General features: G+C 33.1%; 3 protein-coding genes and 1 long non-coding RNA gene across 4 annotated transcripts; 2 read left to right on the top strand and 2 right to left on the bottom strand.

The window, feature by feature from the left end:
• Positions 1–1,014: 1,014 nt before the first annotated feature.
• LOC134254568 (putative RNA polymerase II subunit B1 CTD phosphatase RPAP2) lies at positions 1,015–6,387 on the top strand. The gene is made up of 10 exons (XM_062737096.1): positions 1,015–1,236; positions 2,069–2,167; positions 2,359–2,424; positions 2,739–2,866; positions 3,260–4,134; positions 4,450–4,586; positions 4,868–4,965; positions 5,439–5,519; positions 5,933–6,001; positions 6,237–6,387. Exons 1-10 carry the CDS (start codon positions 1,117–1,119, stop codon positions 6,379–6,381), a joined length of 1,818 nt encoding a protein of 605 aa, XP_062593080.1. The 5' UTR covers positions 1,015–1,116; the 3' UTR covers positions 6,382–6,387.
• Positions 6,388–9,344: 2,957 nt separating this feature from the next.
• On the bottom strand, positions 9,345–13,790 carry LOC134254598 (uncharacterized). The gene is made up of 5 exons (XM_062737127.1): positions 12,878–13,790; positions 12,455–12,646; positions 11,412–11,642; positions 11,010–11,175; positions 9,345–10,721 (listed from the first exon to the last, which is right to left on the bottom strand). Exons 1-5 carry the CDS (start codon positions 12,878–12,880, stop codon positions 9,574–9,576), a joined length of 1,740 nt encoding a protein of 579 aa, XP_062593111.1. The 5' UTR covers positions 12,881–13,790; the 3' UTR covers positions 9,345–9,573.
• A 3,102-nt stretch (positions 13,791–16,892) lies between these two features.
• LOC134254563 (DNA polymerase epsilon subunit 3-like) lies at positions 16,893–21,131 on the top strand. The gene is made up of 4 exons (XM_062737091.1): positions 16,893–16,997; positions 19,693–19,805; positions 19,907–20,111; positions 20,613–21,131. Exons 2-4 carry the CDS (start codon positions 19,740–19,742, stop codon positions 20,921–20,923), a joined length of 582 nt encoding a protein of 193 aa, XP_062593075.1. The 5' UTR covers positions 16,893–16,997; positions 19,693–19,739; the 3' UTR covers positions 20,924–21,131.
• Positions 21,132–37,828: 16,697 nt separating this feature from the next.
• Positions 37,829–54,063, bottom strand: LOC134254603 (uncharacterized). Its single transcript, XR_009989339.1, has 2 exons — positions 53,960–54,063; positions 37,829–38,516 (listed from the first exon to the last, which is right to left on the bottom strand). It is a non-coding gene; the product is annotated as an uncharacterized LOC134254603 (long non-coding RNA).
• Positions 54,064–63,966: the final 9,903 nt, after the last annotated feature.

Below are 63,966 nucleotides of genomic sequence, written 5' to 3'. Positions count from 1 at the left end.
GTGCAGGAAAGTGGCTTTTAACAAGGCCTCGGTTGTCCTTTGGATTTATTTTGCCACATGTTCATGGTATCCTGGAGGCAAATGCTTCTTCTTGTGGAAATAGTTGATCAGTATCTACATGTACAATTGAAATTATTGATGACAATATTTAAAACTGTTCCTGTTGAAATATCCTCAGATTGAATTAGGTCGTATTTTTTCTTAGTACTAGATCTACTAGCATTAAGTTTTGAAAGTGTGAATACTAATATTTGGACCATACTGATAGCTGTTAGATTATCTTTAATACCTTGAATTCCACACAAAAGATAGGATTCTTCGCATCTTGGAATACCTCAACCACTTTCCTTACTCTCCTTCACTTGAAAGGCCGAATCTTCGGGAAGCTTCTACCTGCTCAAATGGTTATGACAAGTATTATCTTTTCCAAAAATTGTAGCTATTTGTGGGTAATTGTAGCTATTTGTGGGTACATGAATTATGAAGAAATCAATTACTTTACTCATGACTATTCCTTTCGATTTTCACAGAAATATTTTTAATATGAAAAATAATAAATAAGATTTCAATTATGCTTTTCACTGTATATAAATCTTGGTTTTTGACACACTTTCCACTCAGTAAAAAAGTTTTTCGATTTTCTCCAAAATACAATGAAAAGTTCAGCCAATAGAATCACCAACTGAGAATCTGTCACTGTCAGTCTGTACATGTGATTCGAAGACTGACAAAAAAAATCAACAAACTAGACTTTGTCATTAACTTCAATCATAAAACCATCTATTCTTTACTTACATTTATGGTCGCTAACTCAGACTTTCTTTAATAAGACACCAAGTGGCCAACTGCCTTTACTGCGGCTATCAAAGCACATTTTCTGTCACTACGGGAAGCAGAATTCAGTCGCTAATTGTAGAACCGGAACGGTGTTTGTTTTTTTCAAAGACGAATTTCTCATAAACCTACGCGCGCGGGTGACGTTAAACGTAGTTTTAATTTTAAACAGCCTTAGTTAATATTTACCTTTGAAAATGAGTGACTCGGTCCAATATAGTTATTCTGCTTAGAACAGCTGAGGTGTAACGTTAACTTTTTTTTACCTCCCTGTGTTTCATTATGGACAAAAAATCTCTAGAAGCAAAAATACGTTATCAAGTAGCCTGTGAAGAAAAGGCACACCGTATTGTTGAACAACTTATAGAACCTGGAATATCAGAGAATGTGTTGACAGAAGCAGTATGTGAAGCTTTGTGTTTATATCTATTTTTTAATCATCATGATCATGTCACAAGCACCTCAATTTTTATCAGTCAGTTTCTCAGTAAGCCAAACATTGAAAAATTTTATCCTCTCTATATAATATGTTTTACGGTGTGACTATTGGGGCGAGCACAGTTATACCATCAAAAACACTTGAAAAATTGATCAGCCACTTCCAACATCAAACATCAAGCCGCATGAGACATCTCGAATATCTGTAACACACGACGTCACGGGGCTCGTCAGAGCTTACGGAGACAGCCAGGCATCTGGTTGAAACTATAGACTTAGTGAAATTTTGGTCAAAAAACATTGCAAAGCTATTTTGTGCTTCTTTGAAAGATTTCTACAAATTGAAAGACTTTTATGCTTTAAGTTATTATTTATTTATTTGTGCAATGGACATTGGGTAGTAAAGGAATTCTGGGAATGTTTCACAGAGAAATTTGCCTGATGTATGTACAGATTTCATTCCAAAGTTCCTCTGTTCTTACACGTTAGTCTTTTGTTGAGCTCGCTGTGCTCGCTATAAATTCATTAATTTATATAGAGAGTAGTATAATTTTTCAATGTATTAATATATAAAGATCATGATGGTAGAATTTTTCAATGTTTGACTATTTGAGCAACTGATTGATAAAAATTCAGGTGCCTGTGACCATGTATATATACTCAATTTTTAAATCCGCACTAAAGTCTTTATGGCAAAACAGCAAATAGATAAACTATTTCAAAGCATATTAATTTTTTCATTTTATTGTTACACATTGTATGTTGAATGAACTTTTTGTTGATTTTCTTTCCCTAGGGACTATACATTACACCTGACCACTACCAGGACATAACAGAAGAAAGATCAATCTCTCGTCTGTGTGGATATCCAATCTGTGATAACAGGATTACAAAAGTAAAGTTTTCCAGAAATAATTTAAACATCTATGTGACCTAGTCTCTTTTCAGACATTTCTCTCCTAAATTTTAAGATAGCTTTCTCGTTTTTTAACTGAAGATTTTTTTAAAAGCTAATCCTCTCAAAGAAATGGATTTTCCCCCAAAATTTAATTTTAAATTTCATTTTTGTATTTGATTTCTTTTCAGGTGTTGAGTCAGAAGTATCACATCTCAACAAAAACTAACAAAGTTTACGACATCACAGACAGGAAGGTCAGGAGATAGTTGTAAATGCTTAGGTTAAAATCTAGGAAATGAAAAATGCCTTCAGATTTCTCAATTCTAATTCAGAAATAAATTTTGTTTATTTAATACCATAGCTTGGTACGTATAAAAACAGTATACCAGGACATAATACACAAGACATATCGTGTATTTCTAAATTATCTATTTATTATTTCATGCAGTTCACTGTGCATTAATGCATTCATTATCCAGTTGTATAAAAAATATACCTGTTGGAAAAAGTACGTACCAAATTTAACTCTATCTATATTTATGTAAATGTAATGTTTTGAATATTACAGAACTTTTGCAGCAATGAATGCTACAAGGCATCAGTATTCTTCCAGAAACAAATTGCTACTTCTCCTCTATGGAGTAGAAAAGAAGAAAAACCCAAGCTAATAGAATTACTTCCAAAGGAACTGAACAGGTAGATACAGGAAAAATGCATTTGCCTTGAGAGAGAATTTTTGTGTTCATGAAAGAATTTACTAGTTATTCTTTAAAGGAATGTATTTCAATGTTTTTCTTTTTATGCACATTTTCTTTTTTCAAAAACGAAAACCAAATATACCTAGTCATTTTCTGATAAGTTAGAATTGACAATTTTTTTTTTTCACAAGTACCGGTACATGAAGCATAGGTATCAGTTAAGAATTTTGAACTTGCTTATAAGTTAAACCTTTTCAATTCAAACCAGAGATTTGTCCATTAGAAAGAATCAAATCAGTTTTTAAACTCTCTTTGGTATTCTTCTGTAAGATTTTCTTTTAGATATTTTTTAAAATGCATGAATAGGTAGTTTAATTTATTCTTTCTACAGAGGTTCTGTTGGAAAAGAAGTGATAAACACACATACAGAGCTGTACAGAGAGGCGAAAAGATTTAGAGATGAAGAGAAAAAGCTACAGCAAAAGGCAGCAAGGGAGAGAAGTATGGCAGAGGAGCAAGATAAAACTGTGCATGATGTTGTGGCAGGTGTTGAAAAACTCAATGTAAATGATGAAAATCAGAGTGACAAGAAAAATCCTGTATGTAAAGTTGAAGCAAAGGAAGACAAAGATAAACATGAGGAAAATTCTGGTCATCAAGAAAATAGAACTGAAAAACAGAAAGGGTCCTCTTCTGATGTATTATCTACTGCTTCTGAAAATGAACAAAGTGAAAAGATTAATAGACTAATGGCTCTTCTAGACAGGAGGAAACATTTGTTAGGAAAACTGGTACAAGATGAGAAAGCACAGTTACCATCTACAACTAACAGTGAAAAGGTATCAGCAGCTGAACATGCAGATGTCTCTGTAGCCAAACCATGTGAAGAAGACAATGATGACAGTGATGATTCATGCGATGACTCTGAAAAAGACTCTCAAAGTGATGTTAAAAATCGAAAAACCATTGTCCAGTCATGTGATACAGCCATTAGTGAAAAAGTCCCCAGTGGAGCGATTTCTCAAGATTCAGAAAATGTTTGTGTAAAGACAAAAAGGAAAGAAAACAACCCTTCTGAAATATCCTACTTAAGCATGGTGTGTGAGTTAATGAAGGAATGGATCACTCTGGAGACACTGAGGTTTCTGGATTGTCAGGATCAGGAGTTTGAGAGACAAGCTGGAGTAACTACAGAGATGGAGGCTAAAATAAAAGACCTCTGTAGAAGGGTGGATCAACAGGAAGCTGCACTTGATGGCCTTATAGGTATACCTTGCATATTTCTGTGATGTGACATAAATTAATTAAGAGAGTTTTTTGTTATATTCTAAAACACACTTTTTCTTCCCATTTTATCAAAGAAAATTAAAATATTCAATGACATATTGAATATGAACCAGAAGTGTGCAGATTGACCATTGCAGTTTTTTTGCTAAAGACTCTGCTTTATTTTGTTAAATGATTTAATGCATTGGTAAACTGGTTAAGTCCCATCATCAATAAGTTTTATAATATGATTTTTTCCACTATGTCATCTATACAATTATATGTTTTGAAACTGGACCTTGTTTGCCTTTACAGGTGAGCAAGAGAGTTTGGAGGATAAGCTCCCTGTTCGGTCGTTAGCACCAGATTACAAATCACTGAAGAAGGAAACTGAAGACTTCTCACAAAGGGTCAACAGCTTCTTTGCTGGTGGGAAAGCTGTCACCGAGAAGGTAAGTAAATGGATTTAAAGTGAAAAATACAAATATATGTACATGTACCTACAAACTTTGAGAAAAGAAGTGGTCAGATTCAGTTTTCATCAGTATTGTACTATTGTAATAATACTGATTTTTTTTTTTGGAACTGCAACTTTAGATCTTGTATGTATTTTTAAAAAAATGACTTTGGTTGTACTTCATTCACATTATACTTTTTAAATAGGGCTTAAAAAAGAACATATAAATTAAAATGTCAGCTGTTTATATAAATATTTGACCTTTGACTGTTTAAGGAGGTAAAGAGTCAGGCCCCCGTGTACCTGCCTTCTGTGGATTCTCACAACCAGCTGCTGATAAGACAGAGAATTGTGATGGATCAACTTAACAAAGTGTGAGTATCTCTGATCACAAACATACAGATAAACTTTGGTATCTCAAAGACTGATATCTCAAATATTATGGATTTGTCAAAGTGATAATGAAGTCTGATATACTTATTTTTTTTTTATATCTATTTTACTCTCGATATTTTGAATGCTGGGAATACAAAGTTTTTTCTACATCCTATTGAGTTCAAGATAATTAGGTTTGACTGTAGTTTAAAATTACCATGTTTAATATATTTAATATATTTGGACTTATATTGTAACTAAAAGACAGTAAATATGTCTTGTCAAACTGCACAAGTAATATTTATGAATATTTTCTTTTTGTGAAGATCATTTATAAATGTGATTTCTGGGTCGAATCAAAATGTATGTAAAATGATAAAGCTTATTTTTCAATGCTGATTATGCTGATCAAGCTAATTTTCCAGTGCTGATTATTTTGAAGTAAAATAGTTTAAAACATTAATCATTTTAGTATACCAGATCTCCTTCCACCATTGAAGCTCAGCATTCAGGATGTATTTACAGAACTAAAGCAGCTTGTTACAACATTCAGGTTTGTAATTGTGTTTTCTTCATTCATTGCTACATGTATAAGACATCATTAAAATGTTTTGTTTGATTTACTTCATCCCACATCTTTCAAGGTTATTTAATTTTTTTTTTGAAATCATATTACACATTGATAATCATAGTAAAAATCAGAGACCTAGAAAACTTCAATCTAAATTTTACTGCATACCAAAACTTAAACTGAGTACTGAAATAAAATGAGTAGGAGTAATTTGACGGGTCAATAAGGGTACATCAAAACTGATCAAACTGACTTATATGTTCATTTACTGGATTAGTGATAAAAAAAAATTCAGTAGGTTTTTCTCCAGAAACTGAGTAAATCTCTGTTATCAGTTACAGCAGTCAGTCCTTGGTATTCTGTAAATGTAATTTGTATAGTTTAATTTTTTGTAGGTTGACCAGTAAAAATATCTTGTTCAAACCAGCTGAATGGTCATTGGTTGGATTGCTGCTTCTCAAAATGTAAGGTTATTCAACTGAAAGCTGGTAACATACTATGCTTGATACATGTACATGTAAATACAAAACAATATGGAACTGTTTAGTTTATATGTACATGGATGTATATGATACAGAATCAAGCATCATATGTATCCCTTTCAAGTTTTCATTCTTAACAAATGTGCAAAAAATAATTTCAGTTGAATATCAGTTTGTAAGGTTGAATAAGAGTTTTTTTTCTGTTTTCTTTTTCCAGCTTATCCAGAAAAAATCTCCAGGTGTCCTGTGCCTTTCTGAACACCTCTGCTGTGGAATACTTCTCCATTTTCTTGGGCAGCATTGGGGAGGAATTAGAAAAGGTTGATCTACATGTGACTAAAATGCTTCAAAAGGGCAAATAAACTTAAATAAAATATTTTTTTGTCTTCCTTATTTTCATCTACATTGAAAACTTTCTAATCTGACACCTATGCAATCCATGTCACTGTGAACTCTTACCCATATTTAAATTCTTTTTTACCGTTTTTCTATTTTGTATAAAATACCGTGAAGTCCAATACTCTGTCTATTCTGATGCAAAATTTATGTCCCTTTGCATGTCAGATAAGACAAGTTTTACTGTATTATGCCACAAAATGGAAGTACTGGAAGTACTGTAAGGCAGAGGCATGAACACTGGACAATCAAATTGAAATTGGATGCTTACTATCTTAGTAAATATCTCAGTAAGTATTCAGTGTAACTAACATCTTGATTCAGTATAACTAATCATAGACATCAATAAAAGTTGAAGGGGTGCGTATCATTACCGCTACATTTCAAAATTTTCATTACCGCTACATAGTCATTACCGCTACAAAAAACCTTACATTTCCGCTACATAAAAAAGTATACATTACCGCTACATTGCTCTTTCGTTAGCCAGCCACATATGCGTGTACAGTACAACCTATAAATGCACGTTTCCCCTGCTCACCACGGGGAGGTGAAAGTAGGACTTTGAGCAGGATATTTTTTATTTTTATTAAAATCAATTTTATTTCATAGAACACAAAATAATTAAAATCAAGCACTGTTCATACATAAAATTCAATGTTTTGTCAAATGTTTTTTACACTATCGCTAAAACCTTGAAAGCCATTTGCTTGACATATTGTTGTTTTCTAAATTTATAACCATCGATAAGTAAGCCAGCATTCCCTCGAGTTGTAACAAACTTCTCAGTTGTGACCATAATGTTTAGATGACGCTAAATAATTAAATTTTGACTGCAAACATATTTATATAAATATATTCATTCTGATTAGATATTGAGTGATCATGAATTCTGTTGATTAAAGAACTCATACACTGAACCATACCTGGCTAAATCGATATGTAGCGGTAATGAGTTGTTTTGGGCTGATTCAATATGTAGCGGTAATGAGTTGTTTTTGGCCAGAAAAATGTAGCGGTAATGATCGGTCGAAAATCTGAAAAAATGTAGCGGTAATGAGTTGAAATTTTTGGCAATGTAGCGGTAATGTTGACCTCCCCGTTGGGATCCAGATCGTTGAAGAGAATTTTATAACTTATGTAACTGTATGTAAATGTAGAAGACAAAAAAGTCTTTCTGAACTAAAAATATAAATCGGTAATGGGTTGAATTTTTTGGCAATGTAGCGATAATGTTGACCTCCCCGTTGAAGATCCAGATCGTTGAAGAGAATTGTATAACTTATGTAACTGTATGTAAATGTAGAAGACTAATTTCTTCCCAAGTCAAGTCTTTCTGATCACTAAGCTAAATATAAATCCTTGATTGAATAGACTGTGTTTGACTGATTAACTATTGTTTCATCTAGTGAGATTACAAATGAACTTAAATGACCTTTGCTGTTAACCAATCGGAGTACAATACTGGAATTTGGTAATAAATTCAGCATAAGTTCAAATCCAAAGCTTAAACTGAAATTGGCATGTTTTTTTTCTGTTTATGATTTAGTTTCAGGTTAGGTTAAACAATTTTGATGATTAGCTCTTAGTTCTCCCGCATTTATGAGACATATCAGAATGCTTACCTGATTATACTTTAACTTTTCAATTGTCAACTCCTTACTTTTGTAGCAATATACCTTTATCACTTGCATTTAGGGTTTATATGCCTCTCGGCTGAATCGATGCGCAATAGCATGTATGTTCTGCGTTTGAACAATTCAAAAAATAAAAAATGTTTTATAGCAAGCTTTTCACAAAAATTCATTTTGATGAAACAAGGAAATTCAAAATTCACAATTAGGGCCCTTGTTCATAAATAAAGTCGTCATTTTGCAAGTTTATTGTTCGATACAATAATCGTGTCAGTATATACAACCTATCATTAAGTCAAATGCTGACTGACGTTTTTCAGTCTAATTGTTAGCGGGGTATTTTCATACCGTATTGTCTGCGGGGTTATTTTCTCAGTCATAACAAATATCACAAGGTTGGTGTGACCGGTCGGCAAGGAATGTTCATCCCTCCATGGCGCCTGACCCCACCTCTGATGTTTTTTGGGAGGCACTCATGTCATCATAACTATGCACTCCCAGGGTTTTATCATGTTTATAGGCTATATAATCAAAGCTTGAAAACAGATCAAAAAATGTAGCTCATCATAACTATGCACTATATGTACACACACCAACTGTGTATACATTACATGCTGTAAAATCACTAATTTTCGTTAGGGTTTAATTTTCGTTGTTTTCATTCAAGGTATAAAAGATGTACGAATTGATGTCCACCACGAAATGCAATTTTTCACATATACCGTACTTAGTTGGTTTATTTAATACCTAGCAGAGAATTTTCAAAGAAATAATGCATTTTCACTATAATCCCACATGAAGGGCCATGAATATATTTGGTAAAGGACCTGCTGAACACATGCAAAATTTGACTGCTTGATGTCCAGAAAATATTTTTGATTTTAATTTTAGTGGTTTTGGCCCCACCCCTCAGGCCCCAGGTATCTGAAATTCACAGTTGGTTTACATAATATTTGTGCCAAATTTGGTTTTTTTTGTTAAAAAAACAACTTTAAATGTTCAAATGTTAACACACGAAATATAATTTTAAAAAAATGTACTCTTTGCAATGTATTCATCGGAAAGGGAAGGGGAAATGTTACCATCCATGAGCTTCTCGGGCGTTTTCTTGGAACGTTTACCAATTGATTTTATTCTACTTTAAAAAATGGCAAAACTGTGACCACTGTCGGTCTCGTTATATGGACAAAAGTAGTATAGATTTCTTTTGTATTCAGCTTTCCCTTTTTATTAACTTCTCTTAGTATCAAAGTGATCTAGAAAATCAAGTTATCATTAAAACAATTTATGCAACTTTTAATTTCAAACATTGATGGAATACTATAGTATTGTGCAAATAGATGTCTAGAAGCATATAGTCCATTGTCTGTCTATAGATCTAAAAAAATATTTTAATTCAAAGAAATTTTGCCTATATCAATTTTATAATCAAGTAAAAAATTGATGTTCCACTCTTATTTACGGTACACGTGTAATTATAAGCAGTTGCCTAGAAGTATCCAGTTCATTATTTGACCATTTCGCCTATCCTCTTCTTTTAGACACGTCCTCGTCATTATAGGGCTCTGATGTATCGCTGTCTTCATACGCAACCGCTATTTCTCCCTCTTTAGACAGAGTATCGCTCGTTACTAAGTTACTGTCATCATGGCTGTCGTTTGGAATCCAGCTTCTGTCGTCTGATTCCGATTCCAACGAGTCGTCTGCTCGATTTACGTCAGTAATATACGTATCACTTTCAAACTGACAGTCTTCCTCGAAAGACCTCTTTCCGTCTGACGATTCGGGAAATTCGTCGTCGTCCTCTTCGTTGTCATCTTCTTCGTCGTCTTCAGCCTCGCTTACCTCGTCTTCTTCCTCTTCTTCGTCCTCGGATTTAGGTTCCTCGTACTTTACGATCCTGTACAGAGCCTCGGGGTTTGACCTTAGGTCACGTATAATGATCCTCAGGGCCTTCTCGGTTTTTTCTAACGTCTTTCGATCATGGTCGTGTAGAAGGTCAAGTTTGTTCAGAAAGAAAGACGGCGCAGATCTATTCCGAAGTTCTGACAAGAGAAACTCTAAGACGGCAAGCAACCATTCCTCACATTTGTGAATGTAGCCCATGCAACGTCTGTGAACATGTAAAATGGCGTGAATTATCATTCGGTACGATATAGATATAAATGCCTCCTGGTTTTCTCGTTTCATTTTGCCTATGATGAGAATTATATTGTCGAAATGCGCTCCTGTGTTCATTCCTGAAATAATTTTATAAGCACGATCTTCTAATGGTCCCGATCCAACCTGCCACGAAACAGCAATACTGGGATCGAATTTCGTTTTTAGATCCCATTTGAACATCCTTGCTTCTAGCAGAAAAAGTTCAACTCCTCTATCTATAGCCTTATTAATGGTGCAACGCATTTCAGAATTCGTCTCACCGTAAGGTCTGCGATTAGGAATCGGGATAGGTAGCGATAACTGTTTAGGGATTTCTTGAAGAGGTACGCATGGGATGAAATTGATTCTGAATTCCTTTGTGGGTGTTGCGTCAAAGAGTTCCGCAACTTCCAACCACAGTGTGCCATCCTTTGGAGATGTATAAGAACAAAGGTCAAAGGTTACAGGGCCAGGTTGATCGAACATGTAAACGATTTCACTCATAACAGCCTCCCGTGCCATTTCAAGACCTGAAACAAGTATGTATCAAAATAATGCTTGTCGGATATATTGTTTTTTAATTTATAACTTTGGAATAACGGTAATTTTCAGATATGAGCAGTTGATAAATTACGGTTATATTTTTCAATTCAGGATACTAAGCACTACTAGTATTTTGGTGCAATATGTTTTACTGTATACGTGTTGAGACGAAATAATTATCACATTGAGGAAATATGAACTTCGTCAATACAACGTTTTATAATCATGTGCAGAGGTTTTTTTAATGTATATAAGAAATATTTTTCGTATGGTACCTTTATTAAACCATCGAAGAACAAAGTCTGGTCTTATAACACCATGTCTATCAACACAATGCCCCCATTCGTGCTGAACCTGGATCCGCTCCACTTTTGGAATTGTGTCATTTATACAAAGTAACATTCTATGGCTTGGATATTCGCGTGGTCTCTTGTGGCGAAACTGAAAAAAATGTGCATATATACTGCTAAACTAGAGAACTGTTGCATGACATTCATTTCATGTTGGAAACGATTGATAAATCATATGCCCATAGGATTTTTTTTTGACAAATGAAAATCCAAGATGTGTAAATACTTTTTTAATATGGAGATGTTTCGTACTTTAAGATAAAATTTCTTTTTTATTTCTGAGTTAAATGATTTAATGAAAGCTGGTGAACATAATACTCAGTATACCATAAAAGTTTGCGGTCTCACAGGGCGTTTCAATGCCACACAGCACTGAAACACACAAGGATCAATAGCCCGGAAGTCCAAAATGTCCACTTTCCCGCTCTTCGTGGTCCGGATATAGCGCCGGAACAGAGAATGTAGACTGTTCGTCAGAAGGAGCATGCGCTCTGCAACATATCTAGCAGTGCCGAAGACTTCTTGTCTCTTATTCAAGATGTCCTGACGTTGTTGTGTCTGCAAAAAACCCGAAATTTAACGAGACATGCAATGTACGATCGAAAAATTAGAAGTGAACATGGATTTTCAATCTCAACAGTATCCCTCGCATGACTATTATAATTGAAAGATGTCCCTTAATTGCTATTTAAAGATTGGCGTTTTCTTTTTGGTTGATTTTTAACTATCGATCTCCGTTTTTGTGTAACCTAAAACTTTACAGAAAACGACTCTAACAGCATGTTTGACAAGAACATTAATTAGGATGCGGACCAAGTCAATAACTGCAATCAAGAGACATCTAGACGTGTCTGTAACAACTAAAAATCATTAAAAAATTAAATATAAATGGCATGCTTCAAATTTATATACATGTATACAATTACATATTTTAGAGAAAATACAATATTCTTATTAGCAATGCATTTTTTTCATAGAATTGCATGTAATATTGAAAGCTATATAGTATACAATTAAAACAGCTTTCACTTTACATTTTTTTGGCTATATATGTATCTAGATAAATCGCAAGCTTAGATATGGGCTTAAAATTGTAGAATTAGTCGATAAAGTCTAAATGTTGAAAGAAAAATCTTTGGTTTTCTAAGAAACCTTTTTGCTTCTATCATTTGTACACGCATCATAAACGGTATTATTTCACTATCTTTATGACTTTGTTCGTCACCTATTACACTGGTACCCGTTTAATTATGTGAGGATAATACAAGCCACTTTCAATATTAATATAAACACAGATACATTCAAACATGTTTGTTTTTTAACACTTAAAACTTCAAAATCGCGACCATGTCAGAGTAATTTGTACTCACCAAAACGGTTTTGAGAACTTGGTCCAGGGTAGGTCCATCATGGTCCTTGGACCGAGTCGTCTGCGCAGCATTAGAATTAAAACTCAGACTCAAATTGTCGTCATCCATCCATGACGTCATTGCCGATTTCTGTCGTCTGGGTGGGTCTGGGGGCCGATTTCGTCTAGCTGGAATGCTTGTCTTTGCCCTTCGCTGTAAAGAAGACATTGTTAAGCCCCTCTAGCTAGATGTACGTCTCCAATCTAGAATTAGCTTGTTGTCCATATCTCTTAAATCTTGGAATTCAATAGATGTATATCAATAATGCATGTACTTAATAAGATAATTGAAGTGAAACATGCTGGTATTTTATGGGAGAAAATGTCATTTATCTCGTGCGGATTGGGTTTTAGAAAGATATTGAAAAGATAGTTTATGTCTTACCATTTTTGAAAGATATGTCCAATGATACTAAAGGAGACCAATATACGGAAACGCATTACACATGGCCTGATCTTATGAACTCAATCAATACAGGGCACTCACTCCAGCTAATCCCTCAATGATATCTCAGTTCTTTCACCGGCTTGTATAAAATCCAGTTATATGTAACGACTTCCCTAACTAAGAATTGCATGCAATCTTTTTCTCAGACATCGAGAACAATTTTGATATAGACCATTCGTACCCACTTCGGAAAGTGTTTTAAACAATGGTCTGCATGAACTCCAATTAACGGTCGATTGACCGCAAAATCAAAGTATACACTTGGGAGAAATATATAGATTCCTAATATCTTTAGTAAGTTAGCCGGTCCAGGTTTTATCGACTCTAGAACATATTATTATTTTACAATGAATTCTGATCGTCCATGCATGCGTTTAACCCTTTAAAAGATTGAGCCGTATTTTATTCCGGCGCTCTTTTGTCTTTGGCGATCATTAACCCAAACAGATTACATACCCTAATAAGGATATTATCAGTTAACGGCGTCAGATGACGGTATAGTGTATGGCTGAAAACAATTGTACCTCAAAGATGCCTAGCTCCCTTAGAGCGGGAACCATCGGATTCCGATAGCAGATCGCGGGGGTGGAAGTAAGCGATATTAGCAAGGGAGACGTAAACTTTCATCTAGCTTAGTGGGGCAATACATCGAGTTCCTCAATCCATCTTGGTTGCGAACGTCCCAGTGGTATCAATATCTTGTATCTTCTCCAATACATGGCGCATTGGCTTATGAATATTCTTTAGTTTATTGCCTTATATACCATATGAATCATATTTATACTTCCTTTTCTCTGGACCTCTTAAATCTTTCACAGAGGCATCAAAGTTGTTTCCAAAGTTCTTATAATGTAATTATTCAGAAATGTTCGAACTCATGAATATACTAGGACTGCTCTTGTCTTTTTAAATCAAACATTGTGGAAATCATGAATAGCCCACGAATGAAGTGGACATACTCAGTAATTTTGTTAAGTTAATTGAAATATTGTACTTACCAAGTAAGAGATACAATCCTTTGGAAAATATAATGGTATCAAAAAGTAATAACGTATGAGTCTCTCAGTTAATTATTTTCACTCAGTAATTAGACTGTAAGACTGGTTATTGGGAAAAAAAGCTACGTATAATTGATTATTCGATGTGTAAATAAACTTTCAACAATAAGTTTTAAACACGTAATCAATATACATATGCACTGTGACATAAAGGGATGTTGTTTCCCTCAAAGTAGTATGCCTGTACTTGGTTAGTCTGTTAATTTTTTTTTAGAGTTTCTATTTTTCTCTTGAGGTGTATACCACGACTGTAGACTAACACTAAGTTTAATCGTTACACGAAGACAAGTCCGCCGAAATTTTTCAAATAAGCAGTGCAAGAATTTGCAAATTAACAGTCTACATTTTCCCCCGCCAAATAATTTCCCTACCCTTAATCTAATTACGATCAGATTTTCTTGGTAATTGTGATGTTATATAGGTTTAATGTGTTTCATAATAGACATGAGTATTATTTTACGTCTGGCACCTCTTGGAAAACTAAATAATTGCCAATGTAGCAAAAGTTCAACGTGTTGAATTTGTGAGAATCCGATATCACGTTTTTGATTAATTTTATTCATTCATAATCTCTGAGTAATTTATATCATATTGCACTGTGAATTATATAAGACACTTATCCAGTTTATTATTCTTTTTTTCAGAGGAGGGGGGAGGTCCAGCTCAGAAAAGTAGCAACGAAAAGAAAGGGGCATATTGAAGGGAATGATGGGGGATGTACTGTGTCTATATTCAATATATATAAATGAATTTGACAGAAAAGATCTAGAAAAGAAATATTGTGGATTCAAAAGACTTAGAACTGGTGTAACCAGACAATACAGTGTATTTATAATTTCCACACATATTACGATATGTACCCCTATACATATACATGTATACATGCTCCAGCAGTCCCAGAAAGCAGTACCCGGGACTGCTCTGGAACTGCTTTGTGTCAGGTTGGGTCTGGTCGGTACTGTACTATACGATTGTATACTTTACGCTATAGTTAGGGTTAGAGGTAGCCTAGAGTTAGGATTAGGCAGAAGGGGCAGAGACGTATCTATTACATTACGTCTCTGGAAGGGGTTAGGGCCATCTTCGCTATAGCCAAGGGTGACGATCCGAAAGAGGAGAGGAGCGGATCGTCACCCTTGGCTAGCGAAGATGGGTTAGAGCTAGCGTTACGTTTTCTAGATTGTCCTTGTTTTAGAGCAAACGTCTTGCGTTTTTTGTGTGTTTTTTAAGTTGTCTCTCTCCTCCGTCCCTTCAACTTTCTTTATCAATCAGTTCTTTTAAATTTGCTTTCTATATCCCACTTCCTTTCTCACCAATCTCCCTTTTCTCCGGGACCTAATAATTTTCCCACCTCCTTTTTCCCTTCACACCACCCTTACTCCTATGTTCAGTTTATCATGTGTGTTCCTGTACATTCCTATGAGCCCCCCCCCCCCCCCTTGTGGTATCATCCTACCTGCTTGGGTCGTGATATGAACAAACTTAAACCTACTCTACCTATACATACTATTTTTGAGTGCTTTCATACCTTTTTGACTTTCATGACATTACTACTCTTCCCCTATATTCTGAATATATTCCTATGTGAAACTGAGATCATCCAATACTGTTGTCCAACCCTGGCTCCAGGAGTCATGATTTGAATAAATTTAAATTCACACTATGTAAAAAAAGTATTCTCTTTAAATTTTGAATTTTTTTGCCCAATAATAAATCTTGAGAAGAAGATTTTTATAGGGATGACGACCGAGTTCAAACTTGCCGATCGGTTAACCGCAGCACACTCCGAACGATGAACCTTTTTATCGCATCAAATACAATGTACACAATCTCTTGATACACGGATATTGAGGGGTTTTATTTTCTTAAGTAAGGCCTTTCCATTTACACAAAAAGAAAAGACGTCATGTAGCTTTAATTCTTTATTGTTCAATCAAAACGCTTATTTTTCTCACCCTAAAATTCGATTTTTAATAAGCAACAAGAAACAGCAAAGAGAACCACGAAACACGTACATGTACAAACACACGTAATGTAGAGCTGAATATCATTTCCAAAAGCGAATGTTGTAAAAAAAAAAAAAAATCAAAGATATGTGTAACACTTGAAAAATTTTCTTTATTTTTAATTTGAGTCAAAACACAGGTGCTTGTGGACAGACCCCCGCCCCATACACCTTTGTGTCCAAAGATTTTTTTTTCATTAGTCTGTTTTCTTTCATTACATACATATTTAATATTAACATATATTCCAAATTACAATTTCAAAAATAAAAGTGAATAAAATGTACGAAAGCCTATTAGGATCAATCTATGGAGGAAAAATTAAAAGGCGTATTAACGCCTATCGAAAAGGCGTTTAACGCGAAAAAAGGCGTATTTACGCCTTTTCAAAAGACTGATATAACGTCTTTTTAAAAGGCAAGTATAATTTTTTTTCGAAAGGCATCATTACACATTTCCCTCCCCTAAAGGTGTTATTTTGCCTTTCCAAAAGGCGTAATTACTCGCTTTTAGAAAGATATACGCTTTTTTCGCGTTATTACACCTTTTCGAAAGGTGTTATAATGTCTTTTAAATTTTTGTCCCCATAAATTGATCCCAATAGGTTTTCGTAATAATGAAAAAAAAGACAATTAGCAAATAAAAATATCTTTGTTTTGACCTGGGGTGAGGGTGGGGGGTAGTGGGAGTTCCCTTACACAAGCACCTGCAATCTTCAAAATGTTTTATGCTTTCTTAAGGACAGATGATACAAACAAACGTTTATTAGCAATTTTGTTTAATAATAAATTTGCATTATTTATAATCAAAATAAATCCAAAAATATTTTTACCAAATTTATTGCCCTGAATGGAATATGGTATAGTACAACTTGACAAAAGGTGTGTATTTCCGGTTAATCGAGAAAATGCGGGAAATCAAACTGACAAAGAGACAAGATTATCGCTAAATGAATATTTTTTGATCACAAGTAAATATATTTATATTCATTTACAGGTAAGTAAATTCACAGTAGCCTACATCGTTCTGATGTTACAATATGCATGGATAATGTTTATTAACACAGTAACTGCGATATTAAAGTAGATAGTTTTAGTTTAGTCATGCATGATGATTATCATTACTTTGATGCATGAATTTGTTTTAAAAAAATCTAAAGACCTTTCTCTGATGTTTGTATTGAGATATAACGCTTTCTCAAAATACATTGCATTTGTATAGCGATCAAACGGGTTTGATCACCGATGGCCTGATGTTTTAAGTGAACACCTGAATGGGGGATTTCAGGTCTAATTTCGTATCACGGTCCTTCGCATTTTTCTCTTTTCCTGTTACATTTGTTGCCGTGCCACGCCCAGGAAATGACAGGCAAAGATCTGCCAGAGAAGAGCCTGGGTTGGTGTATTTGGAAGGGATGAATGCAGCAGTCAGAATTGCAGTTGTCAGTCACTGACTCATTGGCACAGGCACTTGTTTCGTATAGTATACAGTGCACCCTACCTATTTCTACCACAAGGTACCTAACTCAATTTCAGGATAAAACCAGAGACCTCAGAATAGATATTTGGAAGTCTCTGTTTTATTCTACGTCTTTAACTCAAACCGGAAATTGATATTGTATCTTGTCCTATGTCTTATTTTGTATCGAGAGTAATTGAGTGGTTTACAATAAATAGGCTCAATCAGAGACTTCTGAAACGATTTAATTGACAAGAAAAAAGTCTCTCAAAGCAAACGGTGTCATTTGAAAGTAGATTTATGATTGAAATATCAAAAAAATACGAGCTTTAAGCTGAGGTGCCTGAAATTGAGTTAACTGTGGTAAAAATAAGTGGGGGTGCCCCATATATACGAAACAAGTGCCTGTGCTCAGTGGCCAGAATATAGATTGAATGTTCATTTGTTAAAATGATATTTATCCTACGGTGAGGTCTTGTCCCGAGACAATATGTTAGATTATTCTAACTTGCCAGAATACTTTTTTTTGCTCTCTCCCGACTCAGGGTGAAATGAATGGGTTGGTAGGTAGGTGGAAAAATCTTTTTTCCAGAAAATTTCAACATATTTGTTGAAGGGATAAGAAGAATAAAAGAAAAAAAAAATTGTATCCTCACTATCCTGGAATATGAAAAAAAAGTTCTGAGTTGAGCCATTTTTAGTCAGTCGGTCAGGAGAGGGCAACCAAATAATTTTTTAAAAATGATCTTACTTTGACTGCTTGTGATGATCAAATGGGTTGAGCTGAATTCCCTGCAGGCTTCAGCTTTCCTTTTGGGAATCCTTTTCACTCTTTCACTCCCTATCACTACAAAGCTTTCATTTCTTACCTTTAAAAGGTTTAAATCCAACCAAAAATCAGGTTGTTACATGTAATTTCTCATACATGTAGCTCTGGCATATTCATTAAAACCTCCAACCAGTCAAGGTCATGAATAATCTGCTTCAATTTCTTTGAAATGGTTCTATTCTATACCTAATCGTAGAAGAACGAAGTTCAAGCAATATGAGCTGTAACTTTGATGTCAAAATTTTTTGTTGCTATTGGTAGTGGAGCTATTTTTGACACAATGTTAATTCATCACCTTAACCTAAGGTAATTATGGGAAGTTCAAGGTCATGCATTGGCAGAAAAGTTCAAACTTTTACTTTATAATATAGAATCATTGGAAGCTCATACTTAGTACAGAGATGGTTTATGACCTGTAGATATATTAAGACTGTAAATTTGTTACTGAGAACTAAACCAATTATTTTGCTGGCTGATCAATGATCATCAAATTCCTTTTGATTTTGGGCAAAATAGCTTCATCTATCAGTTTATATTTAATTTGTTTTAGTTTAAATACTTGTAAAGATTGGTGACAGTGTTGTATTCCACTCAGGTGACCGTTCAGGGGCTTCTTTTTATTGAACAGAATGTTTATTAGCATTTACTTTGTTATTTTACAATTCCATTTTGAAAACAAAAATTAAAAGTGGTACATGCCAAAGGTATAAATTTTAGTGCTAATGTTTATATTCTAATTATGCATGTACTATGCAATGATAAATTCAGCAGATCTACATATTATGTAGCTTATATGTTACATTAAAAGGTTTAGGATTTAGTTAATTTATTACATGTATTTAAAACTAGCCATAGAAGACAGCTGAATAATGATAATATTGAAATTTATCAGTTGTACTGAAATATTTAAGTTCATTTCCTATTGAATATTTCAAAAATGAAAAGAATCTTTTCTTGAGAATGGCAATTTTGTAAATCAAGGACAATAACTTTTTTATGGGTGTCTACAAACATTTCCATTTATAGAGTAACCTTTCTTGAAGTTAGTTGCCACTTTAAAGCTCTCTTATTGTTACTCTATTTACAGTGCTCTGTGTGTGCATGCAAACCTTCCATACATCTTTTTATATTATTTATTTTAATAAGAATTTATTTTCACTTATTTACTCCACACCCTCTTCTCCCCAAAAATTCATTTGTGTATGTATTAATATAGAGTTAGGTACAGAGAGTTATAAATAGTATTCATGAAAATATTGTCTTGCTTACTATAATGCTAAATAACTCTCTCCCTGATGAGATGTCACATATGTTTTTGGTCAGATCTGCAGTATCAAAAATTCAATATTGTCCTTGTGACTTGCTACAAAAATATCAATTGAATCATATTATTTTTTCTTTCAGAATTCATCACACCGTCTAACATTTTGTGGTGCTCAATTTGTTAAAATATGGCAGAGAGGCCTGAAGACTTGAATCTGCCAAATGCTGTTGTTACCAGAATCATCAAAGATGCAGTAAGGGAAAAAACATATACTTGATTTAAGCTATCTGTAAATAAATGTATTAATTTTGAAGAAGAAGGTAGGATTCTTTAGCCCATATTTTTCCCCTACAGATTCCAGAAGGGGTAAATGTTTCAAAGGAAGCGAGGCTAGCTATATCTAAAGCTGCCAGTGTGTTTGTTCTGTACGCTACCTCTTGTTCCAACAATTTCGCTCTGAAAGCCAAGAGGAAGACCATCAATGCCAATGATGTCATTAGTGCAATGGAGGAAATGGAGTTTGACCAGTTTGAGGGGCCTCTGAAGAAGTGTCTGGAAGGTAAGGTTAAGGACAGTATTTAATTTTCTCTTGAATGTAAACTTTTTGGAGGAATACATGTACAATTTATATACATTTAGCACAGCCACAGTCTGTGTCATAGTTTTATGCATTTACTGAATTACCATACTTTAGTTTAGATTTTTGTTCCATAAAAGGTACATGAACCTGTACATACTCTCATACAGAAAAGTTACTTTCAAGATGTCAAAAACTTTAACAAATTGAATTTCAAGAAAACTAAACCCACAGGAATTTGTAATCTATTTTTTTTTTCTGTTTTTTAAATTTTTATTTGAAGATCTTTCCTAATTGTGTATGATTTTATTTGCCTGACAGGGAATATATATTTGCACAGTTTCATTAGGACAAAACTAAGGCTCTTAGATGATATATATCATTCTCTTGAATGTCATCTTTTATGCATCTTGAGTTTATATGTATCTACTTTACAACTCTTAATTTTCCAGTAATTCACCTTTATACTTCACTTTATTTCAGCATACAGAAATGAACAGAAAAACAAGAAACAGGCAAACGAAAAGAAGAAGAAAGAAAAAGAGATGGAAGCACTTGCAGCCGAAGACGTAGAAGAAGAAATAGAGGAAGATGATGATGATGGCAATGATGGGGACAATGAAAAGGATGAAGATTTTGTGGCAGATGAGGAAGATGAAGAAGACGATGAAGAAGAAGGTGAAGAAGAGTCAGTGGGAGGGGGGAGTGTGGTGAATGACAATGCCAGTGTGTCGGGTAGTGTTACAGGTAGTGTAACGGGAAGTGTGGTGGAGATTTCAGATGATGATGGCTGACAGGGAAAGGGGGGATGAGGGGTGGTCAATGACATTGCTATAGTGGCAGATAGTGAAATGGAAAATGTGTTGGATATTTCAGATTATGAGAACTGACCAGGAATCTGTGTTTTGTATTATTAGTATTGAATATATATCTGTATGGATGAACTGTTAAAATTGTTAGGAATACTTGTATTAAATCATGCAAATATGCAAACTTGTGTAATGTCATTTGCATCCTGCAGGCGAATGATTTTCCAAAATCTGGAAAATTTTTGTTTAAAAAAATTAATAGTGTTTTAATGAACTTTGACTTTGAGAGAAGTTACATGCCAATAGTAATTAATCACTGTAACTAATGTGATTGAATGAAAAAAATCTTTGAATCGTTACCTTTCAAGTACAAAATTTTGATAAGTAATTGAAGGTAATGACAAACGAAAATAAATTTTCTCAAGTATCCCTGCATAGCACACTGGTATAAAATTTGATAAAATCTAAAGAAAAAAAATAGAGGGATTTTTGCCACTACAACACGTATTCTGACTTCTAAGCAGAAGCAGAAATTTTCAAAGATGAATGCATTTCATTTGAAGAAGCATCTATGGTCCTCACAATTATGTTCAATAAAGCCCAGTTTTAACTTCAGAGTCCATGACCCCGAGGGGGCATGAATTTTAAAATTTTGGAAACTGTGTCCTTGCTTATCACAACTATTCGCCTAGTTAGTCTGCTGAAAACGCAGGGGGAGAGAACATTTTCAAATGTATTAGCTACTGTACTTTCACTGTATGTGATCAACTGATCAATAGAGTCCCGTGAAGAATTGCACAGGTTTGGTAGAAGACCCAGTGCAATACAACCATGCCACAATTTACTTGATTTGTAGAAGAAATTAATAAGATCTTGGAAACTGCAACTTCATATAGTATATCATGCAATTAAAAAGGTCACTGGAGTCTCTGGTGCCCCCAAAATAGTCATTAATTCCAGATAGAGTTGTCTCTCATTGATCCTTGAGAAAATATTTCTGGAACCAACAATAACTCTATCATCTTGTAGTAATTGTGTAAATGATTGTGGAACTACGTACATTTTATCACCGTCTCAAAATCAATCTGTGATTGTGAATACTTTCAAATTAGGTAAATTTTGACCAAGAAGTGCTATTTAAAGGGACATGGACAGTTTTAGCAAAGATTTCAAATTTATTTATCCATTTTTGCAAATATTCAACTATTAAGGTCTTTCTATATGATATTATCAAAAAGAAATACGCACGCTAACTCTCGATTCCCGCCTACATTTTGCAACCATTTAATTCAATATAAATGGCAATTTGGCCATAACTTCTTTGTTTAATGCAAGGAATAGTTCAGTAAAAATTGATGAATTGTCTTGATACCAGCTCTAAATAGTAAACCATCCCTAATTCCAGCTCTTGAAAAAAAAGGGGGGGGGATGGTAGACGATATTTTCCATTGAAATACGACTTTCAAGCATCACCATATTTTGAAATAGTCTTGGATGTGATTAAATATTCCTTATATCTTTTCTTATGTTTTAGGCTAATAAATAAAACATAAATATATTAATAAAATATAATGTTTCATGAAAATCCATATAATTATCTATAAAAAATATTTTTAAAAAAATCATCAAATATGTTAACTTTTGAAAATTGACTTGGAGGTAGGCGGGAGAACAATACTATCGTTCGCAGTTTTTTGAACTTCATTTGTTGGAAATAGATAGATTTGGAGCTCCAAACCTTTGTTATATAAACAGGGTCCGGCAAATGAAGTTTAAATTTTTATTTAAACAGGGTGCGTGTCATGTTTTTGTTTATACAGGTTAATATACTAATATATGTTCTTGCAAAGCAGATAATTTCAATAAAGAAGTTAATTCTAAATACGATCGATTAGACATTTTTTAGTGATTTGCTGAATTTCATTTTGTTGTAAATATATTTTCTATATGTGAACAAAAACAAGGCACGAGCCTTGTATATATTCTGAAGAACTATTAAGTCCTGTATCTCGTTTGTTAATTGATTGAATTTTTGCTGATCTGAAGATGATATCATAGTTAGGAATTGTAAACATTAAGATTGGTTTTAAAAATTCAGTTGAAACTGTGTCCGTGTCCCTTTAAGGTTTTCAGCGGGCATTCTCGTGTTTATAGTAAAAAGTTATGTTCTTATCATATAGTTAACTAATTCCAATCATATCATGGATGCTCAAGAAAACTTTACACCCGTGCAGAAAGTTTTATCCGAACTGAAAAAAGAATTAAGAGTTGATAATTGTAAAGTGATTTTAACAGGTTCTTTTAACCTGACTGAAATGTGGAAGAGGGAAAAAGGAAAGGGGTTCAATTTATACAGGAGGTATAATTTTAAATTTTATTGGAAATTAAAGAAAAAAAAACCCAGATGATTAAATTGAACAAAGAATATTTTCAAATCTAAAAATAAAAAAGATTACACTCCCCTTTAATCATTTGATGAACGAAAAACTCAAGGTTGTTGAAATCCAAGAATAAATTTTTTTGATCGAACAAGTTTTGAAATGAAAACACCATATGCAGGTGACAGTGGGGTATTTCTACATAAATAAGAGAATTTGAATGATCGAGACGCTTAAATAATCTCGTTTGTCATCAGGTGACGGTAGGATATTTCTACATAAATAAGAGAATTTGATGATCGAGACGCTTAAATAATCTCGTTTGTCATCAGGTGACAGTGGGGTATTTGTACATAAATAAGAGAATTTGATGATCGAGACGCTTAAATAATCTCGTTTGTCATCAGGTGACAGTAGGATATTTGTACATAAATAAGAGAATTTGATGATCGAGACGCTTAAATCATCTCGTTTGTCATCAGGTGACAGTAGGATATTTGTACATAAATAAGAGAATTTGATGATCGAGACGCTTAAATCATCTCGTTTGTCATCAGGTGACAGTAGGATATTTGTACATAATTAAGAGAATTAGACGATCGAGACGCTTAAATAATCTCGTTTGTCATCAGGTGACAGTGGGATATTTGTACATAAATAAGAGAATTTGATGATCGAGACGCTTAAATCATCTCGTTTGTCATCAGGTGAGAGTAGGATATTTGTACATAATTAAGAGAATTAGACGATCGAGACGCTTAAATAATCTCGTTTGTCATCAGGTGACAGTGGGGTATTTGTACATAAATAAGAGAATTTGATGATCGAGACGCTTAAATCACCTCGTTTGTCATCAGGTGACAGTAGGATATTTGTACATAAATAAGAGAATTTGACGATCGAGATGCTTAAATCATCTCGTTTGTCATCAGGTGACAGTAGGATATTTGTACATAATTAAGAGAATTAGACGATCGAGACGCTTAAATAATCTCGTTCGTCATCAGGTGACAGTAGGATATTTGTACATAAATAAGAGAATTTGATGATCGAGACGCTTAAATCATCTCGTTTGTCATCAGGTGACAGTAGGATATTTGTACATAATTAAGAGAATTAGACGATCGAGACGCTTAAATAATCTCGTTTGTCATCAGGTGACAGTGGGGTATTTGTACATAAATAAGAGAATTTGATGATCGAGACGCTTAAATCATCTCGTTTGTCATCAGGTGACAGTGGGGTATTTGTACATAAATAAGAGAATTTGATGATCGAGACGCTTAAATCATCTCGTTTGTCTTCAGGTGACAGTGGGGTATTTGTACATAAATAAGAGAATTTGACGATCGAAACGCTTAAATCATCTCGTTTGTCATCAGGTGAGAGTAGGATATTTGTACATAAATGAGAGAATTAGACGATAGAAACGCTTAAATCATCTCGTTTGTCATCAGGTGACAGTAGAGTATTTGTACATAAATAAGAGAATTTGACGATCGAAACGCTTAAATAATCTCGTTTGTCATCAGGTGACAGAGGGATATTTGTATATAAATAAGATAGTTTGACGATAGAGACGCTTAAATAATCTCGTTTGTCATCAGGTGAGAGTAGGATATTTGTGCATAAATAAGAGAATTTGACGATTGAAACGCTAAAATCATCTCGTATGTCATCAGGTGACAGTAGGGTATTTGTACATAAATAAGAGAATTTGACGACCGAGACGCTTAAATCATTTCAGGTGACAGTGGGGTATTTGTGCATAAATAAGAGAATTTGAATGATCGAGACGCTTAAATCATCTCGTTTGTTATCAGGTGACAGTGGGGTTTTTGTACATAAATAAGAGAATTTGACGACCGAGACGCTTAAATCATTTCAGGTGACAGTGGGGTATTTGTGCATAAATAAGAGAATTTGACGACCGAGACGCTTAAATCATTTCAGGTGACAGTAGGATATTTGTACATAAATAAGAGAATTTGACGATCGAGACGCTTAAAGAGGTTGGGTGGTCGTGGCCATTTTTAGACTATTTTGATCTCCATTAGAAGAAGAGCTCGATATAAAGATATAATAAAATGATCAAATTTTAAAACTAAAATTTATGAAATTTTTCTTTGCCAAATTGTAGTTGACAGCTTAAGATATCATATCCCAAAATTTAAGTTCTATCTGGTGTTTAATAAAGATAATTTGTTGATCCCCTATCCTCCTTAAATCATCTCATTTGTCATGTACAATTTAGTTGTTAGTTGGCACTTATCGTCTGTAGTCAGTAAAACATTTCAAATATGAAACAAATGTGGCAGAATATGTGTTTTCTTTATTTCAATTTTTGTATACAATACATGTATATCAGATTGATATATGAATGAAAGTAACCACAGTTCTGTATTGTTAATCGATGATGTCGATATACATATTCTAATGTCTGATTGAAGGCAACAGCACTTTCCTTCTTCCCATGTAGAAGTTTTGAATAAAGTCTGCTTCATGGGATTATAAAAACAGGTCATCTAATAATAGAGCACAATTTTTAGAAGCACAGCTGAAGTCTAATCATCTAATAATTGAGCACAATTTTTAGAAGCAAATCGGAAATTTAACAGTTTGTTGAAAGACCTGGTCTCGGATGACTACATACATGTATATGTTGTCATTCAGGAAACCAACCGTCCTTTCAATATCAACTTCCTTTCTAAGGAGGGAATTCTTTAAAATCAAATGTCAGTTTTGAAAATTTTTAATTTTCCCAACTACCAGAATGAATTTGAATTATCATATTATGAAAATCCTTACAAACAAAGTAACAAATAGGGTTCCAGAAAATGTTCTACCAAGCCTCTTTCTTTGCTTCTCAATAAAATATTAGCAGTAGTGAAGGAAAAACATGAGGAGTACTGTGGAACAATGTATTCAAGAAGTGGTGTAGATTAGATGTGGATAATGAACTTTTGGAAAATTTGAAATCACAAAATTTTATCAAAAGCAACATCATTAATCGTACAACTTTTCAAAATTATTAACAATTCCCCACGATAAATTAAAGTCGGATCTTTTCTGATATCATTGGCAGCTGCTTTTGTAATAAAATTCGATACACAGGAGCATGCTCTAAGTATTAACAATTTTTAAAACGAGATAAGTTATTGAAAAACAAGTTACTGAAACAAGAATATCAACAGTCTCGACTAAAGTCATCATTTTGCACACTGATATTTTGTCAGCAAATACAAATTATCATTAAGTCAAATGCTGACTAACGGTTTTCATACTTATTGTTAGACCTTACATACACCTGAATTGACGACGGATATTTCCGTTTTTTTCATAATGACATGGAGCACACAGCGGGAGTGATCGGTCGTCAGGGGACGCTCACGCCTCCATGGCACCTTATCTTACCCCTGATGGATGTCCGTGTTTGATACATCCTATTTTGTATTGTTGGACTATTGAGCTTGAATGCTTTTCGTTATCTCGATATATTTGATTTCAGAATACCTTTTTATGAAGAACGAGAGTGATCATTATCTTGGTAAATTTGTTGATGACCAATCACAAGATAGAAAAATTTCCGACCCACAATGTAACTGAATCAGCAGTTGTTTATGAGTTCAAAATGTCTTGTTTTTATTTATCGTTAGAAACGGATAGATAAGTGAAGAAAAGTGGTACGTTTTGATGTTAACAACTTTCGAAAAAAAAAAAAATTTCAAGCGATTTCAAATTTCAGTATAGGTAGGGAATTTCTACAAAAATGCACCTTGCTTCATCATCCCTATGATTCTACACTAAGTCTTAAATAAATATTGTAACCTTAGATTTAGTAAAGTCTGTATTAAAGGAAACTGGAGTTCCTTTTTAACAAGTGTATGACAACGTTTGACATTTGAGATGGTTACTTAAATTAATGCTTAAGGGGGATGTACGGCCACTTTTAGTGCAGTGAGAGCAAAATGTAAACATTTCTTCAAATGGCTAAAATACATTATATTTTGATCAAATTTTAAGTCTTTTTGATAAAGATACAATAAATATGCATAACAAAATGCATGTTGTGCATATATAATCTATACTTTTGCAGAAAAATGCTTTTGATATGCTCCTTAGAACTGCGCAGCTACAGAATTCAGCAGAGCCTTAAAAAATCCAAAAAAATATGCAAACTGTGCATTGATGGTCTCTCTACAACCATTTGTTGAGAAAATGTCTAAATTTTGCACTTTTAAATGATAATTTCAAGTTCAAAACAAGGTACCATCGTCTTCAAAAAGATTGTAAAGAACCATGAAAGTAGTTCATGGATAGCAGCACGTGGTCTATTTTTAGCACAGAATTTTGTTTTCCAGACCTCTTCTTAATATGGAGGGGCATAACAATCTTTAAATGTAGAAGAGAATTACAGTTGCAAAATATTTCAAATAATATGAACACTTTTAAAAGAGGAAAGGTGTTATAGTGTGGCTTGAAGTAATTTATTTTAGTATTATTATCCATGCCAAGAAAACCTTAGCATTCTCTCCGTATAGCAAACTTAATAAAAGCCGAATTAACATTAATCTGTGATTCTTCCCCTGGGAGACGCGCGGAAACAATTAATGTCTGCAGTTTTGAGGGAGGGATCTTAAAATTTACTGGGTTAAAATTATAGGTAGAATATTAGTTATTTAGAAGCCTTTGCCCCCCCCCCCCCCCCCCATTGTCTTTTTCGGGTGGGGGGGGGGGTGGTGAAAATAATTATAGTAAAGTAATTCTTTAATAAAATAAGCTGCCTTTCAATTTTTTTGACGTAATTCAATTTCAAAATATTTTTTCTCAGTACAAATAAATTGACATCGGGTAGTTGTGGAAGTACCGCGTCGAAATACAGATAAAAGAGTACCAAATTTCCGGAAGTTTACACCATTTCCTGGTTGAACAAGATGGAGACGAGTACTGAATGGGTAGACGTTACCCGATTGGCTATGTGTATATTTTCATTTTAAAGTGAATTTTTTCTTTTGATTGTTTGTTAAACGTATTTTGAAAATAAAGATATTTGACAGTAACTTTTTAGGGTATTTGTACTAATTCCTGGGGTAGAAGTTTATTTTTTCTTTAACTAAGAAAGCTTAAAACCTAGGATCCACCCCCCAAAAGTCTGTTGCCGTAAATTGTCTTGCTGGCGTTTTGGGAATATGGCTGATTTGCATCAATTACACTTTTATTGACTCAATCGCTGTCGAAATCGGACGAGATTTCTTGGCATGGAACAGCTGTTATATAGTTTACGTATTGATATAAAAAAAATTTAAACTCTTTGATTCCAGGCAAGGAAAAATGAGCACCATCAAAGTTAAAAATTAAGAGTTTGTAAGTTTGCCACAGATAAATTATATTATCTATTAAAATTTAATTATCTACAATAAAACACAAAAAAAATTTTCCGGATTTTTTTTTTTATTTTTTTTGACGATTAAAACTTCAGACTCCTGTGGATAGCCAACACAAGTTCTATAAATAGCATATGCTGAAGCACAGGAGTCTGAAGTTTAAATCGTCAAAAAAAATTAAAAAAAAAAATCCGGAAAAAAATTTTCCTACCCTTAACTAAAAATTTTTTTAGTTAAGGGTAGGAAAATTTTTTTCCGGATTTTTTTTTTTTTTTTTTTTTTTGACGATTAAAACTTCAGACTCCTGTGGCTGAAGTTTTGATCCTTGTTTGTGATGTCACAATCTGAAAATGACGTCATTATTCTGGTACTTTTGACGAAAAATGGTTGTCTCAGTGGAACTCGTGGCACATGTTTATCTTAGAAATGACTTTGAAGTAGCGTATAAGAATTTGTTCATTTTAGTGAAGGAAGGCAGATGGTTAAATATGATACTTGTTATGTTGCCCGGTGAAAGCAAGTTTGAAAAGGGATGTGTTTTTAATAAAGCAATATACTATCAAAGACCTTCAATTAAAATTTTACACTTTGAAAAATACTTGAATATTTCAACAATAATATAAATATCAAATACCTAAGATATTGAATGTTTACTTTTTAATCACCCCTCGTATACTGTGTCAAATAAACATGCATTTATAATTTTCATCACAGAGGAGCAACAGTTGAAAAGGCATGAAATCATTCAGAGTGGGTTAGGAGATTTAATGAATAATTTTTTTTCTATTTGCCCATATTTTCAAAATTACAACTGTACAAAGTAAAGAGAAAAATATCAACCTATAAACATCTTTAAAATGATGTTTGGTGGTCCTCCCAACTCAGGGAAAAATTATTGGGTCCGTATTTATAGGTGAGAAAAAAAAAATCCTTAAAATTTAAACAGAATTGTTGACGGAAGAAAAAGAAAAAAAATATCGTGTAATGGAATGTTAAAAAAATGAGTCGGGCCATTTCTAGGCAGTAGATCGGGAGAGAGGGCAACCAAATATTTTTATAACAAGTGGTATTATAAGGCTAGTACATGTTCCATCACATACTTAGTAATGCATTTTTTTTTTAATCTTTGACACTATTTTGAAAAACAAACATAGGATTTTCGGGGGAGGGGGGGGGGGGGGGGGTTAACACTCACTTTTTTTTCCGATGATAGACATAGCATATATGCAATGGACCTTTCTTTGCAAACATTGTGCTCGCTTCTAAATTTCATAGAAACAACTCATTATATTTTATCAAGCTTCGTATATGTTCAATGAGCGAGAGCTTACAACGTTGTCAACATAATGAGACATGATGCGTTTTTGTGTCCAAACATTACTCCATACAATGTGTGGGTCATTGCAAACATTCTAGCTATTTATGTGAGGTGCCTGAAGGATATCCTATAACTGCCTATTTTTTCTATCTAACTTCTAAACAAAATAGACATATGTACCAACTTTTCGAATGTAAGACATGTAATTACAATTTATTTTTCATGCACTGCATATTGTTTAACATTTTCAAATTAAATGCTAAGCGGGAGTGATCGGTCGGCAGGGACGCTCCTCCTTGCAGTGCCCCATATGAAAATAACTTCTATCGCCACAGCAAAAAGACCCACCGAAAACACATATGTTTAGGACATTTTTATCTTTTTTTCTTGAGTTTTAAAGAAACCAACAAATTATCAAGACTTGTTCTATAAAAATTGAATATAATCATGGTAATCAACGGATTTATCCACAGCAGATATATGCACATGCCAACCATGTGCTTAGTGGAACAATATTAAAGAGGAATTTCGAGTTGATAACAGAACAGTTTTTCCCGATTTGCTGGAGTGAGGTTAAAATCGCGTTTTTTCATTAATCAGACGATGCGATGCAACAAATAAAAGTAGTAAGTAATATAACCTAATGATTATTACTTAGTAATTTCTTGTCTTGATGTTATTATGGTCGCATTTATTCTAAAATCATTGTTATTCGAACTCTGTGTGACAGAGGAATGGCGGACCAAAATAAACACATGGCCTCAGCAAGACACCCATATAAAAAATCAAATTTTCAAGAATTATGGATAATGACAAGAAAAAAACGAAACAAATGGTTGTAGCCATATTATCAATGAATCAAACTAACTCCATTTTCAATGCATTTTTCATCTCGTGAATGCTGTAGCTGCGCAGTTCTAACATGATTAATTTTCTTCTAATTAAGACAAAATAAACGTAATTGTTTACTGATTTTGGTCTCTAACAGTAGGTAATTAGTGCATTAGCACTTTGAGTAACTTTGGGCTAGTTTAGTAGAGTATTAAGCGCATTCTTGGTATTTCTTAGTTTACACCAGACTAGATCCAATATGGCTTGTACATCCCCCTTAAAAATCCAAAGAAACCCTAAGAAAATTTGATATCACAAGATTATTATCAAACTTGGTACCTTTAAAACGTATGTAACTTCTACACTTTTATATCTACCCTTTCCCGTGATAAATGAAAGACCAGGATTTTTGACGTAAAAGATAGTCATTGCTTCAATTAAAATGAAAATTCTAGATTTGTAAATCTTGTCACTGGTCACCTGCAAGCTTATTTTGTCCAGAAAATCCATTATGACTCTACTCTGGTTGATATAAAACAGCATCCTTGCAAGCCAGAGGTCCTGAGTAGACACGTTGCTGTTTGACCCCTGGTATATTTCATTCAATATATGTGGGCTTGCTTCTCTCATTGAGAAGCACCAATGAAATTAAAGCTTTCAAAAAAATAGTCAGATAAGGATTCAGCTGACATCTCAAATGCATGTATTACAAGTTGTTTGTCAGAGAATGGCTCAATATGATTGATTGAGAGATAAGAGAAACAATCAGGTTATACAATTTTTCCTAAAGACGTCGCTACAGTCAGCCCACAGATATTGAATGAAATATGCCATGGGTCAAACGGCAACGTGTTGACTCAGGACCACTGGCTTGCGAGGATGATAAAGCAGATACTTGAGCTTGTCATAAACAATTTATATGTACATTGTTATCCAGAAACAAGAATACCAACATTCTCGTCAAATGTCATCATTTCTCAAGTTCTATGGTCAATGTAATGACCTCGTCAGCAAATGCAATCTTTTATTAAGTATAAGGCTGATTGACGTTTTTCATACTAATTATATTAGGCCATTATTTACAAAATGAATTGTGTACCGAGTTTTTTGTTTACCAGGTCATGGGAAGGGATAGATGACAGGTGTGAAAATTCAACAGCAGGTGACCACTCCTCTCTGACACCCATCTTATGAACGTGTTTGCACTGCTTTCTCTGGCACCTGATCTCTCCTCTGTTTTCAAATGAGTGTGTTTGCTCTGCTTACAGTTTGTTTGAAACATTCAAAGTATATTTGCTTATATGTCTTATATATTGAGGTGAAAGGGATTTAAAAGACCATATATTTCTTTCCTCATCACAATTGTACAACTTTAAAAAGAAATGGTAAAGTGTGTTTGAAAATTAGCAGGGACTATATTTTTGGCGGAATGGTGGTGTATGAAAATATCTTCTTTTCTGCCTCTTAAAATTATGATAGAACAATGAATTTATTTATAACTTTTACTCAATGGAAGACTTGGAGAAATTTTCAAATGTAAGTTAAATTAATAATGAGGGACTAAACTTTCAAAATATATCAAATAAATATGATTTTTCAAACAAACTGACCTTTGTTAGGTTTTAAACGCTTCCTATCAAAGTGCAGATTTGAGCCAAAAATCCATAAAAAGTATTTTTTCTCTCTTAGTGAACGATCAAAACTTTTTGTTTTTGTATCATTTTGTACATTTATAAGACTACTTTATTATATGTGAAAATAAGAAAAAGTTAAATATAGGAAGCATCTGAAAATAATTATCATATCCTAAAAAATAAGAAAAACAGAGAAAATTTGGATCAGCCAATATCCAGTTTAGTTAAATTATATATGTATATTTGGTAATATCTATAGACCCGATATAGTAATATGTTTTTATGCAAAAAAGAGCAATCTTTACACTTTTGAAATAGAAGTAGGTATCACATGATTGGCAACAGTATTTTTTTTTATTCTTAATGTCACGGAAAAAGATAATGACCTTGACCAGTCCTTGCCTCTAATATAAAATGGTCAAATTTAATCTCACTGATACTATCACTTACTGATATTGTCTTCTTGATTCTGTGAGAATTTCATTAATTTTTAAATATTAGAAATGTGAGAAGAATCCTACCTTAAGTCAAATGCTGACTAACGTTTTTTCATACCTATTGTTAGGCCTTATATACACACTGAATTGACGACGACCGATATTTCTGTTATTTCCTGATCATGACAAGGAACACACAGCGGGTATGATTGGGCGGAGGGGGCGCTCACGCCTCCATGGCACCTGATCTTACCCCCTGATGGATGTCCGTGTTTGATACATCCTATTTTGCATTGTTTAATGGACTATTGAGCTTGAATGCTGTTCGTTATCTTCATATATTTGATTCCAGAATACCTTTTATGAAGAACGAGAGTGAACCTTATCATGGTAAATTTTTTTGATGACCAATCACAAGAAAATAAAATTTCCGACCCCCATTTTAACCCATTTTAATTAAAGCAGCGGTTGTTTATAAGTTCAAAAAGTCTTTATTTTAATTATCGTTAGAAACAGATGTATAAGTGTAGAAAAATAGTACGTTTTGATGTTACCAACTTTCGAAATAAAGTTTTTTTTCATTCAATTTCAAATTTCAATATAGGTAGGGAATTTCTACAAAAATGCACCGTGCTTCAGTATCAGTATGATTCTACACTAAATATTGTAGCCTTAGATATAGTAAAGTCTGTGCTAAAGGATACCGGAGTTCCCTTTTAACAAGTGTATGACAACATTTGATATTTGAGATGAATACTTTGTTTAATTAATGCTTAAAAATCCAAGGAACCCTAAGAAAATTTGATATCAGAAGATTTTACCAAATTTGGTAGCTTTAAAACGTATGTAACTTTTTCACTTTTATATCCACCCCTTCCCACAATAAATAAAAGACCAGGATTTTGACGTAAAAGATAGTCATTGCTTCAATTGAAACGGAAAGTCTAGGTTTGTAAATCTTGTCAATGGTCACCAACAAGCTTATTTTGTCCAAAAAAATCCATTGTGACTCTACTCTTAATGGTTGATATAAAACAACATCCTCCCAGGGGTCCCAAATCAACACGTTGCCGTTTGACCCCTGGTATATTTCTTTCAATATCTGTGGGCTTGCTTCTCTCATTGAGAAGCACCAATGAAATTAAAGCTTTCAAACAATAGTCAGATAAGGATTCAGCTGACATCTCAAATGCATGTGTTACAAGTTGTTTATCACAGAATGGCTTAATATGATTGGTTGAGGATAAGAAAAACAATCATGTTTTACAATTTTTCCAAAAGACGTCGCTACAGTCAGCCCACAGATATTGAATGAAATATGCCATGGGTCAAACGGCAACGTGTTGACTCAGGACCACTGGCTTGCGAGGATGATAAAGCAGATATATACTTGAGCTTGTCATAAACAATTTATATGTACATTGTTATCCAGAAACAAGAATACCAACATTCTCGTTAAATGTCATCATTTCTCAAGTTCTATGGTCAATGTAATGACCTCGTCAGCAAATGCAATCTTTTATGAAGTATAAGGCTGATTGACGTTTTTTATACTAATTATATTAGGCCATTATTTACAAAATGAATTGTTTTTTGTTTACCAGGTCATGGGAAGGGGTAGATGACAGGTGTGAAAATTCAACAACAGGTGACCACTCCTCTCTGACACCTATCTTATGAACGTGTTTGCACTGCTTTCTCTGGCACCTGATCTCACCTCTGTTTTCAGATGAATGTGTTTGCTCTGCTTACATTTTGTATTGTTTAATAATATTTTTTAGTATCGCTAACTGTTTGTTGTCTACCTATCATTCAGTCCTCCAGATGGGTCCAAATTGGTAATGTATTAGTGATATATTGAGAATATAGTATTATTTTGTATATAATATCGCATATTTGATGGATATCCAGCAAGTAAGCTGTTTGCATCAAGAAGTTAACCCTGATCTAAGGCTCAAGGGGAGACTAATTTGGTCTTTTTTTTTCGAGGTTTCATTTTCCGTATTGAAACATTTGTTATTCCTTGACATTTTAATTAAGGAATGACTCTAATTCTTGGCCATATTATCGAGTATAATCTGGTTTGGGTCAGTTTACGCCTTATAATCCGCGAAGCGGATTATAAAAAAGCGTAAACTAAACCAAACCAGATTATACTCGATAATATGGCCAAGAATTAAAGTCATTCCTTATAATTTAATTTTAAAATAATTAAACAACTTTTGATGTAAAATTGTGTCGCTTTTTATCAGTTCAAATTTACCGCGCAATAATACAGTCGTAGTAACGGAAGTGATTTGAAGCGAGGGGAGGTAATAACTGATACATAGATCTAGCAGCCATGATGTTTGTTTACATGAGGTAAGAACGAGTAATTGTTTAAAGTTGAAGGTACATTTATTAAATCTGAAATTTTCCATGGATTTCGAGGACTGGAAATGAGGGGATTGCATGGATATAATGATTAAGCTGGTCGTCAAGGGGGTGTGTCCCCATACCAAACCAGATTATACAAAATGTTTTGCGTTCCTTTTTGGAAATCAACCAATGAGAGGCGAGAATACAAACAAAATTAAATTATAGACAAATAAATGATAGCAATCAGTTAATCAGTTAAGAAAGCCTCTACAAAACTTATATATACAGTTAGGACTGAGGTTCTAGTATGGATTAACTTAACAATTGAACAATTTCACTGAAAATTGTCAAGTTTATCTAAAAAATTTCTTTATCATGAGTAAATAGGCGACAAGCTTAATAAATGTGATAATGAAAAAACGATCCTCATGTCGGGCATAGTTGGTCATTACCTGAGAAACTCTTCTGCTTAACGTATTGTAATAAGTACTTAAGTGGCCTTTGATTGCCAGTTTGATTCAGAAGTTTGGCACAATATACATGTGTCATTTATGGATGAATAAAAATCTGACAAACATTTTGCACTGAGTAAACATGAAGCATTTCCTGAGTTGGGGTTCAGGTGGGGTGTGGACTTAGGATTCTCCGTTGTTTCAGCGATCTCAGCACCTTCGCTAATAACGCCAAAATTACATCCTCGCTAGAATTCTGCTTATACTGTTATATACTTTATTCGTTACTTTGATTAAAAGTTCACCAAGGCTTATTAGGTTAAAAGTCTTTTCAACAACCTCATTTAAAGCCACCATTTCGTACATTCTATGGTCTTTATAATGATCTTGTTAGCAAACATAACCTATCATTTGGTCTTGTTTTGCTGTCGTAGTTCAAATCAATTATCATGCCTTTGTTTTATTCCCAATTTGATTACAGGCTGTCCGTCTACCTGACCAATACATATGATTGATATCGAATGTGACCAGGGGATGCTTACTCCTGCTACACACCTGATCCAACGTCTGTTATTCTCAAGGGTCTATGTTTTCTGCCCTGTTCACAGATTTTTATTGCATAATGTATGTAATTTTTTTTAGTTTGGTGATTACTTTTCATCATTTTAATCTTTTCACTGGGTTTTGTAAGTGTTATGCGTTATAGTGATCGAGGTTAAAAATGAATGAGGGACTCGTTATACAAAAGAAATTACGACTAAGACCAAAAATTTTGCTTGTTTGCACAAAATTAATAATTTTGTCTAAATTTTCAAGCTTAAAATATCTTTAAACATTATTTTAAAAAAGATAAAATGAAGGAAATAACGAACAGTATTCAATATCAAAGTCCATAAAATAGTACAAAATAGGAGCAGAGCAAAAACAGACTCCCAACACATCAGAGGTGGGATCAGGTGCCATGGAAGAGTGAGCATTCCCTGCCGACCGGTCACACCCGCCGTGTGCTCCTTGTCATGATCGGGAAATAACGGAAAAGTCCGTGGTCAATCTAGTGTATAAATAATGGACTAACAATAAGTATGAAAAACGTCAGTCAGCATTTGACTCAATGATAAATTTAATTTGCTGACAAGGTCATTGTATCGACCATAGAACTTATGAAATGATGAATTTAAACGAGGCTGCTGAAATCCTTGTTTCATCAACTTGTTTGTCAATAATTAACCTCGTTTTAGAAATTGTACAAAATGTAGAGCATGCTCTTGCGTATCGAATGCACTGAGATATATAAACTCCATATGCAGGTGATGAAGGTATATTGCTGCACAAGTAAGCAAAATTGACGATAGAAAAGTTAAAGTCATCACGTTTTTCATAAAGCTTGGTTGTTAGATTACCATTAGCGTCTTTTTCATTTTTTTTAATTTAAAGTAAATAGGAAAATTATAACAAATTACATTTTTTGTTTTAGTCGTAAGATATATTTATTTGTAGAATGGGCCTCCGAATTCTAAATATTTACAAAAATTACACATAACTGTTAATTTATAGGCTATCTACAGCTTTTTTAAAGCGGCTAAAACGTAATTCTTGTCGCCTCTTGCTAATTATCAGAGGAGTAGATGGATATCATTTTATCTAGACACATTTAATAAAAGATTAAACGAGTGAGTCCAGAATTCAATTCATAATTAATTTACTTTGTGACATTTAATTAAAGCTCTATTTGTGTTAGTTCTTCGATTTTCGGCAATGATTTGAAGGAAATTTAAGGGGACTTTTATAAATAAATTCTTTTCTTAAATAAAAAAAAATACAAGAAACAGTGGTTTGACTGTTACATTCGCCTTAAATAGTCCGATATCTTAGTGTCTATAAAGTACAAAACGTCAGATACAACCAAATCCATAATACCGGTATTCTCCTTTCTCAGTTGCACAAAAAATGAAATTAATTTTAAGACCTTTGCGTCAAAAAAAACAAAAACAAAAAAAAAAAACCAACAGATTTCCGACTTTTCTTGGAAAATGCATTTGGGCTTGAGATACCAAATAAAAAAAGCAAAAACAAAACCATTGTATAAAAAAGTAACGAATACAACTAAAAAGCTCTGTTTATTCATAAATTAGAGGGTATGGTAAGGTTGAAGAATACAAAAGTTTATATAATTTGCATTAAAGAGAATATAAGACAATCATGCGATGCATTTGACAATGGAATCTTGCGAAGGAAATTTATGTGGTTGAAGTGCTGTTACATTATTGTAGTTACCTTTGTTCACATTTTCAGTTATTTAGCTGGAAAGGCATAAAAGAAACTATGAAATAATTCATAGAAATATGTTCTAAAGAACTTTAGATTTAACCATATCTTAATATTGTTCCACTATTAGGACTATCATTCGTTCCTGCATCCTTATCCCTTGAATTCTGCCTTACATCGTGTGGAACGAAGGGCATTGGTTGCCAAAATACTTTCCTTTTTCTTACAGACATAAAAGAGGGAAGATAACCTCGTCTCTGATTTTCGGATGACAGTTCGTTCAGATATTCTTCGGAGAGATCAATATCGTCAATTTCCGAGGACAGTTCGTTCAGTTTCCGTCTCCACGCTTCGTCTTTTAATATCTGACTTAGTACTTTTAGGTTAGGATCTTGAATTGTGGAAATGAAATTCATGAAATCTGATTTGGAAAAGCTACGTGACCCTGATGTTGCCATGATCGTCGTACAGATTGTGATGGCGAAACAGAAGACATTTCTGTAGAAACTGTATCGTGGCATCTGAAAAAAAAAATCAAAAATATTTAAAACAAACGTATAAATCTCAAATAAGAAAGTTTAATACTAGACTAAGTAATAACATAACGGTTAAAACTTCTTATACTTATTCAACGGACTTTTTTACGGACAACTTACCATTACCTTTTGAACATTCAATACTCTTATACTGAATTTTATATACACTGAATCTTAAAGTACACATGGTTTATTACTCTTTGTAAAAGTATGCCTTACCTATTCTGTACATTTAAACACAAATGTAACTGAGTTTTAATGTTGTTTGTATTGTATAGTATAGATGACATACAATTTTACTCCTACTTATTAGCTGTGCGTAATATGATAATTTACGTTATGGCAAATGTCCTTAAATTCACGGGTGCGCACTATTCCTCAGATAATTAAGAGAATCTCATTGGATGAATGAAAGAGCAGTAGTGACCCATTGTTGACAGATTATTTGTAAAGACACACCAGTAGAGACCATTAATGGAATGTCCGTCTAATGAATGATATGTCATTGATTGTTTACATCTCATAAGCTATTGACGGTATCTCAAAAGCAATGACCTTTATTGTTGAAAATATCTAGATATTTCTATCCCTACTTCTATTTTTATCTGACAACGTAACAGGCCTGAACGTTAGAAAACTGATCAATTTATGGATATCACGATTTTATACAAAACATATAACTAATGTTGAAGATGCGAGAATAATGTTACTGGGTATTTGTGTTGTATTGACCAATCAGATGCTAGAATACATAACATTGTAGATTATGATATTATGTCATAGAATTTGAATAGTACTTGAATAAGTTACAACATAGTACAGTGACAATATTAATTTCTTCAACAAAGTAATTTAAATGGTACTTATCAGTGACTAGATGTCAATTTTATGTATGCTCATGTACAAAAACACGTGTAACCTGAAGACAAAGACAGTTTCTATTTGTTCCCGAAGTCTTCAAAAATGATTAATGTACTCTTTCCACAATTTGCTTTTTGAAATCTAAAAAAAATGTGAATAAGTGGATGGAAATCACTCATGTTTAATCATGACACGAAGGCAGGGATTCTAATCATTTCCTGTGACAAGAGCCAGGAATTTACGATTTTTCTTATTCTGTCACTAATTAAGATTTATATCACCAATTCCTTACACAGTCGCAATTGACTAGCTGACATGCCATAATAGTCAGTATCTTCCTTTTTAAATATTTTTTGCTATGTTATAAATATTTGTATTTATTTTTTTGGATAAGTACTCGACATATAGTATGACTCAAAATCGCAAAGAAAATAGGGGGTCTGTGTGCATCTTGCTGAGCTACGTTACAATTAAGTTGACCTTTTTTGTACTTATTTTTTTTTTTACTCTTTGTTTAATCACTTTAACCTTTATCATATTTCATTTGATGTAACTATGGCGATAAATATAATCTTATTTTACGTAAAATATTTTGAATAATATTAATCATTGAACAAATCTTGCAAATTAATGCGCGTAAATTATTGTGTGACCTTTTGCACTAAAAAGTAACAAATTTGATGTATAAAAAATCTAATGAGGCAATGAAATATTTTCTTGTATCAAAATTTTTACGACTCAAGTGATTATCAGTAACAAGTATCGAGTAGTTTAAAATAATGAAATGTATTCTTCTATATGAAATACATATGTACTGAACACTAAGTCTTGTGTTATTGACTTGGAGAACTTTGATAACGTATGGGTGACAAATCCATGGGAAGCTCAATTTGCTTCATTATGAAACAAATGTAACAGTATTTACCGCGGGACAGAAATTGAAAACTTAAATTCTTACGCAGCAAACTCTTTTATACATGTTTGAATTGGGTAGTCTTCCTCAAACCTTTCTTCGTGTTAAGTAGTAATCCAATTCATCTTTTTGAGTATGACAGATGGTGTCCTGAAAATGTGCAATAGGGTTTCACATCTTAAAAAGAAATTGGACAAAATCTTCCTCCTCAAACCCCTCTTACCCTCACCTTTTAGAATATGAAAGGAGATGTGCAGTAAGGTTTTAACCTTTTTTCAGTTATTTATAAGAATTATTATTATTGTATGTTATTTTACGTCCCTTTCGAATTTTTCTACTCATATAGAAACGTCACCATATATATAACGACGAAAAGCTGCTTTAGACTTTACTTGACACTCAGGGCCATTTAGCAGTGGGAAATCTTTATTGTGCCAACGACTGTCGTGAAACTAGGCCTACATGTAGTTTAATAGATCTCATTTGAAAAAATACAACTTCTAATTCAAAGGGACGATTGCTTGGCGGAAGTACAGTTGCTGCCTATATTTTATCGACTTAAAATACCCCATTTCATTCGACATGATTTACATACCTCAGTATATTTTACACATAAGTAAATTCACTCACGTGTGCAATTTTTGTCGTATGAACGGATTTACTCATATGCAAATTCTGCACAGTGGAGTAAATTTACACCTGGTTAGGACTAGGTGCAAATTAACTTTTGCATACCTTTTGTAGCAAATTATTAGTTCATGTGTGTAAATTTTGTTGTATGAACACGCAGCAAATTTACTTATGTATGTACTTTGTTTTGTTTATTGCATAAATCTCCATTTTAAGTGTTGTTTCGGTTGTGTATGCATTGGTACGTAAAATATAAGTTACTAAACATGGTGGCTAAAAGTTAAAACTCAAACAATGAGCCATTATCTCCTCTAAGATAAATTTTCGAATTTGCCAAAAACGAGGGCATCTTGCACCCTTTCTGGCTGGTTTTTGTTTATATCTTTAAAGATAATAATAGTTGTGGTCGCTAACAAGTGCCCTGTAGGATGCTGCCCTTACTATACAAGTTGTCTCCTTTGGAATGCTCCGAAGCTATGATAGGAACATGCATTCCATCAATTGCTCGGGCCCAATTACCGTTTAGCTCTTGATGACTTTCTTCTACCCTTCTCTGTTTTTAATCGAGACAAGCTACTCACATATAAGTTAATGTTACAGGAATTTCAATAAACTCGTTGAAAGTAAGCATTTCTAAGTATCCTCTTTGGCACATAACCCCATAATGCCCAGGGGTTCATGTTAATTTCCTTTTCACATATTTGTATTGTTCAAAGATTTTTTGAGATCGGTCACTTTTAGTTTTCATCATCCTTTTCATTCTCCTTGAAAATACATAATTACATGACTGACGTTTTTCACACTAATTGTTAGTCAATTGTGTATATATGTTCACTGAATTGACGACGGATTTTTCCGTTATTTCCCGATCATGACAATGAGCACACGGCTGGTGTGACTGGTCGGCAGAGGATGCTCACTCCTCCATGGCACCTGATCCCATCTCTGATGTTTTGGAAGTCCGTGTTTGCTCTGCTCCTATTTTGTATTGTTTTATGGACTTTGATATTGAATATTGTTCGTTATCTCTTTATCCTTCCTGTATCATTTTCAAGAGGATATTTTATAATGGCCCCACACACTTGATGTACTGTAGATTTCAAAAAAACCAAAAAGATTCCAATCGTCCTATTTCTGCTGAAGACGTCAATCAGTAGATGGCAATAGTCATCTTTTTTCTTTACATCCTACGGCTCTTACAGTAAATAAAAATTTTAATAATTTTTTCTTCTTTGTGTGTAAATTCTTATACCATTTCTTTGTCCTTAGAACATTAACTTCCTTTTCTTTCGGACCAATAAAATTATATAAATTAGTGGATCGGATTTCCACCCTAGTCTTTTAGGAACATTCAAAAGTTAGATTTTTACCCAAACAGTAAGAAAATAGACTTTTTCTATAAAAATTCACAATTTTGAATCTGTCCATCTCCTTATTTTTTAATGAAAATATGAGGATTTACTAGCAGTACATAAATCTCGCCTGAACGCATAGCAAATTATCTTTTACTTTCGTGTGTAGATTTACTTACATGTAAATTTACACACATAAGCAAATTTTCGTCGTATGAATGGGGTATTAGAAAGTCTATCGACTTGTCCACTTAGTTCAGTCGCTTTCGGGGTTTGAACCCACCACCTTCGGTCACAGGGCAAATACTCCATTGTTTATAACAGCTACTTGTGCATAAATATAAGAATATGTATACACATTTTGCTGTTCAGATTGTCAGCTATCAATAAAATTGATTGTTTTATTTCTATTTGATGTGAATGAATAAAAAAGATTATAACCATAAATAATATTACATATCTGTTATTATTTCTTTCCCCCATGTTCTTACAACAGCAATCTTTGTTGAGGAGGAACGCGCATTGATTTCAGCACATAATTAACTGTTAGTTGTACCTACGGAGCAACCATAATGGAACATAAAATTGGAGGATTCCGGAAGAAGTTCCGCGGAAATGAAAATGAAAAATGAGTTTCATGGATTAATGATGATTAATCAATGTCATTATCATTTGTCAGATATGGCTACCGATCGACACTGCCATGTGAATGGTAAAAAAGAAAAAAAAACATTTATAACCAAGGATTCGCACAGTACGATCTCCGTCATCCTTACACAGGGTCAACATGCCCTTTTCATGCAATTAAGGTCACTGTTACACATGCATTGATTAATTTAAATGACGAAAAATCTGTGATCTCTTTACTTTAGTTAAAAACTTCAAGTTCTATTTAAATTCCGAATGGATATTGAAATGAACTGAAATTTCCTGAAACTAAAATAAAAAATCTCTTTTAAAGTTATACAATATACACATGCAATTATTTTCGCTAAGTATCATATCATATTCACGATTATCCATCGTGAATCCACAAATCAACTCATATTAATTTTTTTTGCTGTGGATTGTGTTTCAAATGTGTTGAAGAGCAAAACTTTCCCACTAATGAGTAAGTCTTGCTCTAGAGTAAGTTTTTCTCCTAGTTGGGTGTCTAATATTAGAGCAATATTTTCCCACCAAAACCATATATTCCCTAAAAATTTTCAGAAATACGTAAATCTGCCAAAGAGGGAAACTTTATTTACAGGTTTATTTCCCCCCAGGAGATATATTCTCTAAAGTAATACTATTCCCTTGAGGGAAGGTCCACTCTAAGACAGTCTTTTCCTGTTGAAGTCAGACTTAGAATGAAAACATTTTCGCCTTACCAATGAAATATGTGGAGATTACGAACAGTATTCGAAATCAAAAGTCCAATAAACATTAGAACCTTCAAAAGGAAAAAAAATTGAAAATTATAATACAAAAAAAAAAACAATCAGAATCCATTAATGTTTTTATACGATAAAAATGCTTTTGTTGACAAGGTCATTGTATCGACCATAGAAATGACTATAAAAGAGACTGCTGATATTCTTGATTGATCAACTTGTTTGTCAATAACTTACCTCGTTTTAGAAATTGTGCATATGTAGAGCATGCATTTGCGTATCGAAAAAAATGAGAGATATAAACTCCATATGCAGGACAAAGATATATTAATGCATAAGTAAGGGAAGTTGTCGATTGAAAAGTTTAAGCCGTGATGATTTATCATAAAGCTTTGTTGTTATATAACCATTAACATCTTTTTCTATTAAAAGATCAAAATATGAAACATGTGTGTCGGACTCTGTGGTATATTTTATTTCAAGCTCACCTGGATATATTATGTCGACATAACAATAGAGATAATTATTGTTAATTGACAATACGTCGTCGATACATCTTAAAGTCGAGTTGAAGGTCACACCAACATGACCAAGTGTTTTTTTCTTATCCGATAAAAGATTTTAAACAAATTATGCTTCATATTAATACAAAAATTGGTCTGCTAAAACAGGACCCAATTGGTACCCATGGGAATTCCAATAGATTATTAGAAAATCTGGTCTCCAAAAATCACAAAGATTTTGTCAATCAGAATCTCGAACATCTTTCATTTTACATCCACTTCAGTGTATTTGTGTGTACAATCAGAATGTTTTTAAAGAAATTCATTTTGCAAATGACCAATGACAGGTGAGTAAATTTACGAGTTTCATTTTTACTTAAAAAGCACATGCCAATGATGTCAGAAAGCCTGGCTTTATTTTTTCGCGGGAATAGTTGTATATTAAGCTGAAAAGTCGTGGGTTTTTATGTTGTTCATTTTGGTAAAATTTTGTGATTTCAAATGTTGCAAAAGTCTCTTGGAATTGTTTTTAGTATCCATATCTTATTGATTACAGTACTCTTGAGGATTTTCCTTCACTACTGCTAATATCTTAGCCAGGAGTAATGAAATAAGCCTGATCATTTACTGGAACCCACCTTGTAGCTTTGTAAGAAATTTTATTAAGTTTCGGTTTCTAATATAGATATGGTAAGTCAAATTCATTATGGTAATTTTGAATATTAAAAAAATATATATATATTTAAAACGGACACATGCTTTTTGAAGAATTACATCCTTTGATAGAGAGCTACAATATATGAGTTTAAGTTGGATTTCTACTCGTAGAATTATATTCAAGTTTCTCTAAAATGCATTTAATATAATGAGCCTTACAAACAAAGACAATGTTGTTACCTGATTTGTCAGCAGAGACCAGTAAGTATATTGGTCATGTTTTCCATCTATTTTTTTTTCACTTAATTCTGGATTATTGAAAACAGAAGGATATATGGTTTTCATATTGCTTTTCAGTCGCTTAATGTGGATTTTAACATACATCTGAAACATCAAATCCATTCTGACAAAGTTTCAAAGTATTCTTTTTCATGTCTCCATTGCCTGGCATAATCTTCTACAGATATTTGTGATCTAAGGTCCTCAATATATAAGTATACATTTATTTATGTCACCAGTAATAACGTGTTCAGCAGAACCAGAGTTGTAGGGTGAAGAAGAACATGAACACGATGTAGGATTATGTTTCAGCTATTCGACATCAAGGCCCTGTAAACTCTAAATTTGGCAACTTATTAGAAAGGATACGGATATTTTGATTAGGCTCTTTTTTGGCCCATATATTACGTAAAAAATGAAACTGGGATGTTTGTGATTTTATAGTTATATTTCAGATGAACAACAATTTTTTGCTTTAAGTTATATATATTTTTAATAAAAATAGAATAATATCGAATAAAAGTACCCTCTATCTTTTTAACATTGAGTATATGGGAAAAATATTTGAGGGTTATGATAATTTCACATGAAGATAAGCCTCGTTGAAGAGCAAATTGGTCTAGAGCATGACTACCTGGGCGAAATTCTGTCCGTGGGGAAAGTCCCATTCTACAATAGAAGCTTAATCCTTGATTGACATTTATTTACACTTCAGTAATATTATGCTTTTTGTGACTGAAATATAGTTTATGTTATTATATGTTGTATTATACTATTTTACGTCCCATTCCAGAATCTGTCACTAGGGACGTCAACATATACCCGCGAAGGGCTTTACTCGACACTCAGAGTCACTGAACATTGAGGGATCTTTAAATATCGAACCAACGCCTGACGTGGCGTACACAGGACTTTTTAAGGTTCTATTCCGAATCCCGCAACTTTCACTTCAAAGTGGTGAGTGCTTGGTGAAGATACAGTTGCTACCAACTTCAAATCGAACTCACGACCTTTCCATCACAGAGCGAGCGCTTTACCAACTTAGTTATCATGACCGCATGAAAACATTGTATCGAAAACTTGTTTATATATTCCTAATACTAGTAATTTCAAATTTAACTTGTTAATTATTTCAACTAAAAATGTACGTTTTCACATTAAAACAGTATAGCTATTCCATTCAGAAAACTGTAAGTTGATGAAAGGGTTATTGAAAAATGGTTACTGAATTTCAGGGCTTCGCAAATCAGTCAACGTTCGCAACCTCTCGATCAGTGATGCTTCACTTGTCTGAATGGAGAAGTCCCATTCTGATAAGTCAACTGAAGGAGCATGCAACTGAAGGAGCATGGTCACAGAGCAACAATCTATTGAAATCTCTATTGAATTGACGACGGATTTTCCCGTTATTTCCCGGTCATGACAAGGAGCACACGGCGGGTGTGACCGGTCGGCAGGGGATGCTCAATCCTCCATGGCACCTGATCCCACCTCCTATGTTATGGAGGTCCGCGTTTGCTATGCACATATTTTGTATTGTTTGTGGACTTTTTATCTTGAATACTGTTCGTTATCTCCATATGTTTCATTACATCACAAAGTGTTGAATTTACATCACACTGTTATCGAATATAGAAACGTTTTACATACCAATCACTTTGAAATACTGAAGAAAAATAGTCTTAAATTCAAATTTGCTAGCTGTTGCCATGTCTAAATGTTTTCGAAATAAAAGCTATCAAAGAGTAAAACCATTTCACAATCCTGTCCAAACTGTAAATTTATTTTCTTTAATTTGATCTAAATATAATACTTTGCTGACCATGATATCAACTATGTCTGATTTTGAATTGAATAAGGTTTATTGTTGGTCACTTTCATCTTTCGTAAATATAGTAATGAAGAAAGTTTAAGTAAACTACTTATATCTTATGACTAGTACCAATGATAAACGTGGCTCTCAAACCTTGTCCAATATTTAACTTAAAGAAAAAAATACAGTTGTATAAAATGTTGACTTAGTGATGTGACGTCACATGTAAATAATGGAATAGGAGTAATGATAGTAACGAGAGATTTTTGTGGTTGATTTTCATGCTAAGTTTCTTTCCATAAGATGTGTCCCCAAAATCTTATAAAAATGTAAGACAATATGTAAGACAATACCTATTTAACACTTATCCATGTTAATCAACTGCTCTCTGTTTTAGAAGACGTCATTTTGGGGTTATTTTGTACGACTTTCGACAAAACTCTCAACAGGATGAAAATATATCTCTCATTAAGATTCTTATGTTAGACGCTATCGACACATTTGGTATAGAACTACACATTACAACCGCCAAATTTAAAATAATTTGACTTAATGATAGCGATTAAGGATGGTCCATAATAAGAAAGTGATATATTTAGTGGCATCATTATCGTCATCCAGTGCGCAGACACTCATCAACACCGAAGGTAAATATTGTTTTTGTACTTAATCTCCTGATTGATGTAAGTAACTTCCAAAACAATTTATTTTCTCGTAATATGTCTCGTTTTATTACATCACATACATTGCAATTGTGTCTGATTTTGGACATCAATTATTTATGATTATTTTGGTTTAAAAAACGTATACAAGTATTTGAAATATATTGTGTTACCTTAGCTATGTGGAGCGTCAAACTAACGGATAATTGTATAAAAAAGTGTTACGAAGATATTGTTTTACAGGGCTTCTAAACGCGACTGGGATTTTCATTACACCTTGATAAAAATCGTCCCTTCTTGATTGAACAATAACTTATTAATATCTTAATGTACACCCATATAAAACCAATTTGACGCTTCTCCTGATCAGCCATTAACTAGAATCCGTTAAAAGCTTTGGTGACGAAGATCCCGCTCAAAGTCGTAAAACATCTCAGAGAAAATTCCGCCACATCCGACGTTAAGTTTGTAAAACGGCGACAATCAAATGGCAGGAATAAAGACATAGATTTAATTTAATATCGAGAAAAGTTATAAAAATAAATTTGCGGCACAAAGAAGGATGCTAAAACGGATAAGATGGGATAAGACCGACAGTTTATTTATGTCTAGTTAACTTCAGTGATCAATGGCGTATTGGTGTGGCGGAATAAAATTTTTAGATAAGAGATCATTTAATTATACCTTCAAAAAATTAGATTTTATTTCTTCAATCAGATAGAAGGGAACACAAAAGTAAAAGATCAGATCTCATTTACTCACGTGAGAAATCATTAGCAGCGAAGAAAAACACTTGGATTAGCACGAGGATCGGAAAAGAGGAATATCCTTTTTAATGTGACGTCAATAATCTTTACCATATATAAGTATATTAAGCCAATAAAGGAGATTTTCAAAAAGTATGAAAGAAATTGGCATAAGAAAAATAAAACTTAAAAAATTCTTTCTTTTTCTGCCTAGTGATGATTTCATTGATATGTGTATATGATACTTCAAAATATGCTGAATATTTGTAAGTCGGGGCAATTTTATTTTAAAAAATAAAAGATCTTTAATGACTGAAGTATTGCAAACGACCCCACATAAGGATTTTTTTTAAATATAGAATGTTATTCCTTACTTGCAGCTAGGACTCTTTTTGTGTTTAGAAGTACTTAGCTTGCACAATATTTGAAAGAGAATATATTAATATTCATTCCTATAGATTGGCAAGTAGCATAAACATATATCAATATATTCTTAACAAGATGTCTTTAGCTACTGTTGCTTGACAATGCGTACACATGTACATGTTGAAATTTGACAAAGTTTCTGTCCTTGATGCTTTTATTTCTTCGGATTTTAAGTTGAATATAGTTTTTAAACTTTTTAAAGGAAAACCCCTTTTAATAAAAAAGAAAATTTTAAGTATAAATTTTTGAACTGGAATGAGACTTTCAATAAAATAGATCAAGATTACATCATGATTGTTTCCAAAATAAAAATAATATCACTTGGTACTGAAGACCCTTTATGTCTAGAAACTCCGTATGTTTCTTTTTTTAAAATGTCATATCAATTTAAAATATACATAGGTCCATGATTGAATTATCTTTCTTCGTCCTTTTAAAACTTGAATGAATAATTAAAAGTCCAATTTTTAGCCTGAACACGTCCCAGAATGAACAATTAAATCAAAAAGCCTTAAAACACACCTGCAGTATGCCCCCAATCACCTTCAATTGCTAAAGATGTGATGGTTACTGCTTAAAATAGAAGATGAGCTCTAGGAACCAGATTTTTAAACAAAAAATCCTTTAAAATGTAGGAGGAGTTTGCAAGGAAACAACGCTTTCATTCTTTGATTGATTGATTGTATATTGTTCAACGTCCTTCTCGAGAATTTCTCACTCATATGGAGACGTCAAAATTTCAAAAATTGACCTTTACTCGGCAATCAGTGCCATTGAGCAGTAAGGGATCTTTATCGTGCCAACGCCTGCCGCTGACACGGGGCCTCGGTTTTTAAGGTCTCATCCGAATGACCCGCAACTTTCACTTCAAAGTGCCGAGCGCATGGCGAAGGAACAGTTACTACCCATTTTATCAACTGGGTCAGTCGCCGTCGAGATGCGAACTCAAGACCTCCTGATCACGGAGCGAGCGCTCTACCGACTGAGCTACCGTGAACGGTTTCATTCTTTGAAAAAAAAAACCATCGGTTTAACCCTTAATGTTGAAACTGAAAATCTCGAAACCTAATTGCACAACTGCAGAACATCCCAATCAAATAGACGCCCCAATGAAAAAGACTGATCATGAAACATTATTGCACACCATCTTTTATTTTCCAAAGGATAAATAAGCTACTCGTCAAAATGCAACAGGATTTCTTGGAACCAGGTTTCCGTAAAAATTAAAAGTCACTCTTTATTGCCGTAATGCATGTCACCATCAATCATTGTCCAAAAAAGATGATTTTGTTACTTCTTATTTGTTGTAAAGGAAAAAGGAAGGAAAAGAAACATGAAACTTGAAATTGTCATTTTCGACCCTATTTGGCACAAAAGTGAAAATGAAAATTCCAAAAACCTTATTGCACGTCTACAGAACACCCCCTTCACCAAAGCATCTTGAAAAATTAGGAAGGCTTCTGTGTAAAATGTTTGTGGAGATCTGTAAAACAATTTTTTGTGAAAATTCCTTTTTGATCCCTTTAGACACCTAAGCTGAAAATGAAAATTCCGATACCGTATTGCATGTCTGTGGGACAAACCCAATTATTTTGCAAAAGATAAAATAGCTATTGCGTAAAATGTAAAGGTAATTCTGAAAACAATTTTTTTTGTGAAATGAGTGAACATCAAAATTCAAAATTCTAAAGCCTTATTGCACATTTAAAGGAACAACCTCACATATTCCAAAAAGAATTTTCTTAAAATGCATGATATCTTGCAATTGGAACTAAGTTTCTGTAAGAAAAGAAAGAAAAGAAGCCATTTTTTAAAACCCCATCACCCATATTAAACCCAGAGTAAAAATGAAAATTTCGACACCTTATTGTAATCTGCAAGATATCATCGATTAACGTGGACAGGATTATTTGGCTATACTGCGTATAGGCTAAAAAGCGTTTTGGAAACCAGGTTTTTATGGAAAAAACCCTTTACAACTCTCATTTAGCCTTGAATATGAAAAAGAAATTCTGAAACTTTATTTCACATCTACATGACAACACCTCATATTCTGTATTATGAATATGTTGATGAAATTGTAAGAGTAATTAAAGGAAGATTGTTTGAAAGGATAACAGTGTTAATAAACACTTAAAGCTTGGACTTTTTGTAGAAATTGAAGATATATAATAGGGGCTATTGTCCTATTCCCTGTCTTTTATGATTTATAAATCTGTAACACCACATTAATATTTAGACTATGTCTTCTTTCTATCACGAACCAGTAATACCAATACGTAAGAGATTGTCTCTTGATATATATACCTTCCTTCTTAGTTGGATAAATAGCAAAGAGGCCACAATTATTATTCCAAAATGATTTGTTAAATGATTAAAGAGTAAGAGAAATGAATAAAAGAAGAGAAGAGACTGATGGACGGATCCGGATAACAACAATAGAGCTAAGTATATTAAGAAACGTTGCCTGTAACTGAGTAGATACTAGCCCTCGCTTTGTGATCAAATACCATCTCAAATGAAGAGCTGTACAAAAAGACCAACACCACCCCCCTATCTGTTTTGTTATAAAAAGAAGAAAATGGCAGTGGAAATATAACATGTATGTAGAATGCACCCAACTTCCATCCCAAGGGTTGCTTTGAAATGGACACCATCTGGCAAAGGAAAGAGAGGAAGACCAAAAGAAACATGGAGAAGATCTGTAGAGAAAGAACAGCTGGACATGGGGACAGATCCAAGAATGTACACAGGACAGGCCAGCGTGGAAGTCTCTGGTGACGGCCTTATGTGCTAACCAGCACGAAGAGGATTAAGTAAGTAAGTAATATTAAGAAAGTGGCTGCCAATGTGACTCAGTAGATTGAGCCCTCGCTTTGTGATCATAGGGTCGTGACTGACCTAAGTCGACAGACTACAGGTACTGTGAGCATTGAGCTCACTAAATTATACCCCGCCTCCATTACCATTATAATGGCTTAACACATAGTCCATGTTTTGTTCTTCGAAACACGAAATAAGTGTCAGATCAAAATATAAAATAGGAGGTGCACAATGACATCATGACATCACGATTCTTTGAAGGGACATGTATCATTAAATTTTATTCAGTGGTATAGTAAGAGTTGCAGATAAGAGATGGGTACCATTCAATATTATAGAAAGAATAGCAGTGTCCATGTTTTGCTATGGGAAACCTGAACTATGTGTCCTATCAAAAAGTAAAATAGGAGGTGAACAATTGCACTTTGTAACGAAGATTCTTTGAAAGTTTCATAAAAATTCATTGAGTGGTATAAGGGGATTGCGGATAAGAGATGGATACCCCAAAGCGTAACAGACCGACGGACGGACATCCCGATCACTATCTACCCTTCCACTTTTCAAGCGGGGAGTATAAAAATGGGTAGAAATTGTTCCTTCGCCAAGCGCACAAAACCTTGAAATGAAAATTGCGCTTCCTTCGGATGACGCCTTAATAACCTTAATAACAATGACAATGACTTTAATCTCGTAAAACTTGTTAAAGTTGTAGAGAACAATATTTAATACAAAAACATTAGACAATGCACATTGCACGGGGAACATTCAACAAGAAGAGAGAACTCTCTCAATAATCTTTTGTATAAATTTAAAACTTTTATCAACTGTTTCTTTTTTTGATAGTTTCATTCTAAAATTTTTATACAGAGGCTCCGTGTCACAGCAGACGCTAATTGGTACGATAGAGATCCCTCACTTTTCAATGGCCCTGAGTGCTGAGTAAAGGTCTAAATTTGAAGCCCTTCACCGGTATATGGTGATGTCTCTATATGAATGAAAAATTCTCAATTGAGACGTAAAACAATATATAATCCATCGGTCTTTAGAAGGTGTGGGTATTATTAATATAGCAACGGGAACTTTCTTTTAAATACGCAATCGATAATTTTTCGTCCTTTGTTAGAACTAGCTTACCTCCTATTCTGTTTAAATAATAGAACAATCAAGGAATTTCAAATTAAGCAGAAGTTATCTTTTGGTCTCGAAAACACCTCACCCGATTATGTTAAATATAAAACAAATCATATTAGAAAGATGGATTTAAAACACAATTATGTGAAAAAAAGCATCCTTGTCTTTAAAGATACATGGCTACACTGCAAGTCTATGCTGTTCCGAACAAGAAAACCAATATTTTGAAATAAAAAATGAAACTAAACTTTTCCGTTTTTTTTTTTAAATAATATATTTCTGATAACAGAACAGCCTGCAAACATGATGCATTTGATAAGATATTTTATGACAAAAGTTTTTTTTCCCCTTTAACGAGTTTCATGAAACGATTTTGTTTGCCATATAAAGACAGGCTAAGTTACTGTCGTATATAGACAATACATATTAAATCGTTCATAACCAAAGGAAACTTATTTCACCTACATCTTGATTTAGTATTTAATCCTTAAACACGAAAAATTAGAAGTCAAATTGTCTTCTTTGAGTTAAGACAATGTAAGACAATAAGGCAATGAAAAGTCTTTTATCTAGAATAGTTCCAATTGGTCAAGACTCTTTAACGAAAAGGCAAGGTCTTATAATATTGCAAATTTATTTTACGCAATGTTGCATACAATTACCCAGAAAGAATCAAATTTTTCTGAAACTTTGAAATGTTGATAATACACACTTACTTAAAAAATAAAGTAAAAGAGCAAATGTTTTAATAAAATGTTTGGATAAGTAAAGTTAGCTTTAAATAACATTTATTCAGTAAATAGAATAGAATAGGCAGCAGACACGCACGTCTTTAAATACACCTGTATTGAATACACCTGCTACAAGAAATAGCGAAAAACACTCTATAGCTTCTAACTAAATCTTCATTCTTTCTAAGAGACATAACAGGAAAAGTAGCGAAAAAACATAATAAACTTTAGAAAATAAAATTCAAATCTTTGTAAGAATCTAAATTACCTTTATAGAAATAAAAACTGTACGAAATGTTTATTAAAGGCGATTGCGCTTAGATATACCAGGGCAGAACTTTACAGCTGAAGAGAAAATTGAAAGTGTAAAACCTTGCTGACTGAAGACATCAGCACCATTATTTTCCCCCTTTCAAATACAGAATATTAAACATATTTATCTAAACATATAGTCCACCTGTTTAATTCATATAACAATTGTAATATAAAACGTTTTTTCTTGTATTTATATGTGATAAACTACCATACCTTTCTAGATGGTCTATTTCCTTTTGTACTTTAAAAATGCTTTAACAGTTGTATCAGTAGTTCTTTATCTCCTGTGACTTAACGTTTAGTATAAACATCGTTTCAATGAAATCTTTTTTCTATCAAAGTCTGTTTTTTGCCTTTCATATATCTATCCACCTACGATCATTCTTTTTCATGACGCTGGTTAACGGTTAGCACCATCGAACAGCGCTTTCCCTGACTCCTCCTTATTATCATGACGTCATCAGAAAAGGGGCGTCGCCATGCCTTTGAATTATGGGATAATTCAGCATCTCTTATAGTACGAATTTCTTGAATGAACTCCAAACACTGTGATGACAACATCCAATCAATAACTACTGCGTGCTAATTACCAGGATTTTTTATCTACTCAGTTCGTGTTCCGTGTAGTTGTTAAAATCAAAAGATTTCTTATAATGTCCAGTAAAGAAAAATAACCAAAACACACTTGGCTGATTTTTATCGCTGTCTGGCGACTGATGTCAACTTCTTCATTACCATTTATTCATTGTGATATTCCATTACAAGCAAGTATCAAAGATATGTTTAAGAAATGAACTTCCGAATGTAGGAGAATAACGACATCATAATTATAAACTCTTTGACCCGATTAGGGAAAAGGTAATACCTGCTTTTACTTTTGTGTGACAAACAGCAGTATAGGGGGTATTTAATGAAAGTGAATATGAATTGATTGGAATTTGTTCAAGTGATAAATAAGTTCACATAAAATTACATTCACAAGGATGTAAAGTTGAAGATAAAGAATTATATCTGAACTCCTACTTATTTTATAAAGGGAAATTGTAAGATTACATTGAATATACACCATTTTAGTCAGCCATTCACCTTGAGTCTTAAAACTCTTGATATAAGATGAATAAAATGAAAGACAATTGAAAAAAAATGCACAGTGTTCTTTTTTATTAAGTTATGGAATAAGTTAGTCAATATTTATCTTAATCTCTGTCATCCAAAATTAAGGTTTTTTTTCATAGATGATCACATTTAACTACATATAGATTTTTCTCTAAGCAAAAAAATACATATACAGGATTCCAGTGGTTTTCTTTTCTTTGGCGCATATCATTCATTCTTATACCCACCCCTTTTTTACTCAGCATGTAGAGTTAAAAAATGGAGGCGAATGGTGAAAAGTGACTGTGGTAAAAATGGCTGAAAGATAATAAACCATTCTGCTGTCATTCTTAAAGCTAAAATGGTTGCTCATCTTTCAGACACTGAATGATATAGACAGAGAAAAGAAACAGTTGGAACATTTTATATTGCTATACTCAGTAGAATATAGTTTTGATTTTCCTCATGATGCTGAAGTTTAGTGAAAGAAAACTATTCATACCTGCATTTACCCAGATATTCAATAAATCAATAGGTCGCCACTGGTAAATGAAATCCACCACCAAAAAGTCAAGTCACCAATAATATTTCCTGATTCTCCACCCAAAAAGTCAACATTGAAACTTACTGATAAATCCCTGTCACTGATTTCTTAGTTTTCGTGAAATTATGCCTTGAATGAGTGTCCATTATATATATAAAAAAAACACCTGGATAAAATTAAGAGGGAAAATATTAACATTATCGCCATTATTTCTGAACAGTTTATTCTATACAGCTAACATATATAGTTTCTCTCAGATTATAGACGAAAATCGTCAATTAAATTCCTTATATTCCCTCCGATTCAGCCCTGACTCGTCATTTTCATTCTCTACCCCTCGTTAGCTCGGCAACACCTTAAGGCTATCTTCGATTTCTTGTATGCATTATCACACTTCTCTAAAACAGAAGTATAAAAGTTATTTTTGATGACAGATGAACATAGAAAATGCCCAAGAAGCTTTTGGTCGCTTTTTGCTTTACATTTTTCCGTATAACAGAATTATCAACATGAATAAAAGCTGTGAACGATTTGTAAGGAAAGTAAAAAAAAGATACAGTATTTAATTTTAATTTGATTTATTTGAACTCCACATATGTTTGGAGAAAGCATGAATTATTTAATCAATAAACAAAAATGTTGAAATTATTTTGAAAATTTGGACAAAAGATATAATAGTGTCCAATCAGCATGTTCACCTTCAACTTTCAAGTTGTTATACGTCATCTTTATACTCTATGCTTTGCTATTACTTGCAAGTTGCTAAAATGAGAAACGTTTTCCATCATCTGCACTACCGTTGGATTTGCAGTATACTGGAACAGTCTTTTTTTTTTTATTTTCCTGCTCTCGAAATGCAATTGAACGATTTAATTCAATTTTCATTTGCACAAAACCCTAAACCAATGCAGACTAATTTTTTCTTATATAAACCACACCAGAAAGGATTTTTAAGGTCAGACGAGATGTTCCCCAAAATCTGTTCTGTATATCTCCATAATGTATGAAAAATATACAACATTTTAATTACTTTCTGATTGCTAAACCGGTTTCTAATTGTTTTTAAAAATTTGAAACAATAAAAATGTCATTTTGGCAAATTAAGATTTTTCAGTAAAGGATTATATAAGAAATGCCATCCTCTGGTACCTCGCACAAATGCCCGGTAAGGTACCTCAATTTTTTGTCAGTAAACACGTTAAAGTAGTAATTCTTCAAGACAAAATCTTGGAAAAAATGATATATTATTGAGGAACGTCTCGTCTGTCCTTAAAACAAAAAACCCGCTGAAATTAAGATTTTCTACCAAAGACTTATAAAACTTGAAATAAACGTTAATCATTTCGACTTCTAAAGACATCTCTTGCATTTAAAACGCATGTTACAAAGTCAAAATTTTAAATTATAGTCTTAAATAAAATCGTTAGAGTCATTATTTATTGTATGTTGCTTTGGTTTTAATTAGATTTATATTTTGATAGCCACAATTTGAAATTGATATTCATAAAGTATTATTACAGTGATGAAGAAAATACTAAGCTAACAAATTAAAAATGTATATGAAAATTGTTTAAATATATATTTATGAGATGAAATTTCAGATCATTTTTAACATTGAATTAAATGTTAGAAAGGTTTCAAACGTTCAAATACTGTGAAATAGTAAGAAATGATGACATTTTTCCCTAGACATTAAAAGAAAAGACCCATCAGGTTGTTGCTAGTTTATAGATACATATTTATAAGTGATCATAAAGCAGAATGACTAAGACTTCGAGACCAATTTGTCATCTTAGGTAAAGGTTGAAATAAAGATTATTAATATTCCTTGACAATAAATCGTCTATGTTCATTTTATTTTGACCTTCGTCTGGCATAAGGTGACATTAGAAAAAAAAGTAAATTATAAAAATTGTTTAAAAAACACTTTACTTTGGTTTCCTTTCCCCCACAAAAATCTTTGACAATAATTGATTGTTCGACAGGTTTTGACTTTGTAAATGTTCCATCATGCCAATTGCATGAAGTTACAAATAGTTTATCTTTTATTTCTTTTCGATAATATAATTATGATTAAGATGCAAAATATTTTAATGAGCAGGATGCAAAATGTATTTCAAAAGACTTCATCGCTAGAATAGAGGTAGATAACTATTAGGCATTTTTAACAAACTGAGAAACTGTTATTGATACAATAAAAGTGTATCAAAATGTACTTTTTAAAGGGGCTTTCCCATAAAAATTTTCATAAATTTAACAAATACGTTAATATACTAGTACAATGTATGTATGATATTAAAAGAAATTGATAAACAAGGATTTCGAGGTGTATTGAAACGGTAATTTGGGTGTTTAATCTGGAGTATCTCCTTTGTATACAATCTATACTGACATTTTTCCTACTGATTGTAATTCCATTATTTGCACACTAAATTGTTGCTGGATTATAACCATTATTTGCCGATCATGACAAGAATTACACGGCGGGTGTAATAAATCGGTAGGGAATGCTCACTCCTCCATGGCACCTGATCCCACCCATGATTATTTTAATTTGAGTTCCGGGTTTGCTCTGCTCCTAATTTGTTTTGTATGAATGGACTTTTTAGCTGAAATACTATATCCATACATTTCATAATAGGAAAAAATAAATTTGCACACTTAATACACACTAAACTGCTTCTCACTAAAAAGGAAAAAGTCGAAAATTGCAAATTTGTTTTTCGAAAGTTCCCAAAATCTATTGATTTTGGTTTATAGCTTGTATCGTTCATTTTGCTGAGTACATCTTAGTTGTCTCAATTTCATATTCTTGAATTAGATCTTAGGTTTTCGAATTTTTAATGTGAACTAAATTAACACTATTCACGTATGGCCTTCCGCATACTAGTATTAGAATGGAAAATTTCAAACCAAATCTTTTTCCCCCTCCAATACAACATGTACTTGTCATTTTCATTATTTTTCCTAGACCTTCATTATTTTGAAGTCAACATCTATAGATTATCTTCGATTTCAACTCAAAGTTATGCCACTTCCATATAATAGAAGTTACCCATTTTTGATTGCATATATGACCTTATTGGGTGGCCAAAAATCTTTTGTAAAAGTTTTCGTTGAACTACTTATTTCATTGCTTTCACTTAACAATATTTTAACTGACTTCATTCCTTCTATTTTTTTCGCTCTCATTTTCTGTTAGTTCACAAGATTAGAATTTGTCAATATTTCGACTAAGAGGATGGAGGAAAGCTCGCCAGCGTGATGAGATTTTTTTTACTTCATCAAAAGCAAGCAAGGTTTAAAGATATCACTTTGAAATTAACCTTCTTTGAAGTGTTAGGTAATTAATTTATCCAATTTAAAAGGAATAGAGGATTTAAATTTAATTTATTCAATGATAAACAACAAAGAAGGACACGTACCTTTTAAGAAAATTTACAGGAATTTTTGCTTTGAAAGTAGATGAGAAAAATTTTCAAGATGATTAAAGTACAATATAAAAGCAAGAAAAGTGTTCTATCACTTACATTTAATACAGTTTGAAAAGCGAAAACTCAATTTTTATTGAATAAAGGTGATAATTTATCGCAGGGCGAAAGAATATCAAACTGATTACTAGTAATATCACAGTGTGAAAATATATCAGAAGTGCGGCTATAGTTAAGATTTTCTTTCCTTTCGCGGATATTGTTGTTAAAACATACTTTGACCATTATATAAATGATGAAGGTGGTAAATTAACCATCCTGAAAGAACGTACAGATCTGTTAAACTTGTCCAAATCTTTGTTAAAATCCGTGTTTACAATGTTTGCAATCTTACAATCGCACAGCTATTCACTGAAATATGATGACACAGCTTGTGATACCGGTGATACGAAAAGTAAGAGGCAAATGAAAATACTGGTAAGATAAAATGTTCTTAAAAGAAAATTTGATAATTTATAGTTAGGTAAAACATTTACTCCACTTGTGAGCCAAGTTTTTTTCTCAACTATAAAACATTGAATATCCTTGAAGTTTGAAGTGTTTTACAATTTTATCATACTTTATGATCATGGTCACCATTCCCTAAATACCAAAGCTATTCAACACATAATTGTGGAGGTTTTGGGCAAGTTGTCCTATCCTCTAGCCAATCTTTGTGTTGGTGTTTTGCTGTATTACTTTGCGCTAAAATATCAGCAAGGAAATTATCGTTCAATGGTTTTATTATCAAATAATGTTGTAAGTCTGGGTACTATAATGTCTCTTAATTTGAGAAACAATAATAAAAATCAAACGATATGGTGAAGGGGTTGTTCTTTGTTTGCTTCAAATAACAAAAGTTTAATTACTTTAATTGTTTTTTTTCTCTCAAACTAATTTTTTCTCCATCAGTGTTTATAACCAGAAAACAATGTGTAAACAATTTTTTCTTTGGAAATAATTACTATTGTCTTTAGCATTGAAATCACTGTTTTAAAATAACTTTTTGCTTTTATTTTCGAAATTCTAAAAGAACAATTAAAAACAAATAAATTACTATATCAACATATACGAGTAGATATATGATCAGGCGATCGAAAAAAAAAATCGATGGCAATTTTATGTGCCTTACAATTAGTGTAAAAAACTTCAGTCAGCATTCAACATAATAGAATTACTAGTAAATGAAAGACCATTGAAGTAATACAAATCGGGTACAAAGTAAACACGGAGCTCTAAAAGTCTCACAGGTGGGATAAGTTACCATAGAGGAGTAATCATTCTTTGTCGATCGGCCACATCCGTCGTGTGCTCCTAGTCATGAAGGGCAAATAAAAAATTTCTTAGGCATTTCAGAATAATAATAATTTCGTAAAGATTGGTATGTAAACATCAGTCAACTTTAGATTTAATGATAGTTTGTATTTACTGACAATTAGCAAGATATCAAGGTCAATGTATCGACCATCGACTTGCGAAATGATGACTTGAAGCGAGACTGTTGCTATTCCTGTTTGAATGTTTAAGAAATGATCTATGATTGTGAAGAATGTCTTCCTTTGAAAGGGAAATCATTTGGGTATAATTTGGATAATCACTTGCAGAATTATATCCTGATTCATCTGAAAAAAAATAAAACGAGCAGACAAAAACACTGTTATTACCTTCTTTGTCAACTGAGATCAGTATATGTTCATACTGATCATGTAATCCATCAAATTCTTTTTCCATTTCTGAATAACTGAACACAGAACCTCCATAGATAGTATTCATATTTTCCCCCAGTCGCTATCTATGAGTTTTGAACATCCACTTGATACTTTTAGTCCATTCTTGACAAAGTGTCAGGGTATTCAATTCAATGTTTAGACCATCTTCTACAGAATTCATAATAATATAATGAAATTAATTAAACTGTTTTACTTTAATTTACAATAACAGCTCTGGAGCATGCTATTTATCGAAGAAACTGCTAAGATATATGATGTGATTAATTCGAATTCTTAGATTTACAGCCACAATGCATGTAAAGTTCATCTCTGCACGGAATTTAAGATTAAAACGATAATTTTTGAGAATGTTCATAGTCTTCTAACCAAGGATTTGGAGCATTAAAAAAATATCTCAATCTAATAATCTAATACATTATCACGTTCTGAACACGATTCAAAATTTGTTAATAATTCGACTCTAAGAGGAAGGAAGAAAATCTAGCTTGTGAGGTTTTTTTTCCCTTCTTATTTGAGATCCTAAAAATTTTGAATGATTGGTTTGCGACATCAGATGCTTAGTCTTCGGTTTGGTACATCTTTCCAGCTGAAGATTATGCAAGAGTTGTAAAAGAAAATCGTTAATTGATATTGTTATTCTAAGAGACTTACATGTAGTTTAGACGTTTGCTTTATTTACAGTAATTTTATTGTTTACCAATATTACAGTAGTAATTTACAAGTTTACAAAGTATAAATATAAACACGTATCAAATTAATGCACTATATTTAATTATTTTACATAACTTAAGCACCCCATCTTTGACAACAAAGTGTGCTTTAGAAAAAAAATAAATTGTCCAAAAATTAGTCAATATATATAAGAAATATGTATTTTCAGCATGTTCTTGATCGATGAATAGAATATGTTGAATGCGTTAATGTTAGTTGCTTAAGAATTACGTTTGCCTAAAAATTTTTGGACAATTTGAAATCACAAGATTTCACGAAAATCAACAGCTTCAAAACTTACGACTTTTCAACTTTATACACAACCATTCCCCACTATAAATTTATATCATTGACAGCTGCTTTTTCATTAAAAATGGAACTCTTAAATTCACTTATCTTGTCATTGGTCATTTACAAAATTATTTTGTTGAAAAGCATTCTGATTGTACATACAAGTACTCTGAAGTTGACATCAAAAAGATGCTTGAGTTTCTGATTGACAATATCTATGTCTTTTTTGGAGACAAGGTCTTCCAACAATCTATTGGAATTCCAATGGGTACCAATTGCGCCCAGTTATTGGCAGACTTATTTTTGTATTCATATGAAGCAGAATTTCTGCAAAATGTTATGTGTGAAAAGAAGAAAACACTTGCTGTGGCTTTCAACTCGACATTAAGATATATCGCCGACGTACTGTCAATTAACAATGGTAATTTTCATTTTTATGTCGTTACGATATATTCTAGTGAGCTTGAGATTAAAGATACCCCAGAGTCTGATATATCTTTTTTATATCTGGATATTTTACTTGAAAAAGACGTTAATGGTAATCTAACAACCAAGCTCTATGATAAACGTGATGACTTTAACTTTTCTATATCGTCAACCTCCCTTACTTATGCAGCAATATACCTTCATCACCTGTAAACGGAATTCATATATCTCAGTTGATTCGATACGCAAGAGTATGGTCTATGTCTTTTCTTGGACAATAAGAATTTATGGTGGTGAGCGAGAAAACGTTGAAATGTACTGCTACATTTTATTGATGATTACAAGTATATTTGTCGCTGAGCTTCCAAAACCTCGTAAGTCAACATTTGATAATTTTCAGGAGAGGCAAAGAAACGGATGATTTTATGTTGGTGACCTTCCCATTCGGAAATGGATTGAATTTGATCGATTGATTGATTGAATTTGAAGAATTAGGTATAAACTAAGTGACACATATCCTTTTGATAGCAAAACGATGGTCATTGTAAATTTCAGTTTTGTACTTTCCGAGGGAACAACGCCCCTGACATTTAATTTGTTGATTGTAAGAACGTGCCATTTGAATAAATATCGAAGACAGAAATTCCCTCCCAAAAATTCAAATTTGCAATGATAATTGTTAAGACTGGGAAAACAGGCTATTGGCGATCTGATTATTATTAAAGCTACGAAAGAATAGAAACAGTATGAGTCTTAAATCTTGGTAAATGTAGGATTTAAATGTGCATAATAGGCTCAAAAGTACAAATATTGCTCTCATAAAAGAGACGGGAAACAAAAGCAAGGTATATTTATGATCGGTAACACTTGTATAGGTTATGGTTTTTATTACTCTATAAACTCTCATAACGTGTAATTTCTCTGTCATCGCGACTAGAAGGAATCAATGTATGATCGCCTATCCTCCAAACAGAATGACGAGTAATTGAGAAATGTAAACAATAATCGCGGTAATTTGTGTTTTACTTCAAAAGATGGATTCATTTACAAGTTCCAATAGATAAAGCGCCAAATCATTGTTGAACAAATCAGGAAAAGGATGCATAAAACCTACCTCAAACTGATATTCTAAGTAATATTAGAAGGCAAATAAAAATATAAAATAGAACATAACTGAAAATACCTTAGGCAAATCATGCCTATTGAATCCTTTTTTACGATTTTCGGGTACCTACATTTCGGACTACCTTCCGGTGAATCACTCTCACAAAAGCAGAATGATGCTCATAAAAGTAAATTGTTGCCAATCAAGTTGAAGTGCATATAAGCAACCATATGGAATTACTTTTATCAATTGGATAAGAGATGGGTACCCCTCGATATTATTGAAAGAATGGAAATGTCAATATTTTGCCAATAGAAATCCGAAATATGTTTCCGATCAAAAAGTAAAATAGGAGTGCATAATGGCACTATGTTAAAAATATTCTTTAAAAAAATCATTAATTTTCATCCAGCGGTGTTAGAGAGTTGCGGATAAGAGTTGGGTACCTCAAAGCATAACAGACGGACGGACACCCCCTTCACTACATACGCTCATCATCCTCGCTTTTCAAGCGGGGGGGGGGGGGGGTAAAATAATGAGGATAATATGCATTTCGGGGGATTGATTGTATATTGTTTAACGTCCCATTCGAGAATTTTTCACTCATACAGAGACGTCACCGTATGCCGGTGAAGGGTTTCAAATTTAGACCTATACTCGGCACTCAGGGCCATTGAGCAGTGAGGGTTCTTTATCGTGCCAACGCCTACCGTGATACGGGACCTAGGTTTTTAAGGTCACATCCGAAAGACCTGTGACTTTCACTTCTAGTGCCGAGCGCTTGGCGAAGGAACAGTCACTACCTATGTACGCGCGAACGAGAATCGAACCCAGACCTCCCGATCATG

The sequence above is a fragment of the Saccostrea cucullata genome, unplaced genomic scaffold (genome assembly GCF_032062105.1).
Source record: "Saccostrea cucullata isolate Sc308-1 unplaced genomic scaffold, CSIRO_AGI_Scuc_v1 ctg354, whole genome shotgun sequence".
Lineage (NCBI taxonomy): Eukaryota > Metazoa > Mollusca > Bivalvia > Ostreida > Ostreidae > Saccostrea > Saccostrea cuccullata.
Note: the sequence above shows the minus strand (reverse complement) of the source record. Positions and strands in the feature narration are given on the sequence as shown.

Bases quoted from the DNA above. Each gene is read 5' to 3' on its own strand.
- LOC134254568 (XM_062737096.1), top strand. From the start codon at position 1,117: ATGGACAAAAAATCTCTAGAAGCAAAAATACGTTATCAAGTAGCCTGT. The intron at 4,587-4,867 runs GTAAGTAAATGG...TGACTGTTTAAG, and splicing joins GGAAAGCTGTCACCGAGAAG to GAGGTAAAGAGTCAGGCCCC. The intron at 4,966-5,438 runs GTGAGTATCTCT...TAATCATTTTAG, and splicing joins ATGGATCAACTTAACAAAGT to TATACCAGATCTCCTTCCAC.
- LOC134254598 (XM_062737127.1), bottom strand. The intron at 11,643-12,454 runs GTGAGTACAAAT...GGTTTTTTGCAG, and splicing joins AAGTTCTCAAAACCGTTTTG to ACACAACAACGTCAGGACAT. The intron at 11,176-11,411 runs GTATACTGAGTA...CATTTTTTTCAG, and splicing joins TGAGACCGCAAACTTTTATG to TTTCGCCACAAGAGACCACG.
- LOC134254563 (XM_062737091.1), top strand. From the start codon at position 19,740: ATGGCAGAGAGGCCTGAAGACTTGAATCTGCCAAATGCTGTTGTTACC. The intron at 19,806-19,906 runs GTAAGGGAAAAA...TTTCCCCTACAG, and splicing joins CCAGAATCATCAAAGATGCA to ATTCCAGAAGGGGTAAATGT. The intron at 20,112-20,612 runs GTAAGGTTAAGG...ACTTTATTTCAG, and splicing joins TCTGAAGAAGTGTCTGGAAG to CATACAGAAATGAACAGAAA.